We start from the raw sequence: 72,089 nt of genomic DNA, 5'->3' as shown, positions 1-72,089 counted from the left end.
CCTAGGATGAGCGTACAGATGAAGAGCTAGCTGCTCTCCATGGAGCCCACTACCCATGGCTCTAATCCACACCCCAACACAGAGTAAGAGCATATCATGGCTCTTGGGAAGGGATAGAAATGCCCTAGTTTTATTGTAGGTAATTCATTTTGGAAACTCAATTAACCAGACACATGTAAAATTGAAGCCACCCTGGGAACCCAGAAGTGGAGGTAAGAATAGGGTAGCCAACAGTGGGAGGGTCATACACCTGGTAATGGTTGGTCCAAAGAATCCCTTAGTGGAGCAGGTCAAGAGGTGCAAAAAGAGATATCTGGGGATAATCCAGGAATATTGATGGGGAAGGAAGGGAGGAAGGAAGAAAGGAAGAAAGAAGGAATGGAGAAGGGAAAAAGGGAGACAGGAAGGAAGGAAGGAAGGAAAGAAGGAAGGAAGAAGGAAGGAGGAAGGCGGCAATGAAGAAGGAAGAAGGGAGGAAGGAAGGAAGGAAGGAAGGAAGGAAGAAAGAAGGAGGAAGGAAGGAGGAAGGAAGGAGGAAGGTGGCAATGAAGAAGGAAGGAAGAAGGAAGGAAGGAAGGAAGGAAAGAAGGAAGGAAGGAAGGAAGGAAGGGAGGGAGGGAGGGAGGGAGGGAGGGAGAGGGAAAAGCAGGGCAGGGGAGGGAGAAGGGAAGTGGAGTACCTAGAGGAAGGGACAATGAGCTGAGCCAGGAGGTGGCTACTAGGATGTTACTGTCAGAGGCAGGCCCTCGGGAGGACCTCAGGCAGGAGACAAAACTGTGAAACAATGTGAACAGGAGACCCCAGAAAAGAGGGCAGAGTTTGGGGTGGTAGCAGGTAAAAGGTAGAGAAGCCAGGCTGGACCAAGATGGGAGGTGTGGGGTCCCCTGCTCAAATACTAGTATTGGAGAGAAAAGACCTAGACTCGGTGAAGCCATGTAGCTCCAAGGCCCTCAGAACTGAACCATTCACACAGGGAATCTTACAATGTGTCTCTGGCCTGGGGTCCACTTATATATGTCACCCATCAGATACATCTTGCTAACCAGAGAACTGACCATCAGAGAGCTGCAGAACCTCTCCTAAGTTAGTCAGGACCTGACTCCAGGATACCTGGCTATGGAATTGTGCTGGTTTGACAGTCCCAGAGAGGGCAATGTGGAAACAGCTGCATTGACACCATAGGTTGTGGCTTGTGCTTGTGGCTCCTCTTCATGATCAACAGCCCTGCACCCCACAGCCTTGCCACAGACCCTTGGTTTCCAGCTCACGCACGCAGCATCCACTCACCTCATTGAACACACATCACTGCTGTGTCTATGATTTGTCATCTAACAGATGCTACTAGAATGACAGACTCCTTGTACCCTGTCTGCAGATATCTGCCGGGAGGAGGCTGCAGTACAGACAGACTTGCATGTGTTGGAGGAGAGGATTCGTTTCCCAGCTCCTTACCAAATATTTCAGAGGATGGAGCTCCAGAACACAGGGCTGTGCAGCTGCCCAAATTTGCCTCCTCCCTGGTATCAAGCTGCTAGGCAAAATGCATGCTTTGCATTCGTTTATGACATTCTTGCTGCTGTGTTGATAGTACGCACGTGCATACACACACACACACACACACACACACACACACACACACACACACACACGTGCGCCCTTGTTCCCAGGATATACTAATACTAATTTGGAGGCGGGAAGAACTTTGACATAGCTAGCCTCCAAGCAGATCCACGTGACCTTCTTTGGATGCAAAGAACAAGGCATAAGCATCAGGAGGATGGAGACCACCTGGAAACCTTCAATCCATGTTTCAGGGCTATCCCTGAGGCGTTGAGGGTTCATGGGATGTAGAAAAGGGAAAAGGAAGGGTCTGAGCCTCGGGACCTGGTTCTGAGGAGCAATGGCTTGAAGATCTGTTCCTGCATGCAATGTCATTCAAAGAAAGGGTTGTGACAATAGGAACGTGTCTGGCCATCTTAAGCACCTGGGACCAATGGCATAAGCAGTATGAGATAATGAAGAAGAGGGGGTAAGATTGACCCTTTTCGGGACTCCAGTAAAGAAGGGCTCTATGTAAAGAAGCCTCAGTCCTGGAGGGACTCCGTGGAACATAGTCCTCCCGCTCTGTCATGTTCCACTACACCCAGATGGGAAAACACACCTTTACAATGCTAAGTGCTGCTGAGACTCTTGAATATCCAGCAGCTATCCCTGAGCCATAGGAACTCTCAGCCAGTCCAGTCAGAGACAGTGACCCCCACTTCCTCTCCAAAGGGGACAAGGATTCAGTACAGATGCTGGGGACAGAGAACCAACAGTCATAGAGCAATCTAGCCAAAGAACCCTGAGGGAGGACAAGAAAGCAGGCTCCCAACAGCAGAAAGCCACCCCACCCACACCTTAGCCTCTTTTTTGACAGATACACTCCTTCAACTGGGAGAGTGGATCACCAGAGAAGCCCATACTTGAGCAGGCAGTCAGGACCTGCTCCAGTGTTTTCCAGTCTCTTGGGTTCTTGAAGTATAGATGCTTGAGTCATGATGGATTGTGGTCCCTACTCTTGAGTGCTCTGCACTACAATGGCACATTCCTAGGCAGAAGAACTAGGTGCTCTGGCCAAGAAGATGGAATTTAGAGTCAAAACAGAAGGCCCGGAGGGGATGTTGGAAGAAGACAGAGCCTCCAGGGAGTGGTAAGCGGTCTCACGTGGCTCAGCTAGGAGTTAGCAGAATGAATCCCATCGAGAAAGAAAAGACTTAGGTTAGAGCTGGGCTCTGTCCTTTGGGTTTTGATCTATCCTGGGCCCCTTCCCTGCTAACATCCTGAGAGGCAGTGAGTTTCCAAGGTGTGTTTAGCTGGTACCCAAAGAAGCTCCTGGCCAATAAAGTGGCTTAATGCTCACATTCATGAAACTGCTAAGTGGAGCCCACAAATGCTGGCGGTCTCATAGATGCTTCCTGGGACTCACCCATAGATGTCTAACAGAGACCTGGATAAAATATTTAATATGAGAGATCTCATTTTAGTTCTCCAGAAGGCACTGAGACAGGAGCAAAGATGTGTGACAGGCTCAGTGGTACACACCCCGTGACCCCTCTGTCATTCATTAAGCAACCAAGCCAGCCTTCGTGATGTTTAGCTGTTTGGCAAAATGCTTGACAAAAAAAGAACGCTTATGCAGGGGCAGAAAAATCACTGTGCCTGCTCCCCTGAATAAAAATACCTACCTAGCCCCGGCCATCAGACTAACCCAGGCTTTCAGACAACCCTACTTTCATCTTTTTAGTGGGGAGGAATGAGGGTCTCTTGGTTTCACATGGCAACCTCTCACTTCATATTCTAGCAGGGCTTAGATCTGACAGACAACAGCCTTGGAGCATCAAGGATATGTGACTTCACAGTAATGGGAATTGGGGGAGGGAGCTAACAGCCCCTACCCCTTCTCCCAGGGTCTGTTATACAATTATTGTCCTTAACACACTGAATTGTAAAGTAAAGAAAGAACAAACAAGTAGCTGGGGAGGGAGCTCTGTGAAAGTATTTAACCTGAGCTTGGTACTGCAAGTAAAAAGCTTTGCTAACAGCACAGTTGTTCTGTCGCTGGGAAAGGCCCTTGGGAGCTCCAATGTCCCATTAACCACAGCTCAGTGCTCGCTAGGAACACGCATGGTACAGTTCATCCCACCACACAGCAATCTCATCAGTCAGACTGCCAAACCTCAAGGACTGATAGACATAGACCCTGGAGGGAAGGTGGTGGGAGACGTGGGTACCAAATCCCTAGGAAGTCCTGGACTCAGGAGAGACTGGGTGCATCCTCTGTGAATTTGAAATTCAACAGACCATCTGCACTTGGCTGATGAAGAGCCTGTTCCATGTCAGGTGGAACAGAAGTTGGCAGGGGAAAATCAGCCTCGAGTGTGCTCTTCCTTACGGTGACCAACAGAATATTGTTCCTCATCCTCTTCCTCCTCATCCTCGTTTTCCTCCTCCCACTCGTCCTCCTCCATCCTGCTGTAGGTAAAACTCAAACACCCTTAGCCTCCACTTCAGTGCAGCCCTCTGCAGAATGGCCATCAGCTACAGGATGCACCTGGAGCCACACAAGCTGCACTGAGGCTGAACGGACACGAGAGGACGCAGGCTGGCGGATTCCCTTGCCCTCTGCAGACAGACACCCCTTTCAATTTCTAAACTAGGCAAGAAAGCATAGTAGGTCTAAACCAGAGATTATCAATGGGTGGGTCCCAACTCCTTGGGGATTGCAGTACTCTTCATAGGGGTTGCCTAAAACTATCAGAAAACACATATCTATATTACGAATTGTAACGATAAAATTTACAGTTATGAAGTAGCAATAAAAATAATTTTTTGGTTGGTGTGACCATGACATGAGGAACTGTATTAAAGGGTCACAGCATTAAAAGTTTGAGAACCACTAGTCCAAACTAAGTAAGTCCTTAGGGTAAAATACACAGTTATTGGGCCCGCTTGAAATACAATGGGTTAAATCCAACAGGCTGTGGACATTGTTCACCCCGTTTCTCTTTCCTCTTTCCATGTGGTTGTAGGAAAATCTCATATTATATATAAATGTCATCATATTTCTTGGACAGCGCTGGGCAGTACCATGACTCTGGAGCTGATGCCACCACACAGGGATCCAATTCACAGCAATTAGCATCCTAAGACATCCGGTGATCACTTTACTCACTGATACCAGGAGTGAGAGATAATGTGTTGCCATCCCACAGTCCTCCTCAGGTCCACAGACCTATCCTGCAGGCTACCTTGGACCTCTCTGGAGAAGCCAGCTATAAGGGACCAGAAGCCTGAGTCCAGCCAGGGAGGCAGAGGCTACAGTGAGAGAGGTACTCTCCTCTTCTGAGTGGGACAACAGCCAGCCACCCAGTGAGATCTATGGGAGGGAGACTAGAGTGTTACTGCAACCTCAGCCTGCCATCTGAACCATAGATCCCATGTCACAGTACTAGTCACTGCAAAACCATCCTGACTCCCAAGCCACATTCCAGGAGCGCAAACTCCCAATTCCCCAGAGCCTAAATGACTGTTTAAAAAAAAAGGCAGCAGAGCCATTGAAATAACTCCCTGGGTAAAGGCACCAGGCACCAAGCCTGATGACTTGAGTTTACGCCTGAGAACTCACGTGGTAGGAGGAGAGAACTGAATCCCAGAGGCTGTGTCCTCTGACCTACATTCACTGGATCACTTGCCCACCACACACAAACTAATCCATATGCATAAAACTTAAGCAACAAGGTAAAAGTGCAATGTAAAAGGAGAAAGAGGGGCAGCTGGCAAGGCTGCATGGAAAGCCTCACCCTAAACTGACAGACCTCTCTCCCTCTGCTCTTTCCCAAGCACGAGAGGCCCCACAAGAGTTGGGGAACCAGAGAAGGTGGAGAAAAGAACAGGAAATCCCCAAGAACTTTTTATTAACAGAAAAAGCTACTGTAACAGGATGGGAGCCATGTGGGTGACTCTCCTCACTAAGCTAGGCTCATCTGGGTCACACCCACTCCAGTCACCCAGGAAGCTCCTACTCACACCCTGCAGCCTGTTCAGACACAAACATCCCACCACTCCTTCGGGGCAGATTTCCCAGACTCCATGGTCACTCTCCCCAACATCCTGAATGGCATTTCTGACCTTCTGTTAAGACTTACACTTTTGGGACATCATTCCTGTGCTTTTCCCCTCTTTGGACCCTGGTAAGTCTGTTTCAACCCCAGGGTCTCTGCACCTGCAGATCCTCCACCTCTCTGCCCTTCTTGCTGTCTGTTTCAGAGAGGTTGAATCCTTGGGTATATGTGCTTTCTCTTGGAAGAGGCCTCTAGGATTAGCATCAATTCTCATCTACCTTCAGACTCTGGTCCTGTTTTGTTCAGAGCACTTCCTCAGATCAGACACTGAACTCCCTTTTCCTGTGTGTGTGTATGTGTGCGCATGTGTGTGTGTGTGTGTGTGTTTGTGCATGTGTATGTGTTAAACAGTATATTAGAGTTTTACTGCTGTGAACAGATACCATGACCAACCATGGCAACTCTTACAAAGGACAGCATTTCATTGGGGCTGGTATACAGGTTCAGAGGTTCAGTCCATTATCATCAAGGAGGGAACATGGCATCATCCAGGCAGGCATGGCACAGGAGGAACTGAGAGTTCTACGTCTTCATCTGAAAGTAGCAGAATACTGACTTCCAGGCAGCTAGGATGAGGGTCTTAAAGCACACACTCACAGTGACATGCCTACTCCCACAAGGCCACACTTACTCGAAAAGTGCCACACCTTCTAATAGTGCCAATCCCTGCTCCAAGCATATACAAATCATCACACACACCCTCATGCACACACACATGCACCCTCATGCACACACATATGCACCCTCATGCACACACATATGCACCCTCATGCACACACACATACACCCTTATACACATACACACATGCATGCTTTCCCATGCAGGATATAGAGGTTGACAAGAGAATGTTTTTTTTCCTTCTTTTTGCTTTTCTTTACTCTGCACTTCTCCCAAGACAGGGTTTCTCTGTGTACCTCTGGCTATCCTGGAACTCACTCTGTAGACGAGGCTGGCCTCAAACTCACAGAGACCCACCTGCCTCTGCTTCATGAATACTGTGATTGAAGTTGTGTGCTGCCACTTCCCAGCTATCTTTGTCATTTTAAAAAAGACTTTCAAATTTCTATTCACATGTATGTCTGTGTGTATCTATGCTTAGAGAGGAGAGAAGAAGTCAGGGCTCTGAACTGAAGTTCCTGGTGGCTCACAGAGCCAGATGTGGGTGCTGTGAACTGAATTCAGGTCCTCTGAAACAGTAGTAGTTGTTTGTAAGCTCAGAGCCAGGTCCACAGGCCTTAGAGTCCTGCCCCTGTTTTTGAGTCAGGGTCTCTCTCTGAACCCAGGGAGAACTATTCACCATTTTGTCTAGACTAGCCGGCCAGAACGACCCTAGAATTGGTTCCTGTTGTCCCTATCCCACAGTGCCAGGGTCACAGCGAACAAGGACATATGTGGTGCCTTACACGGGTGCTGGGGATCTGAACCCAGGTCCTTATGCTTACACACAGGGAGCACTCCACCTCAGACTGTGGGGCCCTGCATTTCTGTATTTAATAGTTTGCCTCCATGAACCCCCACAGTGCCCCCAAACAGGGCAGGGTACACACACTGTTTGATAACTGTGAGTCAGGGCTAAATGAAATTTCAGAGGCTCTGCATGAGACCCAAGAGACTCTTCCTATCTTGAAGGCTCAAACACTTTGTGACCTCCTGGTTTAGGGACTCAGGAAGGAATATGAGGGATATGGGTGAATTAGTCTTCTAGAAACCTCCATTCTGGCACAATAGTGACAGTAGAATAGACACTCAGGAATGTGTCACACTAGGGGCTGTTCACTTGCCAGATGCTGATGTCCCTCCTTTTCGACAACAATCCAGCTATGGGGTCCCAAGTAAGGCTTCTTGTTCCTTCCCAAGAGGTCATTATCATCAAAGATGCTCATCACCAGACCAGACCTTTTACAGGCCTCTGCTTCTGTTTGGGACCAGCAGGACATCTGGGCAGCTAGTTCCCTGAGGTGGAAAGCAAAAAGTAATGTGTGGGTGAGTGCCAGGGCCAGAGCTAAGGAGAAGTCACTGCCCTGCAGCACACAACAGCTGCCCAATGAGGATGTAATAGTATCCCCACAGGGACAGAGGTTGGCCAGCTAACATGGAGCACAACCAAGATGACCAACCCAAGCAGACTAGGAAGTGGCAATGGGGATAGCTGGAAAGACATGAAAGGCAGGGCAGTTCCAGGCCCTCACGTTCCTCACCTAATGTCCAGCTTTACAGAAATCTTAGGGAATTAGCAAGTCAAAAATCTCAGGACACAATCTATGCTCGACTGTGTAGTAGAAGCTCATGGCTGAGCCAGAGGGACAGACACCTGTGTTATACAGTCTTCTTCCTGTGAGCTGAGTCCACACCCTGTGGTTTTGAGACGGGGACTCATGTATCCCAGGCTGGACACTGAACTCATTATGTACTGGCCTTGAATTCCTGATCCTCCCGCCTCGATTCCCAAGGGCTGAGGTTAGAGCCATGCACCACGGCATGCATTTTCTGGTGCAGTTAGGGATAGACTTTAGTCTTCGGTGAATCTTGGACAAGCATTCTACCAACAGTTGTAGCCAACTCCAGCCTATTCTCCCTCCTCTCTCCCTCCACCTCCCGTTTTCATGTGACACAGTCTATTTTTTTTTTTTTAAACAAGCTTTCTCTGTGTAGCCGTGGCTGTCCTGAAACTCCCTCTGTAGACCAGGCTGGCTTGGAACTCACAAAGATCCATCTACCTCTGCCTCATGAGTACTGGGATTAAAGGAGAGCCTCACCACCATCTGGCTATGATAGAGTCTTTCTATACAGTCCAGGCCAGCCTTGAACTCAAGACACTCCTCAGTCTGCTGAAATTACTGGAGCACAGCACGCCTTAAGTGCTCTTTTGAAGGATATGAAAGACATTGTTGCAAGCAGGAGAGGGCAGTGGCCTCCAATTCGTTCCCCCAGTCCCTCTACAGATGGACGTCTTGTGCAATCAGTCCTGGTGGGATTGAGTCAGAATAGGATTCTCTCCCTTGCTGCTCAACACCGAGACTCAGGTTGGCATGTTGGCCCAAGGCTTGATGCAGCAGGTACTTTGAGGTCCCTGAGCAAGCTTTGGTATGACTCACATATGGGCTCCTGATTGGCTGGGATGACAGATCATATCAACTGTGTTCTGATGCTGCAGGCCAAGAAGCCAGCAATGGCCTTTCCCCAGTAGCCAAGGGAATGGCACAGGGCCTCTAGGACTGGTTCTGCATGGTCAATGACTCAGGCTACCCTGGCCAGTGGCCAGCACCCAACACTCCTGGGAGGGTCCATCAGTAACCCAAGGGTGCTGAGCCAGGCCTAGCATAGAGCAGGGTAGAATATCTCTCATTGCTTGTGAATGAGCCTATGTGTGTCCCTCTCTAAAAGGAACTGCAGTTCACTGTATCAGGCACCAATGGGACATGCAGATTTGGTGGTCCCTGGGTAAATCCCTGCCTACAGCCTTTCCTTCTAGCCATATGTTCTTGCTACCTTGATTTCTCTGAGTCCTGTCTCCTTAGCTGTAAACCAAGAGTGAAGGTCCCTGTGTGTGGAGTTTACAGCCTATTTCTATGAAAGGAAGGGAAACAGAAGCTGTGAGGAGACAAGAGACAAACTGAACGAACAGGCAAATGCTTGGTGGGGACATTGGAGGACTTTTATTGTGAAAGACCACAGGCTTTCTCAATGAGCTCCATTTGAGTACAGCACCCTGTGAGGAGGGAAGCCACCGACCTGAAAAGCTTCTCTTGCAGGTCACACCTAGTGCAGTGGTGTTAAAAACCATGTTCTGTGCTGGTAAAGAACCTGGGGTCACAGTGATTTGGAAGAATCCCTGGGTAGGGCCAGTGAAGTCCTAACTCCTGTACTTCAAAGAGGAAATGAGGGGAGGGAAGGAAGGATGTATTCAGGCAAACATCAGGACAGGGAGCACAGAGGCTCCTGTTTCTGAGGGGCAGGTCTAGTAAAGGGGCACAAGCACCAAGGGCTTGCTAGACACAGGGGTGGGGTTTCAGGAGGAAGGCCCCTTCTCTCATGGCAGCAGGTATCCTGGGAAGTCCATGCCTACTGCTTGGGAATAGGAGTGTGAGGGTTAGGGACCCTCAGGCAGTGGCTCACACTTCATACCATACACGTTGCTAAGTTTACAGACACACACACACCCAAACACCCCTCCCCCAACACAGAGATGTGTTACCTCACTGACTGCTCAGAGGCTCCCATCCCTCCTGGCTTCAGTGATAGCCCAGAAGGAAGAGCGGTTAAAAGGAGGACTCCTCAGAGCACTACATAAGACTCTGGAAGATATTTGCCCTGGGAGCTCGCTATTCTTACACACAGGAATATGAGTCCTTTGCTCATTCATTCATCCAGCCACCTTTACCAAGTATGCATGGACTTGGCCTGAAGATGTGCTGAGCGAATGACCCTAACCTTGGGCAGATGGAGAAGATGCTGACTGGTGGACAGGAAAGATGGATGCTGAGAGGAAGCCTCACTGTGCTCAGAGGTGAGTCACTATGACACAGAGAGAGCAAGAACATGTGGGAAAATTAGGGAGGGAGGGTGCAGGTCATTATCTACAACCGCAGAGCTGTCACTCAGTACATACTGAGCTCTGAGCTGCAGGCTGTGATTCACTGCACCCCCATCAGCCTGACCCATCTTCCCATCTTCTCTGGCCACGAATATCTCCACTGCTTCTGTATCCATCCTGATACCTGCCACTGGGCCTTTGCTCCCACACCTTCTTCAGGCTCTCTGAGCTCACATCTCTTAGCCTTCCTGGAATACTTTGTCAAAAAGGGAAGCCTCTACACACAACCTTCTAAGCCTAACCTCTTTCCAGCTTTACTTTTTCCAATATTATAATGAGTTCAAGGCCCAGGATGCTTTTCTTGGCCATTAGAAGCCAGAGTCCTCAAGCTCACTGGGGACAGAGCATATTCTCAATACATGCTGAGCACAGCCATACTGCCTGCCAAGGTAGACAGCTAGCAGCAAGGCTGTGCCCCAGACTTGTACACGCTTTCATCCACAGGCAGGCGGGTGGGAATGGAGAAGGTGCCCTTCATCAGAGGGATCTTTCTACTGATCATCCTCTGACTTCTGACCCCATAGCGAAGTTCTGACATAAGATTAAGAACTATATGACCCAGACTCTCCTCATTCAGTGCCGAGGTGTGTGTGGCTACAGAGGAGTCACTGGGTGTACACCAAAGCATCCAAGGGCCTCAGGATGAGAAGAGACAATATAGGCTAGAACTTGTACTCCTCTGACCTCTTTGTCTGCTCCAGCTTTCAGACATCAGTTTCCAGGCTTGACTGGACCCTACCATACACTTGTGCATGGATGGCACCTGGAGTCGAGGACCCTGGGGCCTTGAGGCATGTATGTAGGTGACATTCAGTCATATAGACTCAGAAACTGCTCTCTTTAGCCCCAGCAGTGCACACCATATTCCATTGTTTATTTTCGATTGAGGGGACCCAAAGACCCTCTTTCCGAAGACAAGGGCCTGTTTCTGGGTATCTCCTTCAGACTCACTGACAACCTGGACAAAGTGTGTATGGAAAGGGGGGGAGTGAGGAAAAAGGCAGCAGGAGATATCCTCTCCCTCCAGGATATGAAGGCCAGAAAGGAACTCCACCCACAGGAAGTCCTGAGGACACTCTGTGCCATGAAATTCCCTCTATGAATGCTATAGGAGCTTGAGTGTCTGGGGCTGGGGGTATGGGTGAGGGAGACCCAGCCACTCCCAGGTCTGCTGGGAATTGCTGGTCTAAGGCTCTAAGGAACTAGCTGCCTTTACTAGAGCCTGGGACAGAAGTACCACTTGACATTTGCCTCTGCATCTTGCAGACCTCTTGAGGTAGCAGCCATTGGGATTAGAAAGAACCATGAAACATGCACAAACTCTGAAACAATGGTGGTGATGCTGGCCTCATGGTTAAGTAGGCCTGGCTCATCCTGGTACTTACAGGGTTCTTCTTACCTCTCAGCCTCCATTTCATGACCTGTCCTCTGAGATCCCTGAAGAGACTGTCCCCACAGTCTCTGCAAATGGCACCCCTTTCATCCACAGCTCTAATGCTCTACAGGCCTATTGGCCTTGGGGTGACTTATCTAGGACAAAGTGGAGGCCAAGGCAGAGCAGGGATCAGAACCACTGGGGGATGATGCACAGGCTCGAGAAGCTGTTAGACCATGCCCGTGGAAAAGAAGACCACAGATCACATAGGGCACTGGCACCTGGATGAATTCACAACATCCCTTCACTTACCCCAAGTACCCAAGTAAAGCTGATTGTGTGTGTTTATGTGAGTATGCACGTGTGTACCTTGTGTGCATTTGTGTATGCATGTTCTCTCTGTATTTGTGTGTGTAATTCCTATGATCCCCCATTAACAGAAGCCTGGAGAGATACTGGTCACCCTCAGCTGGAATAACATTGTCACAAAGCCAGTGTGGGTGATGGTCATGGCTCTATGGATTCAGGTGACTGGGTTATCCAGATGCAGCTATGTGTGGCTCCTAGACCATTTTCTTTTCTGGTCATTAGGATGCTTGTTGGAGCATCCTGGCTGGGCTTGGGAAGGCTCAAAGGAGCACCTAAGGTCCTGCTCTGGACCTTATTGGGAGTGACCCGAGCCAGGCCTTTTCCTCAAAGCCCATATTGCCTAGACATGCTTCGCTGGCTCAGAAAATGGCACATAGAAAATGTACACATGGAGTATAAATATATCCCAACTCAGACAGTGCACTATCGTCACCAATCTGGTCAAAGATACACACAGTCAGCATGATGAATATTACTTAGCCACCCTGTAGAGCCAGCTCAGAAGGCCATCTCTTTCCTCCCTGTCTGTTCCCCACATAGGGACTGGAGGCCTCTTCCCAGTGAACAGTATTATGGGACTGTTCCTAAATAGTCTTGTACCTCACTGAAATCTGTCATTGTCCCCTGAGATCCTCAGGACAGACCAAGGAGGGAGGCCCAGTGTTACCTCCATTTCCTTGAGAGGGAAAATGGGGCTCACAGGGAGGCTAGTAATTGACTCAAGAGCTAAGTGGCAGTCAGAATGGGACAGAAAAGTCCTGGCACCCAAGCACAACTTCTCTTCCTAGGCTACAGCACTGTCTCAGTTTCCCCTTATGGTGCAGAGTCTCTCCATTCCCAGCAATGATCATACTTGCAATGTTCTTACAGAACCAAGCCCTGGTTTGCCCCAGAGTCTGTTCTAAAGAGCAAGAGGACCTAGGGCTCCCCTTGCTCTGCAAACTGGGGGTAGGGGTGGGGACTGTGTGTCTGCCCTCCTCCCACCCAGCCAGGTTGACTGGACACCATGAAGTCAAGAGGGCATCACTTCATTCATGACCTTGCATCAGTGTGTAGCCAGGAGCTATAAACAAAGCAGGCACTCAATACTCAGTGCTTTACAAAGGACTACTCCTGAATTCAGACTCAGACCAAAAATCCAAGATCTAGACTAGAAAAGCCTTGCACTTCCCTAACAGATATGTGCACATTAGTGTGGGAATATGCACGTTAATGCAGGTGCCCGTGGAGGCCTGAAGAGGGCACCCGATCCCCCAGTGCTGGAGTTACCAGTGATTGTGAGTCTCTCAACATGGGAGGAACTGAACTAGCATCTGCTCAAAGAACAGAAAGAACTCTTATGCATGGAGCCACCCCACCAGTCCACATATGTATTTTTTTATTAGATATTTTCATTATTTTACATTTCAAATATCCCCTTTCCTGTTTCCCCTTTGAAAATCACCTATAACTTGCCCCCCCTTCCTATGCTCCCCAACCCACACACTCCTGCTTCCTGGCCCAGGCATTCCCCTATACTAGGGCATAGCACCATCACAGGACCAAGGGCCTCTCCCCCCATTGATGACTGACTAGGCCATCCTCTGCTACATATGCAGCTGGAGCCATGGGTTTCTGTTGCGGCCCGCCCGCGGTCCACAACACGAACGGTTCACTGAGAATGGCAGTTCCCTGCAAAGAGAGGAATCTAGACGGGGCGGAAGAAACAATGGAGTCAAGACAACATTCGGATCAAGACTCAATTTAATATTTCCAGACACTCAGTTTATAAAGGAAGGGGGAGGGAACCCAATTTCCCGCCAAGTAACTCAGGGTCCAGTAGCAGGACGAACACGTGTGTGACTCCAGGCAGCAAGGGCAGGTTCCAGCAGTGGGCGTGGCAGGACGAATGAGCCGGTAGCTCCACCCTTGAGCAGGCAGGTTCCAGGCTGGGGGGAAGGGAGGCCACAGGTTTCTTTTTTGTTGGTGGTTTAGTCCCAGGGAGCTCTGGGGGTACTGATTGGTTCATATTGTTTCTCCTATGGGGAGGCAAACCCTGTTAGCTCCTTGGGTACCATATGTATTTTTAACAGACTTTATTTTAGGGCAGTTTTAGATTCATAGAAACATTGAGAGGCACAGAGACATTCCCTGGGCCCATCTGGTCAACACCCTCCACCAGAATGGGGCATCTGTAGCATGGACAATCATTGCCCTCACTCGGTCTACAACCTACACAGCATTCATGCTTTGAGCTGCATGTTCTGGGTTCACAGATGCATGTCTTCTACAATATATACAGACCAGCCTCACTGACCTCAGATACCCCGTGCTCCACCTTGTTCATATTTTCTCAAAGGGTTTCAAAGCCCCCAGATTCAATAGGTTCCAGGAGTTCTGATTTCCCACTCATGGGGTCAAAGTGCAGGCAGATGGTGGAACCTGTGGAAGGTCATCAGACACACAACCTGGTGGTTGCAGCAGAAATCACCAGGCAAGTAGGTATACAAACAATGTCAGCTACTGACTTCCTCATCCTGCCTTCCCCACAACCTTGGCGAAGAGCCGTACTCCAAGGGGCTCACTGAGGGAGAAGAGACTCTGTGACATGCCTTGTCATCTTGAGTATGTGGAACACCCAAAATGCAAATTCCTCAGCCTAGGCCCTGCTTTATGCATTCATTTTTGTTAACCAAATTGACCACAAGGTGTACACATGACATGATTTCATGCAGTCAGGAAGAAAAGTGAAATCATGATACTTACACAGAAACAGAAGGAACTAGAAATCTTTGTTAAGCAAAATGAACCAGAATAAAAAAGGGAGGTGTGTGGTGTGTTTGTATGTATGCGTGTGAATGTATGTATATGTTATGTGTGTGCATGTGCTGTGGTTGTATGTGTGTGTGCATGTGTGTGAATGTAAGTATGTATGGTGTATATGTATATGTGTCAATGAACGTATGTGGTATGTATGAGACTGTTTGTGTGGGGGTATGTGTGTGGCTGTACGTTGTGTGTGTGCATGTGTATGTGTGAATGTTTGTAAGTGGCATATGTTTGTGGGTGTTTTTGTGGGGGCATATTTCTGTGTGTGTTTGGTGTATGTGTGGTGCATATATGTTTATGTGTGGTGTGTGTGTGTATATGTGTGAATGTATGTATTTAGTATGTGTGTGTGTGCATGTTTTTGTGGAGGTGTGTTTGTGTGTCTGTGTGTGTATGTGTGACCTTATTAGCAGAGATCCTAGAGAACTTTCTTCCTCTGAAGAAAATAACTGTTTTTTATCACAAGAAAATAACTGTTGGCCATGTTTCTGTTTTGTCTGTTGGGTTCTGAGGTTACAAGCGTGCAAAACCACATCTTCCTTTCAATTGCATTTCAGTCATTGGGCACAAGATGTTTTTACAGCCAAGTTGTTGTGGTAAATATTACTTGTGGATTTCTTACCATCACATGAATTATAGAGGTATGAAATAATAATAATCATCATCATCATCATCGAAGAAGAGAATAATAAACTAATAAGAAATAGTAATAAATAATATGAAATAATAAGAAATAATAAAGTAATAAGAAATAATATGAAATAGTAAAAGAAATAATATTAATATGATGTAATAATATATTAAACAATAATGTGAAATAATATCACATAATAAGAAATAATAATTATGATTAATAATAATAATGATTATGAGCATTAAAGCACCATCATGGGGCACATACCATTCCTCTATGCTAATTTCTCTATTTTTTTACTAAGAACTGTGAGATATCACTCACCATATTCTTTTTTTTTTTTTTTTTTTTTTTTTTTTTGAGACAGGGTTTCTCTGTGTAGCCCTGGCTGTCCTGGAACTCACATTGTAGACAAAGCTGGCCTAGAACTCAGAAATCCGCCTGCCTGTGCTTCCCAAGTGTTGGGATTTAAGGTGAGTGCCACCATGCCCAGCTCACTTGCCATATTCTGCCCAGCCTGCTCATACTCTCAGGCAAGCCCTCCTGGCCATGCTCTCCCAATCCATCCACCCATGGTTCCTTTTTCCTGCTTCTTCTTCCCTCTCCTTCATGGTCTCTTCCAAAGACACCAAGACCGGGAACTGAGATGCCATCAACCTTTATTCTTGCCAGCTGCAGGCATTAGATGTGTTTACTGATTGACCACAGGAGGTAGGAATGATGTAATCATAATCCCCAAAATTATCGTAAAATATGGGTCCAGAGTGGAGGATCTGGTATTAGATCAAATGTTACTCATACTGTTTCCTGTCAGGCTGAACATCTAAAACCTAGAACATAACAGTCCTTTTAGACAAGGCTACATCAAGCTAAACATATAGACAGACTTATAGATAGATAGATAGATAGATTAATATATATATATAAATAAAATTAAAGATATATAGATTTTTATATATAGATTTATACATATATATGAATATATAGATGATATATGTATAGATTTGGTGATATATGTATAGATATATAGATGTATAGATATGTAGATATATAAATTTATAGGTGATATATAGATATATAGATGATATATAGATATAGAGATAAACAGATAGATATAGAAATATATAGATCGATATATATCTATATATTGATATATTGTTGTAGGGGGAAATGTCACATAAGGACAGGTCAGTGTACTGACTTCAGGGGGTGAAGAGGATGGCAACCAGATAGGAAGAACAAAACTGTGAGCTATCCTGGACACTTCAGACCTCCCAGCCAAAAACCAAGGAGCATCCAGGTGCGGGCTCGTTGCCCCAGTCACATGTGTAGCAGAGGACTGCCTTGTCTCTCTGTCCACAATGGGACAGGAACAGTATGTACTTAAATAAATTTAAAAATTAATTAAATAGAAAAAATTGAAACGTAATTATATATATATATATATATATATATATATATTATCTGGCAGAAAAAAATGGCATTAATTCAAAACTCTTCGACCTGGCTCCTGTGTGCAATATCAGTTACTGTGATCTGTCACATGACACACAACTACAGCCAATGGCCTGTGTCATAATCATCTGAGCTGACCAAACCCTGAAGATGCAGTGGACATATTTCCAAAATCAGAAATTCAATATTGCTTGGATCAAGCTAAAGTCCCCAATTTGCATATCAATCAATCTGGTCTGTCTTCATTCACCTGACATGAATAAATACATGCTGGAAAATTACAAAGTTGCTCACCCTATCACCATCAGCTCTTTTATTTTTAATAGTGACTCCAAGGTTAGTGACAAAAACAGGTGTCTCACAAAAAGTAACTCTTTCAAAAAGTGCCTCACTTGGCTCCCTGTCCAGTGTAAGGAGAAAGAACAACCTTGGAATTAATCACACATCTGATTAAATCGAAGCTGAATACTTTGCTTAGATAGCGCCATTCCATTCCATGACATGGGTACTTGATAATGTAATAAGGACCAGCATTTATCACTCTCTGGCTAATGACTCTGAGCTCATTTATATTGTCAAAGAAGGTCTTGAATATTCCAACAAAGCTAAATTACAAGAAAAACACTATAACCCCAAATGTATGGAGATGACAGAGTTCCTTAAGGAGGAAATGACCAAATTACTTAGCGAAATCCAGGAAAACAGAAAAAAATTGGAGGAAATCAGTAAATTCCACAAAGAAGTCCAGGAATACACAAACCAAAAAGTACAGGAAGCCAAAATTCCTATAAATAAAGCCAAGAAAGAACACACCAACAGGTGAAGTAAACAAAACTATTCAATACATAAAAGTGGAAATAGAAACAAAAAGGAAAACTAAAACTTAGGAAATAGTGGAAATAAAAATTTAGGACTGCAAAAAGGAACTACAGAGGCAAGGTTCACCCACAGAAAACAGACATGGAAGAACAATCTCAATCATTGAATAAGCAATAGAAGGAATGGGTAAATCAGACAATGAAAATCTTAAGTCTAAATCTTCCTGATATAAAATATCATGGAAATCCAGGACACTGTAAAAGGACTAAACATAAGAATACTTAGGAGCCGGGCATGGTGGCGCACGCCTTTAGTCCCAGCACTCGGGAGGCAGAGGCAGGCGGATTTCTGAGTTCGAGGCCAGCCTGGTCTACAAAGTGAGTGCCAGGACAGCCAGGGCTACACAGAGAAACCCTGTCTCGAAAAAAACCAAAAAAAAAAAAAAAAAAAAAAAAAAAAAAGAATACTTAGGAAGAGAGGGAGGAAAATCCTCCCTCAAAGTCTCAGAAAGTATTGACAACCAAATCCTAGAAGAAAAACTTCCTAACAAAAAGAAAACACAAGAATCATCAAAACACCAAACAGAAGGGACCAAAAAAATAAAGTCTCTTCCTTTTGTAATAATCAAAACACACAGTTCAAGGAAAGAATACTAAAAGCTGCAAAGGTTAAAAAAAAAAAAGCCAGGAAATACATAAAGGAAGATCTATTAAGATCACAGATGTCTTCTCCTGAGTCTGTAGATGCCAGAAGGATTTGTACACATGTGCCGCAGAAACAACAGATGCCTGGATTTTAATATGTAAAAAAAATGACTACACCGTGAATGGAAAAAAATTAAGATGGTCCACGATAAACTCAAATTTAAACAACTTCTCTCTACATATACAGACCTACACAAAGAGATAGAGGTAAAATCTAACCAGAGGAAGTTAAGGATACACATGAATACACGGGTAGTAAATAATCTCTTACTGTCTACAAAAGAAGGGAAAGCACACACACAGCCCAACACCAACACCACCCCCAGCTGCAACAACAACAACAAAATACAAGGAGCTAGCAATCACCATTTATTGACTCATTCAATGAAAATAAGTGTTGATTTGGGAGAAAATGTAGCTGTAAGTAGGCCCAGGACTTTGCAGTTTTTGTGTTTGAAAGGTATACAACTTTCTATTTCAGGTTGGGTATGGGCGGTGAGGTTTTGAAGATACACTTCTGAGTATATTTTTGTTTCTCTCACTGATCAGTAGTGACTTAATTCCAATAATTTTTTTCTCCTTTTTATGTTTTCCCAAAGAGGGTTTCTCTGTGTAGCCCTGGCTGTCCTGGAACACATTCTAGACTAGTTGGGCTTCGAACTCAGCAATCTGCCTGCAGCCGCCTCCCGAGTGCTAGGATTAAAGGAGTGCATCACCACCACCCAGCCCAATAAATTCTTATTCTTTGCATTGTCCTGGCATGTGAGTTGTGTTGAAACTGACTGGACCCAACAATGTAAAGGCTTTACCACACTGCTGACATTCATAGCATCTGTCACCAGTACGAATAGTCTCATGAAAAGCAGAATATACATAAAAAGAAGCTCAATGAAAAAGCTTCACCATATTAAATAGATTCACAATGTTTCTACCCAGTTCAAATTCTTCCATGATGAAGATGACTACAAAATTGTGCAAAGGCTTTACTAAATATACTCAGAGCGTTTCTCCCTCAGCCTTTCAATGGCTAGGAACAGATCTCATGACCAAACCAACTCTCAGAAAAGCAAACATTTAAATTGGGGTTTCTACACCTTGCAGTTTGTCTTGTGTATGCCTAAAGAACTATGACATGCAAAGGCTTTACTACATTTATAACATTGACATGGGTTCTCACTTGTATGTGATCTTTTATGTTATCGTAGATGACCGTGACATCAAATGCTTTACAACACTGATTACCTTCCTAAGGTTTCTGTCTTCTATGTGTTCTTTAAAAATAATGGAGACTATAGAGTTGTAAAAAGTCTTTACCACATTGATTACATTCATGAGGTTTCTGTCCAGTGTGGAATCTTTTACGTTTTGAAGATGAGTGGGATATGCACAGGCTTTAGCATACTGACTACATTCCTAAGGTTTCTATCTAATACAGGTCCTTTTATGATTATAGAGACAATAACTTTGAGAAAAGGATTTATCAAATTGATTACATTTCTAAGGTTTCTCTCCATTATGGGTTCTTTTATGATATTGGAGACAACTGTGACCTGCAAAGGCTTTACCACAGTGATTACATTCGTAGAGTTTCTCTCCATTATGTTTTTTTTTATATTTCAATTTTTTATTAGATATTTTCTTCATTTACATTTAACAAGCTATCCTGAAAGTCCCCCTATACACTCCCCCAACACTGCTCCCCTAACTACCCACTCCCACTTCTGGGCCCTGGCATTCCCCTGTACTGGGGCTTATAAAGTTTGCAAGACCAAGGGGCCTCTCTTCCCAATCATGGCAGACTAGACCATCTTCTGCTATATATGCAGCTAGAGACATGAGCTCTGGGGATATTGGTTAGTTTCTATTGTTGTTCTGCCTACAGGGATGTAGACCCCTTCAGCTCCTTGGGTACTTTCTCTAGCTCCTCCAATGATGGAACTGTGTTCCATCCAATAGATGACTGTGAGCATCCACTTCTGTGTTTGCCAGGTATTGAAATAGCCTCACAAGAGACAGCTATATGAGGAGAGTATGTGTTCTTTTATGATATTGGAGATGACTGTGACCTGCAAAGGCATGTCCACATTGATAACATTCATAGGGCTTCTTTCCAGTACATTTAGTTTTCTGACGTTGAAGATGACTGTGACGTGCAAAGGCTTTACCAATTACATTCTTAGGGTTTCTCTTGAGTATGTGTTCTCTTATGACACTGGAAATGACTGAGTTGTGAAAAGGCTTTACCACATTGATTACATTCATAGGGTTTCTCTTGAGTATGTGTTCTTTTATGACATTGGAGATGACTGAGTTGTGAAAAGGCTTTACCACATTGATTATATTCATAGGGTTTCTCTCCAGTATGTGTTCTTTTATGATATACGAGATGACTGAGTTGTGAAAAGGCTTTACCACATTGATTACATTCATAGGGTTTCTCTCCAGTATGTGTTCTTTTATGATATTGGAGACCATTGTGACTTGTAAAGGCTTTACCACATTGATTACATTCATAGGGTTTCTCTCCAGTATGTGTTCTTTTATGATATAGGAGACCATTGTGACTTGTAAAGACTTTACCACATTGATTACATTCATAGGGTTTCTCTCCAGTATGTGTTCTTTTATGACATTGGAGATGACTGAGTTGTGAAAAGGCTTTACCACATTGATTACATTCATAGGGTTTCTCTCCAGTATGTGTTCTTTTATGATATATGAGATGACTGAGTTGTGAAAAGGCTTTACCACATTGATTACATTCATAGGGTTTCTCTCCAGAATGTGTTCTTTTATGATATTGGAGACCATAGTGACTTGTAAAGGCTTTACCACATTGATTACATTCATAGGGTTTCTCTCCAGTATGTGTTCTTTTATGACATTGGAGACCATTGTGACTTGTAAAGGCTTTACCACATTGATTACATTCATAGGGTTTCTCTCCAGTATGTGTTCTCTTATGACATTGGAGATGACTGAGTTGTGAAAAGGCTTTACCACATTGATTACAATCATAGGGTTTCTCTCGAGAATGTGTTCTTTTATGATATTGGAGACCATTGTGACTTGTAAAGGCTTTACCACATTGATTACATTCATAGGGTTTCTCTCCAGTATGTGTTGTTTTATGACATAGAAAACTACAGCTTCGTGCAAAGGCTTTACCACATTGATTAAATTCATAGGGTGTCTCTCCAGTATGTGTTCTTTTATGACATTGGAAACTACTGTGTAGTGCAAACACTTTACCACATTGATTACATTCATAGGGTTTCTCTCCAGTATGTGTTCTTTTATGATATTGGAGACCATTGTGACTTGTAAAGACTTTACCACATTGATTACATTCATAGGGTTTCTCTCCAGTATGTGTTCTTTTATGACATTGGAGATGACTGAGTTGTGAAAAGGCTTTACCACATTGATTACATTCATAGGGTTTCTCTCCAGTATGTGTTCTTTTATGATATATGAGATGACTGAGTTGTGAAAAGGCTTTACCACATTGATTACATTCATAGGGTTTCTCTCCAGTATGTGTTCTTTTATGATATTGGAGACCATAGTGACTTGTAAAGGCTTTACCACATTGATTACATTCATAGGGTTTCTCTCCAGTATGTGTTCTTTTATGACATTGGAGACCATTGTGACTTGTAAAGGCTTTACCACATTGATTACATTCATAGGGTTTCTCTCCAGTATGTGTTCTCTTATGACATTGGAGACGACTGGGTCTTGCAAAGGCTTTACCACGTTGATTACATTCATAGGGTTTCTCTCCAGTATGTGTTCTTTTATGATATTGGAGACCATTGTGACTTGTAAAGGCTTTACCACATTGATTACATTCATAGGGTTTCTCTCCAGTATGTGTTCTTTTATGACGTTGGAGATGATTGTGACATGCAAAGGCTTTACCACATTGATTACATTCATAGGGTTTCTCTCCAGTATGTGTTCTTTTATGACATTGGAAACTACTGCGTAGTGCAAAGGCTTTACCACATTGATTACATTCATAGGGTTTCTCTCCAGTATGTGTTCTTTTATGATATTGGAGACCATTGTGACTTGTAAAAGCTTTACCACATCGATTACATTCATAGGTTTTCACTCCAGTATCTGTTCTCTTATGACATTGGAGATGACTGCATTTTTTAAAGGCTTGACCACATTGATGACATTCATAAGGTTTCTCTCCAGTATGGGTTCTTTTATGATATTGAAGATGAATGGGTGTTGGAAAGGCTTTACCACATTGGTTATGTTCATGTGTTTTCTCTCCAATTTGTCTTCTTATATTACTTTGGAGATGACTGGGACATGAAAAGGCTTTAGAACGTTCATTACATTCATAGAGTTTCTCTCCACTATGATTACTTACATACCTGCAATGAAAATTGGCACATGTGATATGTTTACTACATTAATTTCCCTGTTCAATCATTTCATCAAGATGAATAAAGTTTACAAATTGGTCTACTGATAAAGATGTACCAGATCATCTGGTTTTATCACTTTATATGTTCATGGTGTTCTCCCTCATTATGGGTTGTTTTGCATCTTTCGAGATATCTGTGATGGTTATTTCATGGCTAACATTTATAACATCCTTTTTATACGGGATATTTATATGATGTATTACATCTATATGAGGAAAATAGAACAACTCATAGCTTTATAACAGTAATTGCTTTCATAATTTTTTCTGTAGCGTGAATTGTACCACATTTGACTGTGAGCCAGGACAAACAAAACAATTTCCAAATTCCTAGTACCCATAAAGATTTTCTACAGTGTGAGCTTGGGGAAGTTCCCAGTAAAATTAGAAAACCAATTCATTGCAAACTTTTATCATATTCAGAATGTCTACCAAAGATAGAATCTGACAATTTTCTCACAGTCCTGGGATAGAAAGTGGTACATTGCTTCTTTCAATATTCCTATGCTCACATGGCTTTTATCCATTGTGACACATGATATATATATTAATAGAAGAGTAACAGATGAAAGGTTTCCAAATTGCATTCACACTGTTTGACTTTTTATTCCTCATAGACGTGTAATATATGAATTAAGGTTTCTCCTATGACAACACTCTTGACTCTCATAAACTGTACCCTAAACAAATGATCAATTTCAGTATAAGAATATGAGTATCACCAACTTTCCCATGGATTATTTGCTTATCAGAAGGTTTTGGATATATATTTATCACTATTCGATGTGCGATATCTAAGTCTTGTATGTCTATACACATCGTCAGATCAGTATGGCTCTACTAGAGGTACAAATTGAATAAGGGTATCCCTTAAGGCAATGTTTCCTCGTCTTTTTTTTTTTTTAAAGGAATGATTTGATAGATAAATCAGATAACTACATCGAAGCAGTACATTTTTTTAAGAATAGTATTATTAGGGCTGGCAAGATGGCTCACTGGTAAAGAGTACAGACTGCTCTTCCGAAGGTCCTGAGTTCAAATCCTGGCAACCACATTGTGGCTCACAACCATCTGTAACAAAATTTGATGCCCTCGTCTGGAGTATCTGCGGACAGCTACAGTGTACTTATATATAACAAATAGATAAATATTAAAAAATATTGTAATTATAGTTACACTTCAAGTATTGACATTTTACACTCCTGCTTTTCTTTAGAGCTTCCATATCACAGTAAAATTTCCTTAGAGGAATAATTGCATAAAATTGAACATGAAAATTACCTTTCATTTCTTCTTGAACTTTGAAAATGTCTTTCAATATGATGGTTTTCCCAAGTGTAGCCTAAAAGACAGTACCAGAAAAATGAATGATGCAGTATTGGAAATAAGGCAATATTCAAGGTACTGTGAACTTTCGCATCACTGGACACTATTTATTCAGCTCAGTCTTCCTTGTTCTCAATTGTAATAACAGATCACCATCACTAAACAAGAGACATGTTTTCGAACTATTTTGAAAAGCAAAAGAAAATTCACACTTATACCTATAACAGTGAGGTTCCAGTAGGTCTCCAGCATCACATCTTTGTAGAGACTCTTCTGGGAAGGATTCAGCAAATTCCACTCTTCCCCAGTGAAGTTCACGTGCACATCATCATAAGTCACTGCATCCTAAAATATCACATACAAGTGTACATCACAAAGCATGGTACTGACATCACTGTAAAGCAAATGTACGCTTCCTTGACCATATATTCATGTAATTCTGGTGCTTCCTCCACTGACTACTGGACACAGAAGTTATAATCTAAGTACCGTCGTAACATTTTAAAGGAAATTGAGTTAAAGGTTCACCTGTGTTGCTTACGAACATTTTAAATAATTAGGGTAAAGACTTTAAAGAGGAATTTCAATTGAGAGGGAGATGTAGGGTGAAACCGATCAACAGTACTGAGGACATATCCCAAAAATTGTAAGAAGAATCACTAACAAGAAAAATCATGGACAAGCAGGGTGTATTTGTTCATGTCTTTGTCCCAGAGTCACGGGCAGGTATACGTCATTGAGGTGGATCCCAGTCTGTTCTATGTAACACATTCCAGGACAGCAAAGGTTACATATTAAGATCATTACTCCACTGCAAAAATCAACCACAGAGACAAAAATGATAGAAAGAACTCAGTTGTTTACTACAGTTCCTACAAAGAAGTATACATTCCCTGCACTTATGTACTCATCTAGCAGAAACAGGAAGTGTACTGCTTTAAACTGCAACATTAGTAAAACTTTACTAGCAATCAAGGCACATTTAATGAACCAATGGACAGATGAAAATATTAGTAATATAAGTGTTGAACATAAAAAGCAGCATAAGGCAGGAGAAAGTGATAACTCAGCCGTGGAATTCTTGCTGGTCTTCCAGATAACAGTGGTCAATTACTAGCATTCATGTGACTCATGGCTTTATGAACAGGAGTCCTGAGTCCACCTTCCAACAACACTAACAATGTGGCACACATGATATTCATATTCACGCACACAGGGAAAACACACCTATTTATTTAAAAAATTCAAAACAAACACAAGAGTTTGGGGAAAGATCAAAACCCAGAATACAATGACTCTGAAGCTTCAGGCAGTATTGATGTCATGAGCATATGCCATCCTAAAAAATAGACTAGACTCTATGTGCTCATGGGGTACATAGGGGGCCCCAACCCCACTCATAGGAGCAACAGAGGAGATTGGGAGGATGGAGTCTGTGAGGGCAGGGACCTAGAGTAGGGATCATGATCAGGGTGATAATGAATATCTAAATTATAGGATAAACAAAAAAAAGGAAAGAAAGAAATAGGAAAATTATGAATGTATATACAATTTCATCTTCCCCAAGATGAATCTAGAAAGGCTCCTGCACTGTTCTAATGTCTAAAGTCTCTGCTGACACTCAAGACAATATCTTGACAGCCACATCTTGCAAAATCAGAAAGGAAGTTATATCTTTCCAACACAAAATGGCACTGAATACCCCTTCCCATTCCAATAGATAGGAATGTGCACATAGGGAGAGAAGATTGTACCAAGGCAAGAAAAACAGCAGGGCAAACACCAAATCCTATAGCTTTGTCTCAAACACATTGGACTTCAATTGCTAAAGGCATAGATGGTGCTCTTTCTGTAACTTCTAATACATCTCTCAGTTTGGGTACTTCATCTCCCTGTAAGCATCTCTCCATGGCAGATTTCTCAATGTGTTAGTTTTCTCTACAACCTGTGGTCACAAAATGCAACTCAAACATCAACCGCACCACCTACATGCAAGGAACTCAAACAGAGTCTTCCCTGGGATCCTGACTTTGTCAAAAGATGGCTGGAGTGGTGCTAAACTGAAACCATAGAGAAAGAATCTATGACCACGCTATTTTCATCTTTCAGTTTCCAGAAACGGCACAATGTGGATGATCCTGTGAAGTTTGGCTTCTAAATTAATGGACCCTGTCTCCCTTGGACCACATTTGCATCCGTTTTTGTTTAAGGTTCCATCCTGGGATGAGGAAACACTTTGAATACTCCTTCTATTAATTTAAAACACTGCAAGCAGGAGGAAGTGCTACACTTAGGGTACCTTCATAGGCACATACCCACAAGGCCATTTGCTCCATTAAGTTCATAGCCACATTATTTATAACAGTTAGAAACAGGAAAGAATGCAGATGTTCCTCAACTGAAATGTGGACACAAAAATACATGTTTCATTTACAAAATGGGATGCTATACAGATATAAAAAACAAGGGCATCATGAATTTTGCAGAGACACGGGTACAATTAGAAACTAATATCTGGAATGAGGTAACTCAGGCCCAAAAGGACATGCATGTACATACTCACTTACAAGTGAATAATAACCATAAGTACAGGATACCCACACTGCACTTCATAGACCTGAAGACAGTAAACCACACAAGGCACAAATGAGCATGGTTGAATCTCACTCAGAAGGTGGTAGGAAAGAGACAGAAGTGGCAGGTAGAAGGGAGAAAACTGGATGGGACGGTAGTCAAGAAAGAAGGGGAGTGTTAAACAGGTGTGGTAAGAGACAAGAGAATGACAGAAAGCCAGGAAAATGAAATGAAATCAGCAGATGCTGGGAGGGTTAGGGTAGAGGCATCTGTCGAATGTGCCTGAGAATATGAATGGGAGGGCACAAATGCAGCTAGGGAGGTGATCTTAGCTTAGATATATAGCACTGAGTTATGGACCATGAAGAGGTGACACCTTGTAGTCAGACAGAACCAGCAGTGAAGTGTTCAGTACACCAAGAAAACCAAATACCTTTCCTCCCAAAATTTGTTCTGTCTGCAAGTAAGGCAGGCACAAAGATGTGGAGAGCCGTGAGCAATCGCCATTACACAATGGCACTGGCTTCTGCTGTGCCTAACTAGTAAACAAGCCTTGTGCACAGGTGCGAGAGTGAATTTTCGCCAAGTCACTGCACATCTCGGGGCGTAGTAATGAGGTGATGGGCGAGCAACAAATCAGGTGCTGACAGGCCATGCTGAGGGTTATATAAGTAGCACCATTTTCCGGGTTCTGGGTCTTCCCTCCTGAAGAAGCAATAAAGCTTTTGCTGCAGAAGAATCCGGTTGTCCGAGTGTGTTCTTGCAGTCGAGAACAATAGCTCGGGACAAGCGGCGCCGAGAACCCGGGAACTTCATACCATCACTGGCACAAGGGAGACCCTCAGTTAGCGGGGCGGGTTCAGAACTGCGGGACACGTAAGGCTCTGTAAGGTATGTTCGGTCTTGAAATTTCTCCAGACTTAGAGGCCCTTTTGTGTGTTTTCAAGGGGCTCGTTCTTTTTCTTTTGATTACGTACTGCTTACTCCACCGCTGGAACTGCTGACTGGTTCTCAGTTGTGGTCAGGCACGATTAGATAAAAGGGCAGCGAGCAGTATGGGAACCTCCCACTCCGTGGTGATCGCCTTAGGGTCGGTCTTGAGGCAGTGTGGCCTAAAAATCGCCACTAAAACTATAGAGGGCTTTGTTAAAGAGATAGATAGCTTGGCACCGTGGTATGTGAGCTCAGGGTCATTAACTATCGCCTCTTGGGAGAAACTGAAAGGAGATCTAGTTAGGGAACAGCAGAATGGAAAACTTAAAGCAGGGACCATGCAGTTGTGGGAGCTGTTAAGATCGTTAAAAGACAAGGATTTTCAGCAAATGGTTGAGGCAGGGCAGAGGGTCCTGGGCGAGGTCCGAGACAGTCTATCAGAGACAGAGCGGGGAGAGAGTTTAGGAGTTCTGAGAAAACAAGGTGCACCTAAGAATAAAAGCCTTTCCATGGGCCTTGAGCCCGAGGAAAAGAGAAATAAGGGAAAGAATGCCCTGGGAGAGTTTAGAAAAAGGGATGGAAAGGGAGAGACAAAGAGAGATTGAGCTGGGGAGGCACCTAAGGGAAGGAGCCTCTATCCGCCATTAGATAAGTTCAAGGTACTAGCTGTTAGTAGCTCAGAATCAGATGAGGAACTTAGCCCCTCTGAGGAAATAGACTTAGAGGAAGAAGCGGCTCGCTATGAGGGAGAAAGATACCAGCCAGATGAAAGACGAGCTAATCAGTCACAGAATAAGACAAAAGCAGCTAGAGACAAATGTCAGCTCAATGCACGGTCTCTGGGCCCTCGACCTCTGGGTCCTAGTGCACCTCCGCCCTATGTGCAGAGGTATCATTCAGACTCATTCATTCCAGAAGAGGAACAGAGAAAAGTGCAGCAAGTGTTTCCGGTCTTTGAAGGCACCGATGGCAGATGCATTCACGCTCTGGTGGAGTATATACAGATTAAAGAACTTGCTGAGTCAGTCTGTAACTATGGAGTCAACGCCAATTTTACTATAGTGCAAGTCGAAAGGCTTGCTACTCTGGCAATGACTCCAGGGGATTGGATGACTGTAGTAAAAGCAGCAGCCCCTAATATGGGAATGTATCTAAAATGGAAAGCTTTGTGGCAAGACTCCTGCCAAGCACAGGCAAGGGCCAATGCCGCCGTTGAAGGGGACCAAAGAACAGGGACTTTTGAGTTGCTTACAGGTCAGGGACAACACGCTACTAACCAGACAAATTACCATTGGGGAGCGTACTCCCAGATCTCAGCTGCCACTGTTAAGGCATGGAAGGCACTCTCTAGGAAGAGAGAGGCAAGTGGACATTTGACAAAGATTACTCAGGGCGCCCAGGAGTCGTTCTCAGACTTTGTGGCTAGAATAACTGAAGTGGCAGGGAGAATTTTTGGAGACCCAGAGGCAGCTACACCTTTAATTGAACAGTTGGTCTATGAACAGGCTACGCAGGAAAGCACAGCAGCTATTACACCCAGAAAGAGCAAGGGATTGCAGGACTGGTTGAAGGTTTGCTGTGAGCTTGGAGGGCCACTCACTAATGCCGGTTTGGCAGCTGCCATTCTACAAGGGCAGAAGCACCCTGACACGGCTGAGCTCAAACTCTGCTATAATTGTGGCAAACCAGGACACTTAAAAAAAGGACTGTAGAGCCCTTGTCAAAAGGAGAGCGCCAGGACTGTGTACTAAGTGTGGGAAAGGGTATCATTGGGCCAGAGATTGTCGATCAGTCAAGGACATTCGAGGCAGGCCCCTGCAGCCAGGATTTCCTCAAGCAGTAGAGAATGAGGCCATTCCAAAAAATGGGTATCAGGGCCCCAGGTCTGTAGTAAACAGTATAATGAGACATCACCCCAGGTTGTAGAGTGTTTGGTGGTACTGGAGGTCCTTGAAACATTCCCAGGACCACTCAATATTGTATCTGATTCCTTACATGTGGTTAATGCAGTTAATACCCTTGAAGTTGCTGGTTTAATTAGACCCTCTAGCAAGCTTGCTCACAATTTTCAGCAAATTCAGTCTGTCCTGTTACATTGAAGACATCTTGTTTATATTACTCATGTCAGGGCTCATTCTGGCCTTCCTGGCCCCATGTCTCATGGGAACAACTTGGCAGACAAAGCCTCTAGAATCGTGGTGGCTGCTCTGTCCTCACAGGCAGAGGCTGCAAGGGAGTTTCATAAATGCTTCCATGTGACAGCTGAAACTTTACGCAGCCGTTTCACTTTAACCAGGAAAGAAGATCGTAACATTGTCACCCAATGTCAAAATTGTTGTCAATTTTTGCCTACTCCTCATGTACGGGTAAACCCCCGAGGCATCAGGCCATTACAGGTCTGAAAAATGGATGTCACTCATATTTCCTACTTTGGAAGAAATCAATATTCACATGTTTCCATTGACACCTGCTCAGGTTTTATGTGTGCTACACCTTTAACAGGTGAGAAAGTCTCTCATATTATACAGCACTGTTTAGAAGCTTGGAGTGCTTGGGGCAAGCCCACAATCCTTAAAACTGATAATGGGCCAGGATATACCTCTACTAAATTTCAGCAATTTTGTCATCAAATGGATGTCACTCACCTGACTGGCCTTCCTTATAATCCTCAAGGACAAGGCATTGTGGAATGTGCCCATTGTACACTCAAGTCTTATTTTATAAAACAAAAGGGGGGAGTTGATGAGACTCTGCCCGGCACTCTTCACACTTAATTTTTTGAATCTTGATGATCCAAGTCGCTCTGCAGCTGATCGACATAGCTCAGACCCTGATAGACCAAAAGAAATGGTGAAATGGAAGGATGTCTTATCTGGTCTGTGGAAAGGCCCGGATCCTATTTTAATAAGATCCAGGGGAGCTGTCTGTGTTTTTCCACAGAGTGAAGACAACCCATTTTGGCTGCTGGAACGACTCACCCGCAAGATATTAATCAAGGATGGTGTGGAAGATGCTGACCTCCCGAGGACTGCTCCTGATTCTGACAATGCTGAACTTGTCTCAGGTTCCTAGTATGATGGGCGAACAGAGATGGGCTATTCTCTCGGCTTTCCCTAAACCAATGCCAGTTCGCCATGATGCTATAGTTTTTCCAAAATTCTTTACTACTATAAAAAACTGGACTTACCATATTTGCCATTTGACCCTTTATGGGTCCCGTTAGGAGAAAATCACTCCCTCCAAGAACAGGGTTCCCTATGTTTTCAATTATTGCAAAAGGGGGACTGTATTCAGCTCAATATCCGTATGTTAGGATCATTTTTGGATAGTGGGACTGTAAATTTCAACCAAACCCGAAGAAAAGGAAACAATGATATTATTCATGTTACATGGTTTTGGTGGCAATCAACAGTCTGGCTAAACGGTACATTCCTGTCTCCCAATTGGAATGAGATGGAGCATCCTCGTCAACCCAGGATTGCTCCTCATTGTGGTGGAGAGGAGGTAGGGGAGTTGCCACCATGGTCAGACTGCCAGTCGTCTGTAGCCAGATGGATTGATGAGCACAAATATTTTACCTTCTCCCCCAATATGTTGTTTGGGCCTGAAGAAGAGTTTGTAATGAGAATGGGCCTCTTCTTGCAGGACTGCAGAATGAGCCCTTACTGCAAATGGCTACTTTGTGGGATTAATGGAAGCTGTACAGATCTTAATCCCCTTGTTTTCTTAAAAGGAGGTACTGTAGGAAAGGCCATTTACACTGGTCTCTCCAATTATACCCTGATTGGGGCATATGGACCAACAAAATATATATAATTCATACTGAAGAAATCTCTGGTTTAAATAAGACACAGATTAATCCAACCAGCTATATATCGACTCCAGTATGTGTCTATCCTCCCTTTTGTTTATTTTGTCTAATGATTCATTTGAAAGCTGTGTAAATAATTCCTGTTGGATTTCTCAATGTTGCGATGTAACAAAGGACACTGGCGCCAAGGTGGCCCATATCCCATGTTGGATCCCTGTTCCAGTGGAAACACCCTCCACCTTATCCCTGTTTCGACAAAAAAGAGATTTTGGCATTACTGCTGCCGTGATCATAGCAATTTCAGCCAGTGCAGCTGCTGCTACAGCTGCAGGGTACGCTATGGCTAGTACGGTCCAAACAGACACAAAATTAAATCAGCTTTCAGTCGATCTGACTGATGCCATCAATGTCCAAACTTCTGCTAGTGCCCAGTTGAAGGGAGGGCTGATGATTTTGAATCAGCGCCTTGACCTGGTTGAGGAAAAGATAGGCATCCTATACCAGTTGGCCCAGTTGGGTTGTGAAAGAAAATTGGGTGCTCTGTGTATTACCAGTGTCCAGTATGAAAATTTTACTCGTGCAGCTAATCTGTCTAGACAGCTCTCCTTGTATCTTGCAGGAAATTGGTCCGAGGGGTTCGATGAGACTCTTAAGGCCCTGAGGGCGGCAGTTTTAAGGATCAACTCAATGTGAGTGGACCTTTCATTGACAGAGGGCCTCTCCTCCTGGATTTCATCTGCATTTTCTTATTTTAAAGAATGGGTGGGGGTAGGTTGATTTGGTACTGCCATCTGCTGTGGACTTGTGTTCATGCTCTGGTAGCTTTGCAAGCTCAGAGCCCAACAAACATGTGACAAGGTCGTCATTGCACAAGCACTTGTGGCCACTGAACAAGAGGCCTCCGCCAAAATCTGGATTATCTATGCTCATGGATTAGTAGACATTTGAGTTCTTCATATTTAGGCTGGCCTCTTTTGTAGAGTTCGCCCTAGGTCATTTAGTAGTTACTGTCACATAGCACTGCGGTATCCAGGGACGGGCAACTTTCCTCATGCACAGATCAACCTAAGACACGGGGCCCGGTGGGGATAGGGTTACCCTATGATGGGAAAGGCTGTGACATTAGAGGAACAACCTAAGACCTAAGACAGGAGCCACAGCAGATGGACATAATTACACGGACCTAGTACAGCCTCATTTTAATAAAACAAAAAGGGGGAGATGTGGAAAGCCGTGAGCAATCACCATTACAAGATGGCGCTGGCTTCCGCTTTGCCTAACTATTAAACAAGCCTTGTGCGCAGGTGCAAGAGTGAATTCCTGCCAAGTCACAGCCCATCTCGGGGCGTAGTAATGAGGTGATGGGCGAGCAACAAATCAGGTGCTGACATGCCACTCTGAGGGCTATATAAGCAGCACCATTTTCCGGGTTCTGGGTCTTCCCTCCTGAAGAAGCAATAAAGCTTTTGCTGCAGAAGAATCCATTCGTCCGAGTGTGTTCTTTCCGGCGAGAACAATAGCTCGGGACACAAAGTTGAAACAGAGACTAAGGGAATGGCCAAATTATACCCTGCCCAACTGGTAACCCATCCCATGGGCAAGCACCAAGGCTGGCATTACTGAGGATAATTTGTTATACTTGCAGATAGTAGCGTAGCATCATTGTCCTCTGAGAATCTTCATCCAGCATCTGACTGAAACATATGCAGAGACCCACAACCCAACATTGGACAGGGCTCAGGGAGTATTTTAAGAGTTGGGGAAAGAATTGAAGGCCTCTGAAAGAATAGGAAGGCCATGAGGAGACCCTCAGAGACAACTAACCTGGAACCTAGCAGACTCCCAGAGATGGAGCCACCAACCAAAGAGCACACACAGGCTGGGATGGAGGCCCCCACCATCCAGAGCAGGACATATCCCTTAAGCTGTTCCTGTCTGTGCAAACTCTTTCCCTAACTGGGCTGCCTTGTCTGACCTCAGTGGGAAAGGATGTGTCTAACCCTGCAGAGACTTAACCCTGCAGAGACTTGACATGCCATAGATGGTGGATACTCAACTGGTTCCCACGCTCTCTGGGGAGATAAAAGGGAGTCAGTGATGAGGGACTGTGGAAGGTGGAATGGGATGGGTGTACCGATATGAATGTAACTTGAATAAAGAAATAGAATGATTGAACAAATACTTATCAATAGAATAAAAATATACAAATCAGGCGATAATTTTTACTCAATATTCAATATCTCAGGGCATAAGCCAAGTACAAAAGATTTTTTTTTTGGCCAAAATATCACACAAATGACCTCTTCCTAAAGTTTTCAGTCCATTTTCCACTGAAATAGTATGACCTCAACTTCGTGTGGCTGCATTACTGTCAACACTCCAATCTTCCAGACCCTATGGGAACAACCGATTAAACTCCATATACAGCTTTCTATGACTTTTGCCATCTCAATTTCTGATATTTTCCATATTCCTTCAAAAGAGACCATAGATTCTGTCCAGCAGCAAAATCAGCTTTTGAAACAATTGCTGTTGTTGTTGTTATTTTTTTGTTCTACCTTGCAACTCTGCTGCTGTGATGGTTTCCTCTGAGCAGAAGCACCTCAGGTAATAAATGTTTGTTTTACATGGTTCTGTCAGATCACAGCCCACCATACTGGGAGCTCAGTCTAGAAACTAAAGCTACAAAATGAAGGCAAAAACATTTGACAAACACTACTTCCTGCTTTGCTTTCTTGCTTGGTCACTCTCTCATGCTCTGTAGCCTCCCTCAGCCTTGAAGCAGGCTGATCCAGACTTTGACCTTGCTGCCACTAAGAAGGAGATTACCTAGTGTCTTAGTCAGGATTTCTATTCCTAAACAAACATCATGACCAAGAAGCAAGCTGGGGAGGAAAGGGTTTATTCGACTTACACTTCCATACTGCTGTTCATCACCAAGGAAGTCAGGACTGGAACTCAAGCAGGTCAGAAAGCAGGAGCTGATGCAGAGGCCATGGAGGGATGGTACTTACTGGTTTGCCCAGCCTGCTCTCTTATAGAACCAAGACTACCAGCCCAGAGATGGTCCCACCCACAAGGGGCCTTACCCCTTGATCCCTAATTGAGAAAAGGCCTTACAGTTGGATCTCATGGAGGCATTTCCTCAACTGAAGCTCCTTTCTCTGTGATAACTCCAGCTGTGTCAAGTTGACACATAAAACCAGCCAGTACACCTAGGGTAGAGCCTTCTGACCTTGATGGCCCTATTTGTCTTCTCCAAGACACTGCTTCCTGCTGAAAGGTCCTTGAGAGGTTCTGAAGACAAGCCCTGTAGATCGCCTATGGGCTCGCTCCAGGCACCAAGAATGGGCTGTTGGGGGATGGGCCTACCCTCTTTATAAGCAGAGACTCTCAGTAAACTTCAGAGGCTTTGAACAGAAAGTTTGTCTTGGCCTTGTTGTTTTGTTGCCCTCTGATCTCTTTCAGCCCCTGGCTGCCTTTCAGGGGAACCCAGTTCACATGGCTGCAGGCAGCTAAGATGCTCACCTAGCTCTCTCATCCAACCCATGACCACTTGTTTCCCAATATTGCCACCCTTCCTGGGAGAGTCTTCCTATATCAATTATCAACACTATCTCTCAGAGACATAGAAACCAGCCATTCTGATGAGGGCACACCTGCAACTGAGACTCCTTCAGATGACTGTAGCCTGAAATGTTGAGTTAAAACAACTATGACACAGAGACAATAATAAATGAGAAAGTTGTAAAATTCCAAAACCAACGATCTAACCATCTCATTACAGGACCCCTGCCACCACATCAGGGAGTTGGAGTAGTGTCTGAGCCAGGATAAAATGGGAAGGGCTCTTTGCTCAGAGCATGGGAAGATACAGTGGAATGGGGAGAAGAGAGGCTGCACTGCTCTGTGGTGACATGTCCTTCACCCTGGATTCCCAGGTCAGTAAGCCCTAAGAGGAGGCCAAACAGCTGGAAGGTGAATAGAGGAGCAGATTGCCCCACAGACCTGGAAATAAGACTGCTGGTCTAAGGAAGATATGTTAACTTTGCTGGAAGGGATGAAAAACAACCTCCCATATACTGACAGCTCCAAGTTCAAAACTACAGAGGCACATATAGACTAAGAACAGGGTTGTGTAGAAGGTCTTTATCCTTTCCACCCTGTTTTGCAGAGTCTGATTTTGCCCTGAATGCAGTCATAAAGAGCTCTCTGTCAGGGGCAATTTAATGGGTACAGGTCCTCTTGATAAGAAGGACTTAACCCATGGTGGAGGGTGAGTAACTATATTAATTGGGATGGAAACAGTCTCACTTCCTCTCTCAGTAAGAGAACACTAAAGTGGCACAGACATAATAGAGGGAGACGAGGGGGCAGTGAAGGCTACATAGTAGATTCCACCACTTGTACAGAGGAGAAAATGGCAGGTGTGAGCCATGGAGCAGAGTTCCAAGACTGCTGTAACTTCCAAGAAATTAAGACCAGGGGCAAACAACCCCTGTTGCAGACCCTGGAACATTTTCCTAGCCCTTTCTTGCCATGACTCTCCAGCATTTACACTTCATTGTAGTTCAACATTCACTTTGTTCATCTCCCTCCACGAGTACTCAAGAATAATCAAAAACCAAGGTACACAGACACATTTCTGACAGTCAGGTCACTGACACAAAGAACAGCAATGACACATCCTAACAGCGGTCTCTCAACCCTTCCTGAGGGTCTTGGGGTTCCAGTCAAAGCATCAAGGTTTTATGCCCAACTCACAGAAACTGCAAAACCAGCACAGAGCCGATTGCAATGCAAACACACAGAGGTCTTTTTTATGAGCTTAGTAACAAGGACTCTCAGCAGTCAAACTACCATTAGATACAAACTGAGAGATCAAGTCTAGAGGTTTTGAGTATATATTGTAGTTACAACAAGAGTGGGGAGTTTGCATACAAATCAGCATTGTTAATATTTTAAAAAGTGTATGTCTGGCATAATGTGCAGGAACCAAGCAAGGGGGGGGGGGCAAAAAAAAAATCTGACAACCATGATGGGTAAGCTGTTTTTGTCTTTGTTTACTATAGGAGGTCTTAGTTCCCATTGAGCTGAGGTCTGAACCCCAGAAGGGTGATAATTCCCTTACTTGACAAGGAAGGCATTAATTCCCTCAAGCTGCTGGAACTCAGGCTCCTGCCTAAATTACTGTCCCCCACCCCCACCCCAGCCACCACAAGAGAAGCCTGGCTAAAAGTAAGATAGGCAATGTCCCAAGCTTCTGACCTCCAGGCTAAACCCCTCCCCAGTTACCTAGCAACAGTAAAGCCCATAAAAAGGACTGTTCAGCCCCTCCTATCTCTCATGCTCTCTTGCTCCTTTGTTCTTTTACCTCTCACTTCTCTCCTCTCTCCTCTTTCCTTTTTCTTGACTTCTCCTCTCCTCTTACTCTCTTTCTATCTAGACTTCCCCCTTCTAGCCTTCTCCGGGGGCCTCTCTCTCTCTCTTCTACCTTCTCTCTTTCTCCCTGCCTTTCTATAATAAAGCTCTAAAACCATAGAATGTCTCTGCTCATCAAGGCCCACTGACCTTGGAGGAAGGGATAGGCTTTCTCCTAATGAGCCCTTTCTAATCTCCCCATGGAAGGCCTTCATGTGCTCCAGTCAAGATCCACTGTGCTCACTCTCACAGGTGTGGGAACCTCTCATCCCTCATCCCTCTCTCCCATAACCCCAGGGCTTTAGGAAAGTAGCCCCGGGGCTCCCAGGTTGGGCTGCCCCTTGTTCAGACCTGAAGAGTGGGTCAAAGGCTTAGATGCACACCTGGGGCTGAGAGGGGAGTGTATGGCAGTTCTCCCACATCTCTGTCCAGATCATAGGTGGAACTCTGGCAGGGTGTGGTCCTTCCCCCCTTTCCTTTCTTCCCCAGGGCCCCGTTTTAGTTCCCAACACATTCCAGCTCAGGCTAGTCAGCTGCCTGCTCCTGCCCTCTGTGAGCAATGATCCTGCATTACCAGGACCTGACTTCAACCTTGCCTGAGCTTGCCTCACAGCACTTGCCTTCTTCTTCCTGAAATACAGGGAAAGAGCTTGCATAGCCCTTTACCCAAGGTGCAGTGGGGTTATCAATCTGAGTGGGAGGGAGCCCAGGCAATGAATATTAAAGAGGGATTTTCGGAAACAAGAGTTTTGTTTGTGGCTCAGTGCTGGGCTCAGGGAGACTGCAGCTCCCTTTCACCAGATGATACCAAACAACCCTGGGAGGAAAGCCAGAAATGTAAGGGAAACACTGTTGAGCCGTCTTGGTAGCCAGCAGATCGCCATCAGTGGCAAAGTAGAGAAAAGCCACAGTTGTATTAGGACAGGTTCTCTAGGTAAACATATCTCAAATAAGAATGAATTTCTCTATGGATACAGAAAGTAAATTTAATAGATTGTCTCTCTAATGTCTAATATAGAAAGGCTCTCAGCCAAGGGAACTTAGAAAAATCAAGGACGGGTTATCTCATGTTGCAGGATATTGCAGCTGATATTCACTATGTACCAGAATTCTGAAGAAATAAGGACTTAGGACTTGCACTAAGGAAACCCACCTCTGTACAGTGAAAGGACATAGAAGAACCAACCAGAGTGGTCAGAACTCCTGTTTTGGCAACTGCTGAAACCCAGAGTCACATGACTCCATGGTGCCTATATGACCTCTCTCAAAAATGAATAATCTTAAATAAGCCCATTTAATGCTTTCTTACTTTATAATTACTTTTCTTTATTCTTTGAAAGTGTAATATAATCTCATCGTTTCTACTCTCTAAACGAACCCATATATCCCTGTTTGCTCTCTTTCAAATTCATTACTTCTCTTTTCATTTGTTATTTTATACATATATGTATATTCTCTAAATATATAAACACAGCCTGCAAAATCTGTATAATATTATTTATATGTCTGGCTGGCAACCAACTGGCAAAAGCACATTTTCTTAACATAGAATTAAAGCACGTAAAAACACTGGTTATAGCCAGGCGCGGTGGTACACATCTTTAGTCCCAGCACTCAGGAGGCAGAGGCAGGAAGATTTTCTGGGTACAAGGCCAGCCTGGTCTGAGTGAGTTCCAGGACACACAGGGCTATACAAAGAAACCCCGTCTCGAAAAAATAAAATAAAATAAAAACCAAAAATAAAAACAAACAAACAAACAAGCAACAAAGGACAAGTCAGCCGGGCGTGGTGGCGCATGCCTTTAATCCCAGCACTCGGGAGGCAGAGGCAGGCGGATTTCTGAGTTCGAGGCCAGCTTGGTCTACAAAGTGAGTTCCAGGACAGCCAGGGGTATACAGAGAAACCCTGTCTTGAAAAACCAAAAAAAAAAAAAAAAAAAAAAAAAAGAACAAGTCCTCTAGACAGCCAATCTTCACAGTAGAGCTAGTCTCTACCACTAAGGCATGCTGGACAGTGCCACTTTTACCTTGGAGATGATGCTTCAAGTATCATCAGGGAATGACACCCAGTTCAAAGGACATTTCTACACTGCCACCACTGCAGACACAAATGAACCCCTACTCCTTTGCTGGTCTCCCCACTTCTCTCCAAGGCCTAGGAACAAGCACTGAAATGTCTTTAAACTGTGAAGCAGTGACTGGAGAAATGGTTTATTGTAAGAGAACTTCCTGCTCTTCTGGAGGTTCCAACTTTCATTCCCAGCACCCACAACCAAGCAATTCACAGCTGCCTACAACTCCGGCTGCATAAGCTCTGAGGGCATTTGCACTCTGAGTGTCACACACAGATACAAATTAATAAAAAGTAAATCCTAAAGAGGAAATCAGACCATGGGAGTCTGAGCCCCAAACCCTCTAACAGCTTTGCGCCACTCCACAGCCAATGTGCAAATTCTCTCCTCAAGGTAAAGACCAGTGCTATCTGGACCTAAGCCACCCCTCCACACAGACAGGCCCCTCTGCTCTCCCTCACCTCTGATCACAGGTCTTTTGTCTGCCCTGATAAATCTCAGCCCTTTTCCAGGACTCATCTATGCCTAGGTCTTTGCAAGCAGGCAGCCTCTACATTCCAGACTGCTCAAAGGTCACCTCTGCAGAGATGCCTGTCTTGACTTCAGTTTCCTCCCCTCCAAAACCACATCCTTTCCCCAAGTTATGCATAACCTTGATTCATCACTACCTGGCACACAACATGACATAATCACCTGTCTATCAGTGATTATCAACTAGGGAGGAGCCTTTTACAAATATAAAAGCTCCAGGCCTCACCCAAATCATATGAAATCAGAATTTAGGAGACAGAACCAGGTTCTTCCAGTCCACAGACCCCCCCTCTCCCACCCGGCAACTCTGAACACAGCCAGGACTCAGGGCAGCCTACAACAGTACTTTCAAACCCTGGTGCACACACTGCTCCTGAGAGTGCTGTTAAAATGCACACTCTATTTCCACAGCTCTACCATGAAACCTGAGGCTCTGCAAGTTGCATACCACACTGACTGGTGGTGTCTGGTGAAGCATTTTGCAGTTTCAAGGGCCTATGCTCATCAACAGGACTTCCTGCAAGTATGTAAAACAAACTCCTGAATCCACATCATGCAACAGAGTGGCCATCAACCCATGTCGCCACCAAGCATCTGAGAACAAATAATGTTAGCAAGGAGCTGACTTCATTCTTGGGCTAAAATGCTGACCAAACGCCAAAAGCGCAGTCCCCCACCATGAAAGGCCTCTGTAACTTCTTGGCCTAAGCAGACTTCTACAGCCTGGATGGATAGGAAAATTCCAAAAAAAGGCCTAGTTGATCACCAGCCCAAGAGTGGATATTTCCCTAAGGTAGGGACACAGATATGGAAGACTGGATTAAACCACCCAGGAGCCTCTAACACCAGGCTTCCATTCAAGGCCCTTTCATCCACATCCCTGATCAAATATAAGCATTCCCAGTGTTCCTGTTCTCTATATCATCAGCACAGATGGTCTGATCACATGTAAGCAGTCCCAGTCTTCCTGTTCTCTACATCATCGCCATAGATGCTCTGATCACATGTAAATGGTCCCAGTCTTCCTGTTCTCTATATCATCGCCATAGATGCTCTCACAGACATGGCCTCACGTCACTGATCTGCCTGGAAAATAGGTCTCTCCCCACGAAATCACATATACTTTCAAAGAGAAGAGATGTCTAATCCCTTCACCTAACACACAGCAGCAGGTCCCAAATGAACCACAGCAAGAGCTGGGATGCACAAGGAGTGGTATCATAGTAACTGCACTACTAATCATAAAAGAGAAATTGAATTCTGCTGGAGGGAAACCAATTCCACCCTAACTGATTCAAGACGTTCCAGAGACACCAATTCAAATTTAAGGGAAGCATAAAATGATGACCTGTTAACCTACTCCCTTCCAAGGATACACTGAGAAAAAGGGGGCATCCTTCTGACCATAGATTCAAAATCTGTTAGCCTGGGATTCTGAAGGAGCTGGTTTACAAACAAGTCACAAAGGACTACAACTCAGAATCAAATGCAAGGCCAGTTCCCACTGGAACTGCTAGGCGGAGCCTGACCCCATGAACAGCATCCCCTGGGAGTCTGTACAGTCCAGATGTTCATTCTCCTTTTGCAGTTAGAACAGCAAAGCAATTTCCAAGGTAACCAAGGACAACAGAATAAGAGACTCATGGCCATGGAAGGAAAAAGTTAAATTTTAATACTTAAGAGTCAATATTAAATTTATTTTTAAAACTACATCAATGCCAAATGAGCAGGGTAGGAATGAATGGAGCTATGAAGAAGCCCTAACAAACAACAGGAGTGTCCCAAGAATGCACACAATGTTTCTCTATTTCGAGAGTATTTTGAAGTAACCAGAGGCTTAAATAAACTAAGATATAAAAATCAAAGCTGGGAAGAGGGTGGGGGGTGGCGCAGCTCATTTTTCAGATTTATGCCACAACTACTCATTTTCTCCCTTATTTCCAAAGCACAAAGCTGACACCAGTTGCACTCTGCACTTTGCAAACTGTGCAGAGTAAGTAACCCAGAGAAAGTCAACAGGAAATCAAAAGTTTCAAACCAGCTACACTCTCACCTGTTACCAAGACAATAAGCTCCTTAGAGAGAATGCATGGGTTCTGGGAAGACAGCTTAGGGGGTCTGGTGCTTGCTACACAAGCTTGTGAACCTGCAAGGGGATCCCCAGGATTCATGGGGAGCAGAGAAAGGCTGTGGGGAACTTATTCAGCAAAGCATTGCAAGTTCAGCCTCTGTGCTCAGTCAGCACAGGAGACAACACACACACACTCTCACAGGCACACCTAGGGGGAAGGACAACAATTTCCATTTATATGCACACCTTCATCCATTCATCCATTTTCTCCTCCCCTGCTCCATTCTTATTCCATGGTCTATATATTAACTACAGTGAAATCTGGTAAAGCAGCTACCATTCATTAAGTCTACTGGGTACTGTACCAGAACCTTCAGTAATAGACATGATTATCTAGACTGTGAACTGGACTGAAAACGGTAAAAGAGTGTGTGGGTGGGGAGGGTCTCATCCCAATTCATACACCTGGAAAGTGATGGAGCCTGACTTGGAGGTGGCTTATCTAGCTATGGGCAGTTTTGAGAAAGCACCATAACTAAGCATTGGAAAAAGCCATGCAGTTTGAGTATGCAGCATCCAGCCAAGTTCAAACTCCACTTGCTGTGTCTATAACCTGAACTAATCTCTTAGCCTCAAATTCCTTATCTGCACAGCAGGGATAGATATTAAACACAACAGTTTGATACCTGTAATACAGGCCACGCACTGGCGAACTACTGACATTCTAGCTACAGATGTGCAAGCCAAGAAAGCCTATTTCAGTCAGAAAATGACAATGGCTAGACATATTCTCCATTGGAAGCAAACAGGTTTGCCAAAGTTAATCACATAAGTTTACTAATTCCTTAACTCATTAAGTAGAAGACCAGGGACTAATTTTTTAAGTTGTATTTCTATGAAATTCATAACATTTTGTAGTCACAAAATCTACTCTAATGTCTCATTTCACCATAAAAAGACATTTGCTTAAAGTCCAAGTATTGTGAACATGGTGTGTTACTTACTATACTAGAGAGAGAACAACATTTTGTATTGGAAGTGAACATTAAATAATGTAGGAGAAAGAAAACATTATTTTAAGTAATCCACACTGAGTCCTTTCACCCTTCAAATTAGTTCATACACACTATTATCTTAGAGCGGATGCTGGCTTTACTTAAAAATGAGACAAGCCTGCAAAGATTTCAGGTTTTCCCTGTTTCCAACTCAAATCCATTTTCTGATTAGGAGGCTGAGTGAAGCCAGCCTGCAATTTAACAGAATGACCAAATCCAGTCTCTCTTTAATCTACCCAGTAACTGAGCTCTTGGGTAATCTCCTACACTGCCTGGAAAAGCAGCTTTGGGTTCATCCAAAATAAACTAAAATTAATCAGAGAGAGGCCACGCCTACTTTAATTGCAACTTGTATTTTCCTGGCTTTCCAACATCTGCCAGTATTACTGATACCTAACTGATTCAATACAATGAGAGAAGCCTCCTAACTTTATAAACATGGGCTTTCTTTTGAGGACATCACACACAAGTGTCCTTTCCACAGAGGGAATCCTACCTTTTTTGATGTAATTATTTTCATAAGCATTAATGATGCATTTTCGAAACACTGTCAATATCTTCCTAGTGCTTTTCAAGGGCCTTCATGGGGCAGGGGCTCTCATCCCCCTCATCCTCCACCTGCCTCATTAAAGGCATCAGTGGAACCTAAAGGCCAGGCTGAGAAAAGTGGACTAAAGCAATCTGCTCTCACTGAACTCACTACAAAAGATTTACAAGCAGATCTTTGGGAAGAGGGGTGAGAGGAAAGAAAGGGGACGAGGATGAAGGAGAAGAATGGATACCCGAGCTCACTTCCAAGAGCAGGATGCTGAACCTAGTATTTTTCATTGAGTCTAGTCCTGACTGTGTAGGTCTACAAAGACAAATATTTTACACGAACTAATAATAGTCTAGTTTTTTGTTTGTTTTTCAGGCGAAGCCTAATAGCAAATGCTTTGTTCAGGCAAGGGGAAAGGATGTAACGACATAGCTTAATTTGAAAACTCTCTGAACAACAAGCTCTGGCACAAGTATTTTAAAATATCTATCCCATATTAAAATTCTGAGCAAAGGAAATGTAGTCTTGGGTTCACTTTGCTACACGTGTGTGTCTCGTTCTCCAGCTCGTTCTCTGGCTGGACGCACAAAGCCTACAGAGCCGTGTGGGCGCAGGTGGAGGGCACTGGTTATCGGGCACCAGGCGCGGAAGCCTACCGAGTGCCCAAGGCGCAGCGCGATCCCAGCCGCCTTGCCTCCCGCCCCGCGCCGGTGACGCTACCGCTCACCTCCTCGATGGCCGCCACGGTGTTCCGGCACTGGGCCGTGCGCGGGGTGAAGATAGAGGCCGTGGGCGCCTTGTAGTCCTCATGGGTCTCGGCCACGAATTCCGAAACGGAGATCTGGTCCTGGTCCGGCATCGCCGGGGCGCCGGGGCGCCGGGGCGCGGACTGCCGCCGCCTCAGTCGCCCACGACGCAGGCTCCAGCCACCGCTTGGGGAATCGGACAAAGGGGAGCGCGGGCCCGGAAGTCGCCACAGGGCGCGGGAGCCACCACTGGAAGCCGCTTGGCAGCAGGGGCGCGTGCAGCCCACAGCTCTGCCCGATGTGCTCCGGGAGACGCCGACACCGAGTTCCCTGCGGGCGCGAACAGCCAGGGGGAACTGCGCGCCACCAAGCCGCTCACCGGAAGGAGGGGAAGCGGTGGCCTTCGGGCGGGGCGGGGCGGGGCAAAGGTCTGGCCGCCAATCGGGGCGCTTGCCGCCCCCACGCTGCCAGGAAGTGGAGGCCTCAGGAAGAAGGCAAAGTGCGCTCCCGGCCTGTCAGTGGCTGTGGGCCAAGGCCTTGTGTCTGCCTTCCGGACGTCCTGGGGTTCGAGGGCGCGCCCTCTCATAAGCTGCGGTGCCCGGCTCCCACCCCGCTCCCGCCATGACCACTAGCAACATTACCGAGAGGGCTTGGAGTGGAACCGGGCATACTGGCTTCCCGGCTGGAGAGGAGCCCACCCTTTTGCTCCCCAATCCCACCGTTAGCCTCAGAACCCCCTGAATTCTCCACCAGAACTTCAGTGAAGGGCCAGTGAGACATTGTGGGTAGCTCGCCCCCTACAGGACAGTGAAATCCTCGAGGGCACTTTAGTGGGACAAGATGTAGGGACAGTTGGGGATGCAATGATAGGGACCATGTTCTGTGTGTGCGCCTTCTGCAGCCTTAAGAAGCCATGGGTAAAGGCAGGTGTTTTGCATAGGGAGTAGACCATGGTACAAGCCGAATGGGAATTCAAACCCATGACCTTCGACTTGGAAAAATACTCCAACCCCTAGTAAGCATCGTGTTCCCTAAGCTTGTACAATTAGGGACACTCCCAGTTACTTGATGACAGTTTTAGGGTGGTAGGACAGGCTTCACCCTGAGAAAATCATAGAATGCACTGATGTGCTGTGCGAAGTGGGGGATACCCAAAGAGAACCAGAGGTAGAGCATAAGGGGGGTATTGTACCTGATGGTTCTCAGAGAGTACTCCAACCCACAGCTGACTGATCACAGACACAACTGGGCCACTAAATCATCTGAATTAGGACATTTTCTTCTATATCTCATTCAGAAATTCTCAGCTGTATTTTAAAAACCCAGAGGTTCTGAAGACACTACTCAAAAATCACACCCTCTAACTCCCTAGGCAAGAGGCATGGTTACTGCTGCTGCCAACAATACAGCCTAGAGAAACTTTACAAAAACCTTTTGTGGGTCTGAAAAGGAGGGAATGTGAGGGACATTGTAAACCCAACATGGGAAATAAAAGTGGTCTCCTACTGCCATAGGACAGTAGACCAGTCAATCTTTTTAAGGCTCCCATGTACAAATCTGCTGTATGAGGTGGCAGCTGGGTTCAGACATTATGTATCGCTTCTGGTATTTTAACAGCACTGCCTGTGAATAAGTTCAAACTTCAAAAATAGCTGTGCCAGTGGGTAGCTTTTATTCCTATGATAGGCAATAAATTGCAATCCCAAAACTCTCTAACTCTCTGCCACTTTCCACCATTGTGAACATCCTTCCATTTAGTGTCTCAGGGACACACCTATCTCAGCATGTATAACTCGAGGGTATTGTGTTATAGTACAGGCTCTCCTGTACGAAGCAATTTTCTGATCCCTCTGCCTCTCTTCTCACCTATAAGTCCTTTTGTTCTTCTCTGAAATTGAAGAATATTCCATGTAACTTTTCAAGGGTTTATTTTTGGAAACTTGGTCTCTGTGATGTCTTGGGAAGTTAAAAGAAAATAGTGGTTTTCCTTGGCATAATATAGTACCAATCAAACGAATCAATGTGTTTAACATACACACACACACACACACAGACACATACACACACACCTACACACACACCTACACACACACACAGACACACACACACAGACACACAGACAAACACACAAAGGCACACACCCACAGGCACACACACACAGACACCCAGACACACACACAGACACACACACAGACACATACAAACACACAGACACAGATACACACACACAGACACACACAGACACATACTCACAGAAACACACACAGACACACACACACAGACACACACACAGACACACACACAGACACATACACCCACAGACACACACACACACAGACACACACACAGGCACACACAGACACTCACACACAGACCCACACAGACACACACAGAGAGACACACAGACACACACTGACACACAGACACACAGACACAGACACACATACACTCGCAGACGCAGACACATACACAGAGTCACAGACACACACACAGGTCCATACACACACAGACACACACACAGAGACACACACAGAGAGAGACACACACACACACACAGGCACATACAAACACACAGACACACACAGACACACACACTCAGGCACATACATACACAGACACAAAGAGACATACACAAAGACATATACACACACATACAAACACAGGGAAACACACATACATACACAGACACACACAGACACACACAGGCACATATACACACAGACACACACACAAACACATACACAGACACACAGAGACATACACAGAGACACACACACAGACACAAACACACACAGAGACTCAGACACAGAGACACAACAAAGGGACACACACACAAACACATAAACACAGACACACACACACAGACAGACATGAACATAAATTAAAGTTTAAGTGTTGAACAGGAATCAAGAGAACACTACCCACTCTTTTGTATGTGGTACTGAGGATTGAATCCAAGCCCTTGAACCTATAGGCAAGTGCTCGAACAAAGAGTTACTACCTCAGCCCTCATTTACATATTTTTAATGCATCAAGAAAAGAAGATGCTGATATTACCATTAGAGACACGGACACCACTAAGTTTCTTTGAAAACATACCTGAAATATCTATTTTTAAAAATAATTCTTGTTGGGCATAGTGTCACATCACTTTAACCTCAGCACTCAGGAGTCAGAGACAGGTGGATCTCTATGAGTTTCAGGACAGTCAAGTCTACAAAGTGAGTTCCAGGATAGCCAGTGTTCTATACAGAGAAAATCTGACTCAAAAAATATATAATAATTCTCAAGGATAAAATTATACTAAAACTGAAGTGAGGCAATAAACAATTTCACTTAACCCATACAAACATTTATGTTTTGCTGTAAAATGTAAATGCCATCAATCATACAGTATTCTTTTACACCTCACTAGGGGCTGGTTCAATGTACATACCATGTAAAATTATGTTACTTTTAAAGTCTGAGAAATTATGAATCCATATATATTTGAGCCTATATTTTTCATATAAAGGACTATAGTCCTATTTTTTTTTTTTTTTACTTTGGGTGTACTGGTCTGTTTCTGTTGCTCTAATATACCTGAGGTTGAAATTTTTGAAGAAGAGGAGGTTGGCTAGGATGTTGCCCAAATGGTACATTGCTAGTGCTTGTCTGGAGTATATAGAGCCTGTGGGTTCATCTCGACACCAGGAGAAAATAAGAACAGTAAGGGGAGTGGAGAGGGGAGGAAGTTAGCTAGTGGATTTGGAAGCTGCCCTGGTTAGTTTTGTCAACTGGACACAAACCTAGATATAACTGGAAGGAGAAGCTCAGTCATGGAATTCTTTCCATCAGATTGGGATTAAGACATGTCTGTATGACATTTTCATGATTATGAATTGATGTAGATGGCCCAGTCCACTGTGGGTGACACAATTCCTAGGCAGGTGAGCCTGGCCTGTGTAAGAAAGAGGCTAAGTAGATCAAGGAAGGCAAGCCAGTAAGCACCATTCCTCCAAGGTCTCTGCTTCATCCTCCAGTTCCTGCCTTGGCTTTCCTGAATAATGGTCTATAACCTGTAGCCCAGTTAAACCCTTTCTTTCCTCGAGTTCGTTTTAATCAGTGTTTTATCACAGCACAGAAAACAAACTAGGACAGAGGTGTACAGTCTAAGATCAAGCAGCCCCTTCCATGTAGCTTCACGTAGGTGGTAGCATAATGTTGACATTATTTACTTGTAAGATTGATCACAGGCTGGAAGCCAGAAAAACAGACATCAAACTTCCTACTTTAGAACTCGCTTTAATGAGAACTAATGGAGGTTCCCAAGAAAACTCCCTTAATTGCTTCCAAGGATAGTACCCTCAGTGCCCTAACTCCTTCTAGTCCCCACCTGAGCCCCACCATGACACCAAGGCCAAGACTACAATAGGAGGACCATTAGGGGACAAACCACATCAGAGCAGTAGCAGAGAGAGAAAGGGTTTGTTATCCCAGAAGTTGGGATAAGCAAGAACTATGCGTAAATTCATACAAGTTCACTTCAGATCAGTTTTATTTTGTTTTAATTTTTTTTGTTGTTTTTTCCTTTGAGACAGGGTTTCTCTGTGTAGCCCTGGCTGTCCTGAAACTCACTTTGTAGACCAGGCTGGCCTCGAACTCAGAAATCTGCCTGCCCCTGCCTCCCGAGTGCTGGGATTAAAGGCGTGCGCCACCACGCCCCACACTTCAGATCAGTTTTACCACTGAGAGTTATTTTTAACAACTAGACCTTTGCCAAGTGTGGTGGCCATACCTTTAATCCCAGCACTCTAACAAAAGAAACAGGCAGATCTCTCTTAGGCTGTGGCTAACCTGGGCTGCACAGTGAGACCCTCTCTCAGACAAGTGGATTCTTTTTGAGACTTTGAAGAGCTAAAAAGGTCTAGATAACGACTTGTAGACCTCTCATGACATCATCAGCATCCTCTGAACAGTGCTTCTGGGAGATAATGGAAGCTAGCAGACAGGCCTTTGTTTGGCAAGTGTTACTAGATCCTTTCAGGGAAGAAAATACTGGAAGTCTGGCTTCTATCCTCTCTCTGATTCCCCTCTGTCATGCTGTGAGCATCTCCCCTACCCTGCATTCTTCCACCACGATGTCTTGCCTCAATTACAGGCCCCAAACCAGCAAGAAAAAAGACAGAAACCTCTAATCCTGTAGGCAACATAAGCTTCATCCTTTACTCAATTCAGCTAAGGAAACCAAAGGAAGGAGGATAGAAAAGCTCATGCCTGGTGCCCAGTAAGATTGACTAACAGCCCATTTTCCAGAAGAATGTTCTGCCTCTAGTAATTCCCAAGAACCTGAGATTTCTCACTGTCCAGCCAAAGGAAAAGGTAATGTTCTCAGCTCCGGAATTTTCTGGAGGCTTGTGTGGTTTAACACAGACATTTCCAGTTTGCTTGCAGTTAACTTGTAAATTATTCCTCTGGGAATGAACAGGTCTGAGTCTTAAAGAAACTTTGTGGTAAACAATGCAATAAAATAGGGACACCCACAAAGACCCGTGATGTGAACAGGGAAATGTCACTGGGACTTTCTCCTCCACCTCCTAGAGTACTTGCACCCAGATAATGTTGTGAAAGCAAGCCATTTACACCCAAGGTGAGAGACAGCCACATGTGTGGATCACTCACCTCACGGTTTGTGCTTTGGAGACAGAGGCAGGGAAGGATTTGGCATCACACAATTATAACACAGATAGAAATTTAGATCTGGGGGTCAATTTTTTGCTGGTGTGCCCAAAGACCAGAGAGGGTGTCAGATCCCCTTGAACTGGAGTTACAGATAGCTGTTTTCGGTTTTGGTTTTGGGTTTTGTTTTTTGTTTTTTGTTTTTTTTTTTAATTTTTAATATTTTTATTACATATTTTCCTCAGTTACATTTCCAATGCTATCCCAAAAGTCCCCCATAGCGCCCCCCACTTCCCTACCCACCCATTCCCATTCTTTTGGCCCTGGCATTCCCCTATATTGGGGCATATAAAGTTTGCAAGTCCAATGGGCCTCTCTTTCCAATGATGGCCGACTAGGCCATCTTTCGATACATATGCAGCTAGAGACAAGAGCTCCGGGGTTCTGGTTAGTACATCATGTTGTTCCGACAATAGGGTTGCAGATCCCTTTAGCTCCATGGGTACTTTCTCTAGCTTCTCCATTGGGAGCCCTGTGATACATCCAATAGCTGACTGTGAACATCCACTCCTGTGTTTGCTAGGCACCGGCATCATCTCACAAGAGACAGCAATATTTGGGTCCTTTCAGAAAAATCTTGCTAGTGTATGCAATGGTGTCAGCGTTTAGAAGCTGATTATGGGATGGATCCCTGGATACAGCAGTCTCTAAATGGTCCATCCTTTCATCACAGCTACGAACTTTGTCTCTGTAACTCCTTCCCTGAGTGTTTTGTTCCCAATTCTAAGAAGGGGCACAGTGTCCACACTTTGGTCTTCATTCTTCTTGAGTTTCATGCGTTTAGTAAATTGTATCTTATATCTTGGGTATCCTAAGTTTTGGGCTAATATCCACTTATCAGTGAATACATATTGTGTGAGTTCTTTTGTGATTGTGTTACTTCACTCAAGATGATGCCCTCCAGGTCCATCCATTTGGCTAGGAATTTCATAAATTCATTCTTTTTAATAGCTGAGTAGTACTCCATTGTGTAAATGTACCATAATTTCTGTATCCATTCCTCTGTTGAGGGACATCTGGGTTCTTTCCAGCTTCTGGCTATTATAAATAGGGCTGCTATGAACATAGTGGAGCATGTGTCCTTTTTACCGGTTGGGACATCTTCTGGATATATGCCCAGGAGAGGTATTGCTGGATCCTCCGGTAGTACTATGTCCAATTTTCTGAGGAACCGCCAGACTGATTTCCAGAGTGGTTGTACAAGCTTGCAATCCCACCAACAATGGAGGAGTGTTCCTCTTTCTCCACATCCTCGCCAGCATCTGCTGTCATCTGAATTTTTGATCTTAGCCATTCTGACTGGTGTGAGGTGGAATCTCAGGGTTGTTTTGATTTGCATTTCCCTGATGATTAAGGATGTTGAACATTTTTTCAGGTGCTTCTCTGCCATTTGGTATTCCTCAGGTGAGAATTCTTTGTTCAGTTCTGAGCCCCATTTTTTAATGGGGTTATTTGACTTTCTGGTGTCCACCTTCTTGAGTTCTTTATATATATTGGATATTAGTCCCTTATCTGATTTAGGATAGGTGAAGATCCTTTCCCAATCTGTTGGTGGTTTTTTTGTCTTATTGATGGTGTCTTTAGCCTTGCAGAAGCTTTGCAGTTTCATGAGGTCCCACTTGTCAATTCTCGATCTTACAGCACAAGCCATTACTGTTCTATTCAAGAATTTTTCTCCTGTGCCCATATCTTCAAGGCTTTTCCCCACTTTCTCCTCTATAAGTTTCAGTGTCTCTGGTTTTATGTGAAGTTCCTTGATCCACTTAGACTTGACCTTAGTACAAGGAGATAGGAATGGATCGATTCGCATTCTTCTACATGTTAACAACCAGTTGTGCCAGCACCATTTGTTGAAAATGCTGTCTTTCTTCCACTGGATGTTTTTAGCTCCCTTGTCGAAGATCAAGTGACGGTAGGTGTGTGGGTTCATTTCTGGGTCTTCAATTCTATTCCATTGGTCTATTTGTCTGTCACTATACCAGTACCATGCAGTTTTTATCACGATTGCTCTGTAGTAAAGCTTTAGGTCCGGCATGGTGATTCCACCAGAGGTTCTTTTATCCTTGAGAAGAGTTTTTGCTATCCTAGGTTTTTTGTTATTCCAGATGAATTTGCAGATTGCACTTTCTAATTCGTTGAAGAATTGAGTTGGAATTTTGATGGGGATTGCATTGAATCTGTAGATTGCTTTGGCAAGATAGCCATTTTTACAATGTTGATCCTGCCAATCCATGAGCATGGGAGATCTTTCCATCTTCTGAGATCTTCTAGAATTTCTTTCTTCAGAGACTTGAAGTTTTTATTATACAGATCTTTCACTTCCTTAGTTAGAGTCACGCCAAGATATTTTACATTATTTGTGACTATTGAGAAGGGTGTTGATTCCCTAATTTCTTTCTCAGCCTGTTTATTCTTTGTGTAGAGAAAGGCCATTGATTTGTTTGAGTTAATTTTCTATCCAGCTACTTCACCGAAGCTGTTTATCAGGCTTAGGAGTTCTCTTGTGGATTTTTAGGGTCACTTATATATACTATCATATCATCTGCAAAAAAATGATATTTTGACTTCATCTTTTCCAATTTGTATCCCTTTGATCTCCTTTTGTTGTCGAATTGCTCTGGCTAGTACTTCAAGTACTATGTAGAATAGGTATGGAGAAAGTGGACAGCCTTGTCTAGTCCCTGATTTTAGAGGGATTGCTTCAAGCTTCTCACCATTTACTTTGATGTTGGCTACTGGTTTGCTGTAGATTGCTTTTATCATGTTTAGGTATGGGCCTTGAATTCCTGATCTTTCCAAGTCTTTTATCATGAATGGGTGTTGGATCTTGTCAAATGCTTTTTCCGCATCTAACGAGATGACCATGTGGTTTTTGTCTTTGAGTTTGTTTATATACTGGATTATGTTGATGGAATTCCGTATATTGAACCATCCCTGCATCCCTGGGATGAAACCTACTTGGTCAGGATGGATGATTCTTTTGATGTGTTCTTGGATTCGGTTAGCAAGAACTTTATTGAGGATTTTTGCATCAATATTCATAAGGGATATTGGTCTGAAATTTTCTATCTTTGTTGGGTCTTTTTGTGGTTTAGGTATCAGAGTAATTGTGGCTTCATAGAATGAGTTGGGTAGAGTACCTTCTGTTTCTATTTTGTGGAATAGTTTGTGAAGAACTGGGATTAGATCTTCTTTGAAGGTCTGATAGAACTCTGCACTAAACCCATCTGGTCCTGGGCTTTTTTTAGTTGGGAGACTATTAATGACTGCTTCTATTTCTTTAGGGGATATAGGGCTGTTTAGATCATTAACCTGATCTTGATTCAACTTTGGTACCTGGTATCTGTCTAGGAACTTCTCCATTTCATCCAGGTTCTACAGTTTTGTTGAGTATAGCCTTTGGTAGAAGGATCTGATGGTGTTTTGGATGTCTTCAGGATCTGTTGTTATGTCTCCTGTTTCATTTCTGATTTTGTTAATTAGGATTCTTTCCCTGTGCCCTCTAGTGAGTCTGGCTAAGGGTTTATCTATCTTGTTGATTTTCTCAAAGAACCAGCTCCTTGATTGGTTGATTCTTTGAATAGTTCTTCTTGTTTCCACTTGGTTGATTTCGCCCCTGAGTTTGATTATTTCCTGCCGTCTACTCCTCTTGGGTGAATTTGCTTCCTTTTGTTCTAGTGCTTTTAGGTATGTTGTCAAGCTGCTAATGTGTGCTCTCTCTAGTTTCCTTTTGGAGGCACTCAGAGCTGTGAGTTTTCCTCTTAGAAATGCTTTCATTGCGTCCCATAAGTTTGGGTATGTTGTGGCTTCATTTTCATTGAACTCTAAAAAGTCCTTAATTTCTTTCTTTATTCCTTCCTTGACCAAGGTATCATTGAGAAGAGTGTTGTTCAGTTTCCACGTGAAGGTTGGCTTTCTATTATTTATTTTGTTATTGAAGATCAGCCTTAGTCCATGGTGATCTGATAGGATGCATGGGACAATTTCAATATTTTTGTATCTGTTGAGGCCTGTTTTGTGACCAATTATGTGGTCAATTTTGGAGAAGGTACCATGAGGTGCTGAGAAGAAGGTATATCCTTTTGTTTTAGGATAGAATGTTCTGTAGATATCTGCCAGATCCATTTGATTCATAATTTCTCTTAGTTTCTCTGTGTCCCTGTTTAGTTTCTGTTTCCATGATCTGTCCATTGGTGAAAGTGGTGTGTTGAAGTCTCCCACTATTATTGTATGAGGTGCAATGTGTGCTTTGAGATTTACTAAAGTTTCTTTAATGAATGTTGCTGCCTTTGTATTTGTAGCATAGATATCCAGGATTGATAGTTCCTCTTGGAGGATTTTACCTTTGATGAGTATGAAGTGTCCCTCCCTGTCTTTTTTAATGACTTTGGGTTGGAAGTCAATCTTATCAGATATTAGAATGGCTACTCCAGCTTGTTTCTTCATACCATTTGCTTAGAAAATTGTTTTCCAGCCTTTCATTCTGAGGTAGTGTCTATCTTTTTCTCTGAGATGAGTTTCCTGTAAGCAGCAAAATGTTGGGTCTTGTTTGTGTAGCCAGTTTGTTAGTCTATGTCTTTTTATCGAGGAGTTGAGTCCATTGATATTAAGAGATATTAAGGAAAAGTAATTGTTGTTTCCTGTTATTTTTGTTGTTAAAGTTGGCATTCTGTTCTTGTGGCTGTCTTCTTTTAGGTTTGTTGAGGGATTACCTTCTTGTTGTTTCTAGGGCGTGGTTCCTGTCCTTGTATTGGTTTTTTTCTGTTATTATCCTTTGAAGGGCTGGATTCGTGGAGAGATAATGTGTGAATTTGGTTTTGTCGTGGAATACTTTGGTTTCTCCATCTATGTTAATTGAGAGTTTGGCTGGGTATAGTAGCCTGGGCTGGAGTTTGTGTTCTTTTAGTGTCTGTATAACATCCGTCCAGGATCTTCTGGCTTTCATAGTCTCTGGTGAAAAATCTGGTGTAATTCTGATAGGCTTGCCTTTATATGTTACTTGGCCTTTTTCTCTTACTGCTTTTAGTATTCTATCTTTATTTAGAGCATTTGTTGTTCTGATTATTATGTGTCGGGAGGTATTTCTTTTCTGGTCCAGTCTATTTGGAGTTCTGTAGGCTTCTTGTATGTTCATGGGCATCTCTTTCTTTAGATTTGGGAAGTTTTCTTCTATAATTTTGTTGAAGATGTTTGCTGGTCCTTTGAGTTGAAAATCTTCATTCTCATCCACTCCTATTATCTGTAGGTTTGGTCTTCTCATTGTGTCCTGTATTTCTTGGATGTTTTGAGTTAGGATCTTTTTGCATTTTACATTTTCCTTGATTGTTGTGCCGATGTTCTCTATGGAATCTTCTGCACCTGAGATTCTCTCTTCCATCTCTTGTATTCTGTTGCTGATGCTCGTATCTATGGTTCCAGATTTCTTTTCTAGGGTTTCTATCTCCAGTGTTGCCTCATTTTGGGTTTTCTTTATTGTGTCTACTTCCCTTTTTAGGTCTAGTATGGTTTTGTTCATTTCCATCATCTGATTGGATGTGTTTTCCTGTTTCTCTTTAAGGACTTCTGTTTAAAGATTGGGGCAGAAGCTGTGTTCCACTCACCAGCAGTCTCAAAATCCTGTGGTGGGGGTCCTGTGTAGCTGGCGGGTGTCAGCTGACCCTGCGCTCTAGCTACCCCGGTGCTGGTCTGGCCGGAAGAGGCCTGTGGTCCTACTCAGGCCGGTTTTCTGCTTTCCTAACTAGGTTTTGGGTTTTGTTTTGTTTTTGTTTTTGTTTTTTTTTCAAGACAGGGTTTCTCTGTATAGCCCTGGCTGTCCTGTAATTCACTCTGTAGAACAGGCTAGCCTCTAACTCAGAAATGCACCTGCCTCTGCCTCCCAAATGTTGGGAATAAAAGCATGTGCCACCACTGCCTGAACAGATAGTTGTAAGCCACCATGTGAGTGCTAGGAACTGAACCCCATTCCTCTGGAGGAGCAACAACTACTTTAAACTGCCAAGTCATCATTTATCCACCCCACAACTATCTTTAAAACACACTCACACACATGCACACACATGTACAAGTGCACACATACACATGCACACACACACGCACAACTGCACACATATACATGCACACATACACACCCATTTTAAAGTTTTTGTCATTATTGTATGTGGCTGTTTTGCTTTCATGTATGTCTGTGCACCAAATGAATGCAGTGCTCTCAGAGACCAGACAGGGCATCACATCCCCTGGAACTGGAATGACAGATGATTGTAAACTTCTGTGCTGGGAGTTGAACCTGCTCTCAACCCTGAATCATTCCCCCTTTAAAAGGTGTTCTTACACTGAGCTATGCCCTAGATGTGCTCATGTCTACACCACGAGTCTCTGCTCTAGTGTTCACGATCCCATTATCCATGTTTTGTGTTTGTTTCTGAAAAGAAAGAAAATACCTTAGGAAGCTCATCCTTGGGCCCAGACACTTGTGTTTGTTCTTATTTTTTGAGACAGGGTCTACTTTGTAGCCTGGATAGCCTGGAATTTTCTTGTAGACCAGGCTGGCCTCAAACTCACAGAGATTTGCCTGCCTCTACATTCCTGAGTTCTGGGATTAAAAGTAAGTGCCACCATGCCCAGTTTAGGCCTCAACATTTGAAAATGTGTGTATTCTGTGTCACCTTTATGATTGACTTTAGAAAATGAATGACAAGCAGATCTAGCCTCAGCTTATTTTACAGAACAGCACACAAAAGCTGTTCATTTTTTCATTTTAATAAATCTGTAGACTCTCAGTGCTGAAATAAAGTAGACAGTCCTAGATAAAGGAGCCTTAAACTGGAGTCTGTGGGGGCTAGTCAGGTGAGCTCTGCCACACAGTCAGGAAAGCTGGGTTTGGGAACTTGTGTATGTGGTAGAAATACTACATAGTGGTATGTCACTGTGCATCTCTTCCCAGTTCAATAGTCTGGAAGCTTGAAATTGCTTCATAGGAGTATTTACACCAGAGAAATGGGCAGCCGCTGACCATGACTGGACTTCTTGCTTAACTGATTGTCTAAGTCAAACAAGGCAGCAGAATATTGTGGCTTTGTTGAGGATTATATTCACAGGCAGGCACATCTGAGACACTGCATTGTGTGTAGCAAAGATGTTTGTGGAAAAACGCTGCCAATCCTCTCTGTTATAGCAAGGAGGCCACAGGTGTCATGGGCAGATGAAGTTACACCAGACATCTTTATCAGCCTTCCTTGCTCATTAACATAAACAAATGCCAACTGACATTGATGTAAGAAATAGACTCATCTGTCAATGACAGCAGCTACTTCTTTGCTGACTGTGTTGGATAATAAGCATTTCTTCTACGTCTTATTTTTTTCCAGCCATGGTTAAACTGCAGACTGGGTATTGATGCAAGCACTTGGCAAAAATCAATGGAAGCATGTATGAGAATCAATTAGCTACATGGGCTTCACTATAGAGTAGTGGATATCTCTGAATCCTTTGCAGGCTGTGCTGTCCAGTCTATAAGTCAGCAAACATAAAATAAGTGTATTTATGGATATACACACACACATCTATTTTCAGAGACTAGGCTTTCAGTATTTACCAGCCCACTTTGAATACAATTCTACCTTTCCTGCCAACAGGACGAGCAGTGGCCCTCCCAACTCTGATTCATGCTCCTGGAATTAAATACATATAGGATTAAAGCCTTGATACACTGAAATGCAAGCAAAGGCAACTAGTGTTATAAATATTATTTGTCTTTCAGCAATTAAGGGAATGCCATTTGTTGTTTTCAAGCACTTAGAATAATACAAACAAGTGCCAGAGGAGGGCAGGGTTTGTTTTCAAGGGAAAGCAAAACAAACCAAAAAAAATAAGAGTTTAATTAGCACTCCATATGCAGATAGCTTTTGCTAAAGCTTTTAAAGAGTGCTTGCAATACTTTATTTTTTTTCTTAGATCACAGCACTCTCTTCATAGCTGGGTGTGGTGGTGCATGCCTGTGATCCCAGCACCAGTGAGGCTGAGTGGGAAGCTTAGGAATTTGAAGCGACAAATTCCGGGCAGTAAAGCCAATAAGAAGCCAGACATAGTGAGATCCTATTTCTAGAAAACAAAACAAACAAACAAAAAATCCCTCTTCCTTCAGCATGTGGATGCATTCATAGGTTTCTCTCACTCTCCTTTAGATGGGGCCGGCATTTCTTCAGTGTTTTCCTATTGTCTATGAAATAAAGGTGAAGCTCTTGATTCTACTCTAGACCTTCCCCCAATCCTTCTCCCAGCTACCCTCTGACCTCTAAGCACCTCCAAACCCTGCCTGCATGTGTAGGGGCCTTCCACTAAGAATAACTTTGACAGGTTCTGTGGGACTCAGCCATGAATGACTGGGAAACATTTTTTATTATGCATTTCATAATATGTGCATAGTATATAATATGATGCATATCCTTCTAACAGGAACAGATGAACATAGCTGAGTGATTTTTCTCATCAGCCAGGAAAACACTTCATTAGTCAATGTTCTCCAGGCCCTTGGGACTGAACTTGAGCAGCTGTTTCCTTGCCCCTGTTGGTGAAATTGTGGATGTATGCAGTGGACACCCCAGGGATGCTAAAGCACACCCCAATAATGGCGAGGCCAGGGAGAATCTAGAACCACAACACCACACCATTACTCACATACGAACCTGTCACTGGCTCCTCAGAGGTGACCCTGCTGTACCTCTCTTCCACTGAGAAACTTTCTTTCTTTCTTTCTTTCTTTCTTTCTTTCTTTCTTTCTTTCTTTCTTTCTTTCTTTCTTTCTTTCTTTCTTTCTTTCTCTTTCTTTCTTTCTTTCTTTCTTTCTTTCTTTCTTTCTTTCTTTCTTTCTTTCTTTCTTTCTTCCTTTCTTCCTTTCTTCTTTTCTTCCTTTCTTTCGTTTTTGTTTTTTGAGACAGAGTTTCTCTGTATAGCCCTGGCTATCCTAGAACTCACTTTGTAGACCAGGCTGGCCTCAAACACAGAAATCTGCCTGCCTCTGCCTCCTAGGTGCTGGGATTAAAGGCATGTGCCACCATGCCCCGTCTGAGAAACTTTCTTGACCACACCATTCATTCACCTGTAAAGAGTTGAGAAGTTGCAGCACTCACCCAAGAGCCCCACACTAAAGCATCTGCAGTACACTAGACCTGCTCAGCAGAGAGTGTCAGCCACATCCTTGAGACTTCAAGCTGCCCTTCCCCAGAGCTCACAGCGCCCCTCTGTGTTTCCCCACTGAGAGCAGCTCTGCTCCTCATTGGCTTCCTGTAGGACAGGCTAGCTAGCTTTTGACCCTGGAACATTGTGAGCTTCCTCATCTTCACACACCTTCATGCCCTCGCACCAAATCCTTGGCCTGGAACACTTTCTTTTTCTTAACTGCTTGGGAAGAGTCTTGGTCATCTTTCAGAGTCAACCCCAAACCTGAGCCTGAGGGTCCAGCTCTTTTCAATTCTTTCTCAGCCTGTCTGTGCAAAATTCGTGGTCTTGGCTACTCTCCTTCCTTGAAGCATTAAGCAGAGAATATGTAAGGCACCAGAAAAGAAACAGAGCAAAGCACAGCACTAAGATCTTGGTGCATGGGGGCAGCAGGGAGGGACATCATCTTGGAGACTGGGAAGAGGAACGGGATGAGAAACTGTCAGAGGTTAGACCAGGAGGGGGATAATGACTGGACTGTAGAAAAAAGAATTATTATTAATAAGAATAATACTAATAGATCTTGGTGCACAGTGAGACGCAAACCACCCATTTCTCTGCCTGTCTCCATCCTCACTGATATGTGAAGTGATTGGTTTTTGGCCAAATATTGAGTCAGACAAGGTGAGAGCACACATTTCACTGAAGTTACAATACATCTCAACCCCAATCTGTTCTAGAAGCTTCCATTATAGAACGATTTGCACTTATCGGTAAAGCATCTGCTTCTTAATATTTATTTATTTATTTATTTATTTAATTTATTATATGTAAGTACACTGTAGTTGTCTTCAGAAACTCCAGAAGAGAGCATCTATTGTACTATGGGGATTTAATCTAAGAAAAATCAGAGGTTTGGGTCTCTATCATATGAATGTGTCATTTTGAAGTTGTGTGTCTGTGTGTGTTTAGGCTCATGTATCCCCCAGGTTATCCTCCAAATTGATACATAGCTAAGGATAACCTTGAACTCCTGAGCCTCCTGCCTCTACCTCTCATAAGTAGGAATACCCTCTATGCACAGTTTATTTGGTTCTGGGGTCAGGGCGGGGGCGGGGTGGGTGGAGTTACAACTCAGAGTGTTGTGCATGCTGGAGAAGGACTCTATCACTGAGCTACATCTACAGTCCTCCTGTGTGTCCTATTGAGAGAAAAAAATGAGGTGATGTAATAATAACTGGGGCAGGGGTAGGGGCAGGAGATCAACAGTGGCAGTCAGAAAAGGCTTCCTAGAGGAAGCAACTTTCGAGCTAAGTCTGAGATGAAGAGAAGAAACAGCTGAGCCTAAGGGGCTGGGGAGAGTCCTCCAAAGGAATGTAGAGCCCCAAGGCCCTGAGGTGGGAACTTGTTAGCTGTGAGAAAGAAGGCCTTACATGGGTTGGAGTCCTGCCTGCAAAGGAAAAGAAAGCCTATCCCGTCCCGTGGGATTCAGTTATTTGTGGGTGCAAGGGGGACTGCAAACTTGGAAGGGGATGAGAGGAAGGGAAAGAAAGCAGGAGACCAAGCAAATTTGTCCAGGTCTCATTTATTATGCTGAGGTGCCTTCATTTTAAAGCATACATCTTGGGGAGTAGGGGAGGGGTCGAGGGGGAATTTTACAAAGAACAAAGAAGTGGGCATCTGCTGACATGGGGGGGGCGAAGTCAGGCACAAGGCAGTGGGCACTCTGCATCTTATCTTTGGAACATAGATCCTCCTTGACAGCATTGGGTGTCAGGCTGGGCTCAGACATAACTCCTGTCCTTGGATGGCATGGGAGTTCAGGAAGAGATAGGGAAGAGGGGACTATAATTCAGCTTTTGCAGCCTCAGGTGCCAGGAAGGGAATAGGGAGGAGGGGGGGGGGTAACCAGCTCCTAGCAAAGTCCATATCGCCTAGGGAAATTGTGAAGGGCTTGCTTTCTCACGGGATGGTCTCAGACAAAAGGCAGTGCTGTAGACATTGGCAGGCACTGACTGCACAGGGACCTAGAACCTTCTAGAGTGTGGTTTTTCATGTATGCAACTAACACAACTGTCCATTCACTTTAAAAACAAAGAAGACGACTCTGGGGAGATGGCTCAGCAGGTAATGTGGTCCACTGCTCCAGCATGGGGACCCATAACACTCGGGTACAAACTGGGTGTGGCAGCTTTTCATCCCGTTGTTGATAGACAGAGGCAGGAGAATCCCAGGGACACACTGCCCAGCACTGTAGCCAATTGGTGAGCGTCAGGTTGACCAAGAGACCCTGTCTAAGCTTAACAAGACAAGAGGTCAGGGAAGCAATGAAAGGGGATATCCAACAATCCAATGTTAACAGTACTCCAGAAACTCACACACATGCATACACAACACACTACACTCACACACACACACACACACACACTAATATTCCTTTGGCTGCTTGTAGAGAAATGATTTCATGGGTTAAGGGTGGAGCCAAAACAGATGATAAAACACTTATTAGTAATAGAAAGTCAGATTACATCCACCTGTTAAGTTAATTACCTTATGTTATTTGTACAAAATGAAAGGGTTCATTATGAAATTATACATAGGTGTGCTTTGGCAGCACACATTAAGGAAGTAAAGGTAGGAGCCACAGTGGGCTCCAGATAAAGGGGGCTCCAGGCAGTGCTGGCCTTTCTGCCTGCTGCTAAGCAAGAAAGCGATGGAGGTGGGCATTGTGATGAGCTACAGGCCTCAGAATGCAAGAATTAGAAGCTTTTGTTGGATGCTGGGTTTTAGGAGCTTATAAGAGCTCTGGAAGAGTCCCTCCTGACCAAGCACTAACTTTTCATTGGATTCTTAATTCTCATCATGTGTCTCCTCCAAGACCAATCTGGGACTTCCTAAAAGCTTTGCTGAAAAATAGCTGGTACAGTCAACTGCATGTTAATCACTGACTAATTAATTAATCACTAATTAATTACTCACTAATTAAGAAAATGCCCTACAAACTTGCCTACTGGTTATATAAAGTATATTATTTGGATTGCTAGAGAATACATATCTGGAGATATACATATACAGAGATATGAATATGTGTGTATATCCATCTACAAATATCACAATCAAAATTGTAAATCAAATGGGTTGGGGTATAGCCTAAAAAAATTTAGGAATGACTGAAAATTCATATTAAAGTTCAGTGGAAACAGTAGACTATTTAGCATGCAACAAACCCTGTGTCTTAGTTAGGGTTCCTGTTGCTGAGACAAAACACCATGACCAAAGCAGGTGATGGTGCACAGCTTTCATCCAGCACATGGGAGGCAGAGGCAGGCAGATTTCTGAGTTTGAGGTCAGCTTTGTTTACAGAGGGAGTTATGGGGCTGCTGGGCCTACATGGAGAAACTGGTCTTTGTCTCCAAAAACAAACAAAACAACCCCGAACAAACCAAAGAACAAAAGCAAATAGGGAAGGAAAGGAAAGGGTTAATTCCATCTTTTGCTTCCACATCACTGTTCCTTTTTAAAGGAAGTAGGGGCAGGAACTCAGGGCAGGTACTGAAGCAGAGGCCAGTGAGAAGGGCTACTTACTGGCTTGTTCCTCATGAGTTGCTCGGCCTGCTTATACATTCCAGGACCACCTGCCCAGAGGTGCCCAAATGGGTAGGGCCTAACCCTAATAGTCACTAATTAAGAAAATGCCCTACAGTCTTGCCTACAGGTCATTTTGTGGAGGCATTTCTTAAAAATTATGGTTCACTCTTCCAGCTTGCGTCAAGTTCATATACGAAAAGAGATAGATGAATAAATAAATACATTTACCCAGGAAACCCTGGTTTCATCCCCAATACCACAAAATAGGAAAGTAGATAATGGTTGACAAATATAGATTATAGATGATAGTGGTGAATAATAGAAGACACATGACCAGATAGATAGATTGATAGATAAATTATAGATGGATAGATAGATAGATAGATAGATAGATAGATAGATAGATAGATTTATAGATAAAGATGATGATAGAAAATAATGATATAGATGATATGACAGATATGGTACTATCTATAGATGATAGGGAATAATAAGGTACATGACCAGCAAATGAAGAGGTAAGAAAAGAGAAGACAGAGCTATGTAGATAACAAAGACAATAGATAAATAAAGTAGCCGAGCATGATAGCCTGATTCTTTAACCACAGTACTCAGGGGCCAGAGTTAATAGGATGTTTGTGAGTTCAAAGCCAGCCTGATCTAAATACTGAGTGCTAGGATAGGTAGGGCTATTCAGAGAAAGCTTGTCCTGAAAAACTAAAAATAAAACAAAACCAAAATACAGATGAAATAGATCGCAGGTCTAGATCATAGGAGAAGATAACACAGAGATTGATTGTCATACAGGAGATCTGTAGTTAATAGAGACAGATACTAGAAGATAAGATTAGCTGGATAAGTAGATAAAGATAGAACAAATATTAGGGAAGGTCTGGTAAGGGAGCATGGGAATTGTTAGACCACAGAATGAGAGGAGAGCCTAGTTGGAACTGGGCAAGCATTCCACATTTGTCCTTTCATAAGGACAGCAGTCATAATAGTTACTTCCTATTGCTGAGAACCTGACACCCCCCCCCCGCCCCTGTCACCATGACCAGCAGTTGAGAGCTCATGTCTATCTTTTTTCTTCATTTTGCCACAATAGTTATTTTTTTTTAAAGAAAATATTCGTTTTCATTCTAGTGCAATGGTATTTCACCTGCATGAATGTCTGTGTTAGGCTGTCTGATCTTCTCGATCTAGAGTTACACAGAGTTGTGAACTTCCATGTGAGTGCTCACCTCGGGATTCATGCTGATCTCACTGGCTGACTCTGCATTGCATTTTGGTGAGTCCCACTTACTAGTGCCAAAAAGTGAACGCAGAAGCAGCTAGGTCCTGTCCTGTTCAAAGTTTCCTAGGGTCTCCCAGCCTCCCCAGGGTCATGCCCTGAACCCTCCCCTGGGTAGAACCCCTGAGTATGGCAAAGAAGGCCCCTGCATGGGTCAGACCTGTCAACTTAACACAAGCTAGAGTCATCTGAGTGGAGAAATCCTGATTTAGAAAATGCTTCCATAAGATCCAGCTGTAAGACATTTTCTTAATGAAGAAATTAAGGCAATTTCATAATTAGATGTGGGAGGGCCCAGCCAATTGAGGGTGCTGTCATCTCTGGGCTGGCAGTCCTGGGTTCTATAAGAAAGCAGGCTGAGCAAGCCAGGAGGAGCAAACCAATATCTAGCACTCTCTCCTTCATGACCTCTGCATCAGCTCCTGACTCCAGGTTTCTGCCCTGCTCAAGTTCCTGTTCTGACTTCCTTTGATGATGAACCGTGAGGTGGAAGCCTAAGCCAAATAAGCCCTTTTCTCCCCCAAGTTGCTTTGGTCATGCTGTTTCAGCACAGTAATGGTACCCCTGACTTGAACCGGTCCCTTGTCAGATTAACTACTTGGGTCAGTAAAACATGCTCACTTTCATGGAGGTCCCTGTGGTTGCAAACCCACAGGGAGTGGACGCTTCTCTTGCCCACTGTTCACTGTCTTTGTTCTTCTCCCTCTAATTATCTAAGCAGAAGCTTCAGCACCACTTTCCGGGCTCTTCCTCTTCAACTAATGACAATCAGTTGGTAACGAATCCACGTGTCATTGGATTGGATATTTCAGTTTATTATCCAAAGGCACTGTGGTTCTGAGCCCTCATTTCCCACCGTGCCCTTATCCATTTAGGTCTCTCCTCATCTGCAAGTGTTATCTTATAATCAATCTTCCCATCTCTGGGTTAATCAACTTTCCAATCACCCTGTTTACTGGATGCCAAACTCTTTCCCATAGTGATCCTTCTAAAAAGCAAATGTAGGTTTTTTTTTTAAAGTTACAAACATATAGTTTTTATATTTTGAAAATATTTTTATTACATATTTTCCTCAATTGCATTTCCAATGCTATCCCAAAAGTCCCCCATACTCTCCCCACCACATTTCCCTACCCACCCATTCCCATTATTTTGGCCCTGGCGTTCCTCTGTACTGGAGCATATAAAGTTTGCATGTCCAATGGGCCTCTCTTTCCAGTGATGGCCGACTAGGCCATCTTTTGATACATATGCAGCTAGAGCAAGAGCTCCGGGGTACTTGTTAGTTCATAGTGTTGTTCCACCTATAGGGTTGCAGATCCCTTTAGCTCCTTGGGTACTTTCTCTAGCTCCTCCATGGGGGCCATATGATCCATCCAATAGCTGACTATGAGCATCCACTTCTGTGTTTGCTAGGCCCCAGCATAGTCTCACTAGAGACAGCTATATCTGGGTGCAAATGTAGTTTTAAGTGGTTCAAAATCTTCCAGGGTCTCCCTAAAGTATATGAATAAACCCCAAATTCTTCAATATGCTCTAAGAGATCCTTCATGGCCCAGAATGCCTGACTGTGCTGCCTCACTTCTCCTCCAACCTTGCTTGTACCCAGAGATTGAACCATAGTCTATTGATTCAGGCATTTCCTCATTCAGTTCCTGCTTTATTTCTTTTTAAAGGTGTGTCTATTTATTGTATGTATATGAGTACACTGTAGCTGTCTTCATACCCACTAGAAGAGGGCATCAGACCCCATTACAGGTGGTTGTGAGCCACCATGTGGTTGCTGGAAATTGAACTCAGGAGCCATGGAAGAGCAGTCAGTGTTCTTAACCGCTAAGCCATCTCTCCAGCCCCATTTCCTGATTTATTTATCATTACACAATTAGTTTTGAGGGCGGGGACTGGAGCATACATATAAGCGAGTGTGCATTTGCCCTAGCATGAGGTCAGAGGGCAACTTGCAGGAATTGGTTGTTCTATCTTCCCATGTTTTAGGTCACAGGATCAAACTCAGGTTGTCTGCTCATGAAAAGTCACCAAACCACTTCAAGAAGATTTGCATTTTCAAAGTATCTCCCTGATTGGGAATGAAAGAACATATTGAAATCCAGGCATAGTGGTAGAAGCCTTGAATCCCAGCACTTGAGAGGCAGAGGAAGGTAAATCTCTGTGAGTTTGAGGCCAGCCTGATCTCCATAGTGAGTTCCAGGTAAGCCAAGACTACATAGTGAGACTCTGTCTCGAGAAAACAAAAACCAAACAGAATTCCTTGAACCCAGATTACCACATGGTCTTCTGTGCTTAACAGAAGCCAACCAACCTTTCATCCACTAGGGCTGACATCCACTTCAGTCTACCTGATGGATTCATTCCCACAGTCCAAAACTCAGCTTGCAAGCTTTAAAATTCAAGAGCACACCTTCCAATCTTCCCGTGCCAAGTTGAGCATATCTTCAACACTTCCCAAGGCACCTTGTTCTGTTATAGCATGTGGTAGTTTAGATGTGAAATGTCTGCCAAAGACCCAAGTTTTGAAGAATTGATTCTCCAGGTGTGGCCTGAGGAAGAAAGTTAGATCATTGGGAGAATGCCTTTGAGGCTCTGTTGGGACCTTGCTCCCCTTCCCCTCCCTGCTTCTCTGCCATGGTAAACGTGCTACATGCTGCTACCATGATGCACTAAGTTGCAAGATGCCCAAAGCTACAGGGCCAAGCAACCATAGACTGAAAACATGAGCCAAAACCTAACTCTTTCCTCCTAAATTGATTCTTTCATTTCGTCACAGTGATGTAAAAGCGAGTGACACACAACACTCTCCACTCACAGGACTGTCTTTGTCACTAGATGAGTTTGCAGCAGATCAGGTAGATAATCCTTTCAGCTTTATGACCCTAAAACACAGCACTTGATTTAATTATATCCTTTGAGTGGATACATTTATACTGGTGTTTGTGTGTGTGTGTGTGTGGTGAGAGTACAGAAAGGTCCTCCTTTGAATCATAGAAAATGCCTTTATTCACGGTCTTTCTCTACTGGAGGACCCTGTCCATCTAAAACCCAAAAATCTTGTAAGGGATAGGTAGGCCCTGTGTGTTGCTCAATATTCCACAAACAAGCTTCTAGAGGAAATGGTAAGAGGGCTTATTTTTATTGATTTGTTTAGGTTTGGCTGTTGCTGTTGTTGTCCTGGGGAGTCAAACCCAGGGTCTTAAGCTTGCCAGACAAGCACTCTGCCATTGAGCTGTTCCTTCGCCCAAGGAGGGGGGTTTTGAGCATTCTCCCAATATTGCATGATTTGGAATAGAAGTCTCTTGAACACAGACCTACATGGGAGGTGTAAACTCACAGTAGGCTTCAGTGAAGCAGGGCAGAAGGTCATGCAGACTGAGTGACATGGAACTATGGGGAGGAAGGGTCCCCTTGTCCTTCACAGTTGGCAAGATCGACCTGCAGATTTCATGGGCTCCATAGCCTATGTGTGACATTGGAAATAAGAGAAATAGGTAACTTCTCCATGATGAAAACAGCTCCCCACAGACTAGACATAGTAAAGCTTGTGAGGTTTGAAAACCTGAAGGGGTGTTTGGGTGAAAAGCTTGACTGAATTTGTGAATAAATCGTGTCAGTCTTTAGTTGAGATTAATCAGTTCAGGAAGAAGCAGGTTGAGACTCGAACTCGGAATGCACCTAACACCTTTGCTGAAATAGTAAGCTCATTTCTATATACGAATCCTTGAAAACTGAGATTCGCTCATTCTTTCATTCATTTCTTCATTCATCCACTCAACATGTTCATGAACGACCGCTTTTCTAATATTTTTATTTCATTTAACACTTTAAAAATTATTATTTTCTCACTTTTATCATTATTAATCTCTTTATATCACACACATACCACACTATGCATGCAAAAGTCATGGGATCATTTCCTTTTCTCAGAAAGAAAAATTAGTCGGGATTACTGGGTGAGAAAATTTTTTGGTGCTAAAACACTGGTGTCCAAACCTCTGTCTTCAGGCTTACCAAAGTGCTGGACTCAAAATGAAGAACAGTGGGTATGAAGAAGTAGAAAGGAGCCTTCAGAAGATAGACCTGGGTCCTTCAGTCCCACACCTGTTGCTGCTACTGTGAATGGAGCTGATCTCTGACCCTAACCCAGAGGGCTGGATCCCAAGGACTAAGCTGAATAGCAGGAAAAGTGGTACTGGAATGCTGGCCAGAGGGCCTTTAGCAGGTGAACATTGTTGTAGAACACAGCCCTCTGACCAATAACAGACACCATCTTTATCAGATTAACCATGTAGTCTCTCAAGAGACCATCAGAAGCAACCTGTGGAATGCTGACCTTCCCTCAGAAAAGGAGTCCCTGGATCCTTTGATACCACTTCAGCTTCTCCTTGCAGGCATTTAATTCAATTCTGCCCTAATTGGACTTAGTCTGGGGCTTAGGGATTGCTAAAGCACAATGGCTGTGGAGGGGATGTAGTTAGATGGGATGTATCAGATGTGCTGTGTGAAGAGTTTCCAGTGCGCCTTCTTAGGGGTCACCCGTGTACCTGCTTGTAACTCTTCACCCCCACAGTGTAAGGAAATAGTTTGCTTAGTTTGTTTTCTATTGGTGTGATAGACTGCCGTTAACAGAAGTGACTTGGGGTGGAAAGGGTTTATTTCATCTTACAGTTTGTAGTCCATCATGACAGGAAGTCGGGGCGGGAGCTAAAAGCAGGGACCTGGAAGCAGGAACTAAAAAAAAAGCCCTGGAAGTATGCCGCTTATTGGCTTGCTCCCATGGATTGCTCAACCTCTTTTCTGATGCTGTTCAAGAGCATGTGCTTAGGGGAACACAATCCATGGTGGACTGGGTCGTCCTCTCTCAATTATTAGTCAAGAAAACCCTGCATATTTGCATATAGCAAATCTGATGGAGGCATTTTCTCAATTGTGGTTCTTTCTGTTTGACTCTAGCTTGTGTCAAGTTGAGAAAAAACTAACCAGGACATAATCTCAGCAAATTCATTGGTTCTGCTGGATGATCCTGAGTAGAAACATATGTTGGTTTGTCATTGGTGCCTTAGGAGGAGGGAATAGATGCTGGTTATGTTTCTCCAGAGAGAAACCAAGGCCTATATTTGCATATCTAGCCATGCAGTAAGAAGGAGGAATTTCCAAGATAATAAGATTAGGCTGGCACACTAAGCCTCATAGAAGCAAAAATCTATGTTCTGTGTTTTTCCCCATCAATTCCTTAGAAAGAAGATCCCGTGGGATGATAGAAAGGGAAAGTGGGTTCTTTGCTTTTCTGTTGCTATAACAAAACCCCTCATGAAAAACAACTCATGGAAGACAGGGTTCGTTTTAGCTCATAGCTACAGTGGGATATGAGTCTCTCATGGCAGGAAGGCACAGCAGCAAGTGACAGGCACAGACGGAGGAAGAGGAGGTTGAAAGATCACATCTTCAACTCCATTCAGAAAGAGGACAAGAGCAAAAGTGGAAGTGGGGAGCATTAATAAACTCAGAAAGCCCGCCCTTATGCTATGCTTGCTCCAGCAAAGCTATACCTCCTGAACATCCTCTGACAGCACCACCAACTGGAGATTTACTGTTTAAATCCCTGAACCTATAGGGCAGTGGTTCTCAAGCTGTGGGTGGCGACCCCTTGGGGGGAGTCAAATGACCTTTTAATAGGTGTCACATATAAGATATTTACATTATGATTCACTACAGTAGCAAAATTACAGTTATGAATTAGCAGTAAAATACTTTTATGGTTGGGGGTCCCTACAACATGAGAAACTGTATTAAAGGGTCACAGCATCAGGATGGTTGAAAAGCACTGCTCTAGGGGATATTTCTATTTCAAACCACTGCAGAAAGGAGGTGTGGCCTGTGTTCTGTCATACTTCACCATGTTAACTATCTGTGAGGTAGGCGTTCCATGCACACCTTACAAACATGACTCAGTTGGCTCTGTGAGCTAACATCACTTCAAAGAGGTGCTCGCCCATCTGTAAGCACAGCAGCTTCCCTGCTGTCTGGTTGTCCTTCTGTGAATGTTCTATATAAGCCAGACTCTAAGGATAAGGTTCCATATGGAGGTGGTATAACCTAAGCTAAAGGAATATGTCTTTTTAGGTTTCAAACTATTCTGGCTGCACAGTGCACAGTGCACCTTCCTTGGCAAGGGAATAAAACAAGCTGCCTAAATCAGATGGGAGAAGAGACAGCCGTATTTGGTTTGTCCATGGGAGGAACATGCCAGAAGTCTACCTGCTCTTGGAGATAGCACTTCAGAGTCCTCCTTACAATCTTGATAACTTACCAAGAAGAAGGATAGTGATACCAAAATGTTACATCTCCCAGAGAAAATCCAATAGTAGGCCTGGCCTTGCAGCCTGCCCACCCCCACCAGCCCCCCTCTTCCTAGCTTAAGCATTAAAGTTTTCTCTGTGGAAGCTGGATGGTCAGTCAGTCCCACTGAGACTATTCACAGCTGCATGCCTGAGCTGACTCAAATAGAATGTGATCTCAAATAGGTCTCAGCAATGAGCTTGCTCCATTGTCATGGTCACAAGGTAAAGACGTAAAAGGCTGCAAAAGAGGAACGAGCACAGGGCTCTGCCCACATCAGGGAGGTATTTGTTTCATCTCCTGCTGTTAAAGTTCTTTGTATAAACTGCTCTGATCACAGATGATTTAACAAAAGCCACATAGGAGAGTAACAAGAGCCAAGGGCACTGAGGTCCCTCCACAGCCCACAGGAGAGACTTTGGGTGTCTAAGTGAGTTTGGGAAGTTTCCAGAGAGTCAGCAGATCCCAGACTTGAGTTCCCAGAAGGGTCTGAGCCAGGGACAGTCCAGCCAGAAAGACAGAATTAAAAGATGGCAAGGTCTTTGCCAAGGACACGCTTATAGCTCCCATCTACCACCCAGGGAAGGCAATGTCTGGGAAGAGATAATTGACTTTTCATGTAACAGATGAAGTTTTACATGCCATGCTTCTTGAGTGACAGCTTTGCCTTGGGACTGCAGCGGTACGCAGGAGGGAAAGCATGTTCAAACTCTCATCCTATCCTAGGGCCGGGGTCTAACTTAGACCTGCTAGATTGTTTCCATAACTTAGACCTCAAACTCCATATGTCTTTGTAGTCATCCCAGAAAACGGAATGGTCCCTACATTCCAGTACACAAATTGCTATCACTTTATTTTCAGGTTTTTGTAAAAATATGCTTACACATTTTGTGCTTTTTTATTGCTACCCTGGTAACAGATATGCAAATGGTATGGAAGGAGTGACAAGATTTTATCTGGTTTACCTATAGGTAGACAAAATGAGGGCAGGCACTAATATGCCCTCTGAAGTTCAGAAAGGCAAAGTGTCACACACATTGACGCAGAGCAAAGCTGGGCATGACCTCATCCTTCAGTTCTAAAGCTCTGCCTAGACACTGTGCCTCAATTCAGCCCACAGGTAAGAAATGCCTCCATAACTGATGCTCAAGGATTATGTGACAAAGCTACCTGCCCATTATCCTCAGTGTTTGTCATGAGTCTCTCCTGTAATGACACTGCTGCTCACAGAGTCTCCAATCAAGTTTTCCCCAAGCAGACACACGCACACACCTGTCTTCCTTAGTGGGTCTCTCCTGTCTTTTCCCAAGCTTGGTGAGGCACCAGACCACCCTGCCTATCCTTCCTGTCACCTTCCAGCCTCACAGCTGGGCTCCCAGAGTCCCCCAAAGGGACATTTATATCTCTGTTCAAACTTCTGGAACTCCTGAAGCTGTTTCAACCAATCCGATTTTTCTAACAATAGAGGTTTGGCCTCTGTGTTGCTGTAAGCACCTTATTTAGATAAGGACTTCACACAGTGTCTTATACATAATCAGCAGTTAACAACTGAGGATTACAGGGTGTTCCTAGAAAGGACCACACTTGGAACAGGGACACAACATAGGGACACAGTCATAGGAGCACCTAGGAGAAGTGCTGGGTGACAGAACACATATGAGGATGTCCCTTTAGGCTCCAACACCTCCCAGGAGTCTCCTCTTCCTACCAGTTCACACTGCTCAACATTCCACATACTGTCTAAAATACCTCTGTATTAGTCAGGGCTCTTTCTGTTCTGAGAGATCAAAGTTCTATTCTAATGGACTTAATTACAGAAACATATGTTGATTGGCCTTCATGCCTACCTGCCCAATAAGGAGAGCAGACAGGTGAGTCACAGAGAGGCTACTACATGCCTGGCTTCCTGAGGCAAGACGTAGGATTTGCAACAGTCATGGGGACATGAAGAGGCAGAATAATATGAGGTGTGGCACTGATTGTTCTCAGCTCTGGCTTTGATGCCATCACCACACATGGGCATGCAGGGCAGCCTACT

At 44.0% G+C, this 72,089-nt stretch overlaps 1 pseudogene; it reads right to left on the bottom strand.

The window, feature by feature from the left end:
- Positions 1-19,844: 19,844 nt before the first annotated feature.
- On the bottom strand, positions 19,845-44,131 carry LOC147001120 (uncharacterized; annotated as a pseudogene).
- Positions 44,132-72,089: the final 27,958 nt, after the last annotated feature.

The sequence above is a fragment of the Mus caroli genome, unplaced genomic scaffold (genome assembly GCF_978045245.1).
Source record: "Mus caroli unplaced genomic scaffold, Mus_caroli_1 scaffold_14, whole genome shotgun sequence".
NCBI classification, from domain to species: domain Eukaryota; kingdom Metazoa; phylum Chordata; class Mammalia; order Rodentia; family Muridae; genus Mus; species Mus caroli.
Note: the sequence above shows the minus strand (reverse complement) of the source record. Positions and strands in the feature narration are given on the sequence as shown.